General features: G+C 31.6%; 2 protein-coding genes and 3 long non-coding RNA genes across 14 annotated transcripts; 1 reads left to right on the top strand and 4 right to left on the bottom strand.

Annotated features, from left to right (window-relative positions):
* Window positions 1–15,953: 15,953 nt before the first annotated feature.
* On the bottom strand, window positions 15,954–22,822 carry LOC143045519 (uncharacterized). The gene is made up of 2 exons (XR_012968966.1): window positions 22,679–22,822; window positions 15,954–16,374 (listed from the first exon to the last, which is right to left on the bottom strand). It is a non-coding gene; the product is annotated as an uncharacterized LOC143045519 (long non-coding RNA).
* Window positions 17,514–48,524, top strand: LOC143045517 (rab11 family-interacting protein 4A-like). Of its 9 annotated transcripts, XM_076218082.1 has the most exons (19): window positions 17,514–17,903; window positions 20,734–20,851; window positions 24,307–24,371; window positions 28,504–28,643; window positions 30,168–30,236; window positions 31,055–31,132; window positions 34,143–34,181; window positions 34,669–34,701; window positions 35,476–35,560; window positions 36,919–37,022; window positions 37,346–37,372; window positions 39,430–39,520; window positions 40,408–40,457; window positions 40,740–40,821; window positions 41,488–41,604; window positions 42,109–42,249; window positions 43,012–43,044; window positions 44,065–44,205; window positions 44,901–48,524. In XM_076218082.1, exons 1-19 carry the CDS (start codon window positions 17,772–17,774, stop codon window positions 45,015–45,017), a joined length of 1,662 nt encoding a protein of 553 aa, XP_076074197.1. In that variant the 5' UTR covers window positions 17,514–17,771; the 3' UTR covers window positions 45,018–48,524. The 9 variants fall into 9 exon arrangements, with proteins under 9 accessions (XP_076074197.1, XP_076074192.1, XP_076074191.1 ...); XM_076218077.1 differs by lacking the exons at window positions 17,514–17,903; window positions 20,734–20,851; window positions 37,346–37,372 and adding exons at window positions 22,990–23,341; window positions 38,006–38,032; XM_076218076.1 differs by lacking the exons at window positions 17,514–17,903; window positions 20,734–20,851 and adding an exon at window positions 22,990–23,341.
* On the bottom strand, window positions 26,336–27,724 carry LOC143045522 (uncharacterized). The gene is made up of 2 exons (XR_012968968.1): window positions 27,423–27,724; window positions 26,336–26,741 (listed from the first exon to the last, which is right to left on the bottom strand). It is a non-coding gene; the product is annotated as an uncharacterized LOC143045522 (long non-coding RNA).
* Window positions 28,594–33,623, bottom strand: LOC143045521 (uncharacterized). The gene is made up of 3 exons (XR_012968967.1): window positions 33,559–33,623; window positions 29,501–29,535; window positions 28,594–28,787 (listed from the first exon to the last, which is right to left on the bottom strand). It is a non-coding gene; the product is annotated as an uncharacterized LOC143045521 (long non-coding RNA).
* Window positions 48,525–53,894: 5,370 nt separating the features above from the next.
* LOC143045518 (uncharacterized) lies at window positions 53,895–59,869 on the bottom strand. 2 transcript variants are annotated; one of them, XM_076218086.1, is made up of 2 exons: window positions 59,781–59,869; window positions 53,895–55,075 (listed from the first exon to the last, which is right to left on the bottom strand). In XM_076218086.1, the coding sequence occupies exon 2, from the start codon at window positions 55,031–55,033 to the stop codon at window positions 53,906–53,908; it is 1,128 nt and encodes a 375-aa protein (XP_076074201.1). In that variant the 5' UTR covers window positions 55,034–55,075; window positions 59,781–59,869; the 3' UTR covers window positions 53,895–53,905. The 2 variants fall into 2 exon arrangements, with proteins under 2 accessions (XP_076074201.1, XP_076074202.1); XM_076218087.1 differs by lacking the exon at window positions 59,781–59,869 and adding an exon at window positions 57,333–57,470.
* Window positions 59,870–72,089: the final 12,220 nt, after the last annotated feature.

Raw genomic sequence — 72,089 nt, 5'->3', positions numbered from 1 at the left:
TGGATGTACCTTTAACATTATTAAACGTTCATGTACCAAATAGTCTGGTAAATACTACTTTGTCACACTGATAATCTGTTGGTGCGAATCCGGTTATCATGAAAAGAATGGTTAGGGGAATTAAGAATTGTACTAAAATTGAGAAAGGAAATGGTGAATATGTCAAAGCGACAACCACCCGACCATAGAGCAAACAACAGCCGAAGGCAACCAATGGGTCTTCAATGTAGCGAGAATTCCCGCACCCGTAGGTGTCCTTCAGCTGGCCCCTAAAATATGCATAATAGTACAGTGATAATGGACGTCATACTAAACTCCGAATTATACACAAGAAACTAAAAATTAAAATCATACAAGACTAACAAAGGCCAGAGGCTCCTGACTTGGGACAGGCGCAAAATTGCGGCGGGGTTAAACATGTTTATGAGATCTCAACCCTCCCCCTATAGAATTTTATATCGTTATACTTTGCGTCAAGTGACAAAATCTTAAAATGAGCCCAAATCAATAAACCTAACTGAATTAATAATAATTATGCTAATAGTTTAATGTGTTTAAAATTTTCAATCCAAAAAAAAAATCCTTGGATAGATTTACATATCACGAATTAAAAGCGATTCAAAAGAAACAGAAGTTAAAGATTTTATCAGAAAATGTAATAGCACTCGTAATCTCATCATGTTTACATTAATTTTATATCTATATAGTTACTATTCAATGACGGAAAAGGTCATCATCATATAAACAAGAGTGCAAATGCTAAAATGTCTCGCCTAATAATTTCTAATCATAATTGAACACTATTGAGTCCAAGGTCAAATAAACCCTGCAAGACAACAATGTTACTTTTCACTTCTTCCATTAACCAAATGCTGAACCTGATAAATTGAGAAAAAAACATGAAACATCAACATAGACCGCAGAACCATGAAACTGAGGTCAGGGTCAAATAAAATCTGCCAAGCAAACATATACACCTTAAATTTTATCATACACTAAATATAGTAGACCTACCGGTATTGCTTAAAGTACCACATATACCGAAAATAACATGAAAAAATAACATCAGTAAGTAATTATCCATGAAAATGATGTCAGTGTCTATGAAATAGACAAACCACAAATTAAACAATGTTCAATGAACCATGAAAATAGAATGAAATTCAAAACAGTGTAGCTGTGGCCATTGATTGACACATTAAAATCATCCATTGACTGGGACAATTTAGGTGAACGTTTGTATGTAACGACCACTGATCACTATGTACTTTTTAAAGACACTTAAACTATGGGGTCACCAAAGGTTCTCAACACCTAAATAAAGTAATTCGAAAAATTAATCAGAAATAACACGATATTTTGATTTATATCAATTATATAAATCAAAACACAAAGGTTATTCCTGATTAATTTTTCGAATTATTTTATAATTAAAGGCGTTAAGAAACCTTTGGTGACCCCACAGTTTAAATGTCTATCGTAGGTACGTCGTGAACAGTGGTCGTTACAGACAAACGTTCACGTAAATTGTCCCAGTCAATGGATGATTTTAATGTGTCAATCAATGGCCACAGCTACACTGTTTTGAATTTCATTCTAGATGTCAAGGTCAGATGAAACTGGCAAGTCGAACATTATATACATGTACACATTACAATCATCCTTTTCCCCAAAATTCAGGGGCGTAGCTACCCGGAGGCACGACAGCACGTGCATCCACGTCGTTTTCACAAAAAAAAAAAAAAAAAAAAAAACATTATGGCAAAATCGGAAGGTTACTTGTATCTTTTACAAGATTTTTACTTTTGAATTTGTAATACTCAGTCTAAGATATGTAGTTTTGGAGCACATTTTACAGTGTACAGTTCATCAGTTTGGAATGAGATGTACCAATGATGAATCGGCATTAGAATTATCAGATTCCTTCGATATCGTTGAAAATATGCTGAGGCGATGTGGTTGACAGACTACCGGAGCCAATCACCCTGCAACCACGCCAAAACAGTATTGGAAAGTCTCATTATTTTTTGATTTCATAGACCATATGATAAGGCAACTGGAGAGTGGAGTCGCGTCAAGTTATCAGAAAATCGCTTCTTTGTGCTGTATCTGCTTCATCGTGTTGTAGGAAATATCACAAACGAACAAATCTCAATATTGTCTGAAACATACGAAACTGACCTAGCATGTAATTTTGACGAATTCAATTGGGAGGTCGCTAGATGCCGAACACTTACGCTGGTTTATATTATCTGGCGAGTGCTACCATGCCATGATGGCCCTGAGATCTATCAGTCACGGTACTACGTAACTATGTAATTGAAAACAAATGTACGATCAACAATGAATAACGAAAGTTACATAGCATTACTGCATATTCATCGGGATTTCAGTGTGAATGTTGAAAAAGTAATAGAGAAGTTTGTTTCTGCCCAGACCCGAAGAGCAGATTTTGGACAATTTTGAGTAAATTCTGTATCACAAATATGTGTTGTTTATGTATTACTATATTCAGAAGATTTATTAACAGTTTTACATTCATAAATTTTTATCTACATATAGCTGCTCTTTTAACACTCCTAATAAAACCGAAAAAAAAAAATTCTGCATAATAGGGTCCCAAATTTGTTTCGCCTCGCTCCGCTCGGCGTTAGTTGCTTCCACATCGTTTCTTTCTAGCTACGCCCCTGAAATTGATATAGTTGACCTATTGTTTATAGTATCTGACCACCAAATTATAACCTTGATAACTTATCCATGAAATGAGTTCAAGGTCAAGTTTAACTTGTCTGACGGATATACAGACGTTGCAGGTAACCCATTAACCATATATATCGTAAGTAACCCTATAACTTTGAATTCATTATTAAGTGAGAAATCCTCATGCCAAATATTTTCTTTTTCAATCAGTCACCAAACCGTGAACGACAAACGTTAAATGACAGACGAAAACTTCCTAACATAGGGTATAGGGTATATGCATACGAGATAGTCCAAGTGTAAACATTGCTTTAATGTGTCATTGGGAAGTAATTGAAAAGCATTGGTATTGATGATTCAACCACAATTATGGACAAAGGAAGATAACTCTAATTTTAATGATAACTTCAACAATGACATCATTGATAAAAGAGGGACGAAAGATACCAAAGGGACAGTCAAACTCATAAATCTAAAACAAACTGACAACGCCATGGCTAAAAATGAAAAGGACAAACAAACAACAGCACACACGACACAACATAGAAAACTAAAGAATAAAAAACACGAACCCCACCAAAAAACTAGGGGTGATCTCAGGTGCTCCGGAAGATAATTTAGAACAGATATTAAATACCTGCACCTAATACGAGTTGTGTAATTTTCTTGACAAATATTCCATTATTTTGTAACTTGAATATCTAAGCATATATCTTTAAAAATAATTCTCGAAATATTCATGGATAGCATGTTCAGAATGTTATGATCAATGCACTATATCTTGTGTATTTCAAAAGTGAAAGACAAAAACTGACAAGACAAAAAAATTCAGAATTTAATAGTCATCTTCTGTACATTTTGACCAAACCTGTCAAACCACTCTTTTTATGAGTTAATGACGATTTTGATTTTGTATTGCTATTATTTGAATTAAATTTTTATTATATTAAGAACAGTTACCAGTAAGAAAAAAATCTACACATAAGCCATTTAGTCGAAACGGTAAGTTGATTTCTGATAAGAGTATTTGACGATTTTTGCCCATTTTTTCGTATTTTTGTAACTAAAACTTGAAAACTATCATAAATAAAGAAATTTAAAATAGAACACATGATCAATAATGCAAGCTTTACAAACAAGTCGTATGTTTTTCTTTGTTGTGATGTTATGCTATTGTTTCAGAAAAAGGGAGAAGGTTTGGATCCATTAAAACGTTTAATCCCGCTGCAAATGTTTGCACCTGTCCTAAGTCAGGAATCTGATGTACAGTAGTTGTCGTTTGTTTATGTAATATATACGTGTTTCTCGTTTCTCGTTTTGTTAATATAGATTAGACCGTTGGTTTTCCCGTTTGAATGGTTTTACACTAGTAATTTTGGGGCCCTTTATAGCTTGTTGTTCGGTGTGAGCTAAGGCTCCGTGTTGAAGGCCGTACTTTAACCTATAATGGTTTACTTTTTAAATTGTTATTTGTATGGAGAGTTGTCTCATTGGCACTCACACCACATCTTCCTATATCTACCAACATGCGGCTAAATTCATCAATATCCTAATACTAGTTATTGCCCTTCACTAACGGTTTTCACAATATGCATGTGTACTGTAATTTCTGTATTGTATTCTGTAAAATCTGTTTTGTATTTGGTAAATTCTGTATTATATTCTGTAAATTCGTTTTTAGTATTCTGTAAATTTTATATTGTATTCTGTAAATTTCGTATTGTATTCTGTAAATTCTGTATTGTATTCTGTAATTTCTGTATTGTATTCTGTAAATTCTGTTTGTATTTGGTAAATTCTGTATTGTATTCTGTAAATTCTGTATGGTATTCTGTAAATTCTGTTTTGTATTCTGTAATTTCTGTATTGTATTCTGTAAATTCTGTTTGTATTTGGTAAATTCTGTATTGTATTCTGTAAATTTGTTTTTCGTATTCTGTAAATGTTGTATTGTATTCTGTAAATTCTGTTTTGTATTCTGTAAATTCTGTTTTGTATTCTGTAAATTCTGTATTGTATTCTGTAAATTCTGTTTTGTATTCTGTAAATTTTGTTTTGTATTCTGTAAATTCTGTATTATATTCTGTAAATTCTGTATGGTATTCTGTAAATTCTGTTTTGTATACTGTAAATTCTGTATTGTATTCTGTAATTTCTGTATTGTATTCTGTAAATTCTGTTTGTATTTGGTAAATTCTGTATTGTGTTCTGTAAATTCTATATTGTGTTCTGTAAATTCGTTTTTTAGTATTCTGAAAATGTTGTATTGTATTCTGTAAATTCTGTTTTGTATTCTGTAAATTCTGTATTGTATTCTGTAAATTCTGTTTTGTATTATGTAAATTCTGTATTGTATTCTGTAAATTCTGTATGGTATTCTGTAAATTCTGTTTTGAATTCTGTAAATTCTGTATTGTATTCTGTAATTTCTGTATTTTATTCTGTAAATTCTGTTTGTATTTGGTAGATTCTGTTTTGTATTCTGTAAACTCTGTTTTGTATTCTGTAAATTCTGTATTGTATTCTGTAAATTCTGTTTTGTATTCTGTAAATTCTGTTTTGTATTCTGTATAAGAGGAACAAAAGATATCAAAGGGACAGTCAAACTCAGAAATCTAAAATAAACAACGCCTTGGCTAAAAATGAAAAAGACAAACAGACAAACAATAGTACACATGACACAACATAGAAAACTAAAGAATAAACAACATGAACCCCACCAAAAACTAAAGGTGATTTCAGGTGCTCCGGAAGGGTAAGCAGATCCTGCTCCATATGTGGCACCCGTCGTGTTGCTTATGTGATAACAAATCCGGTAAATAGTCTAATTCGGTAGGTCACATTCATGAAAGGGAAGGGGATTGTAGTTACGACATAAGGAACATATCCGATATCATTTGTGAAACGGTTATTCCATAACGGTCAACCAACTCGTGATGGTGTCCGTAAAATTTACGGAGGGATGATTTCAACTTCACCATTTGGAACTCTTGGTTTAATAGCTTCCTTGTGAGCAGCAACCCTCTATCAAGAAAATCATGATAGGAAATGCAAGCACGGGAATATCGTATCAATTGGGAGATATATACCCCGTATGCAGGTGCTGCTGGAATGTTGCTACTTAGAAATGGAAAGTTCACAATTGGAAAGCTGAAATCATCTCTTTTTCGTAACGTTTTGTTTTCAAGCGACCCTCATTGTCAATTTCTAGATGTAAGTCAAGATATGAGGCTGACTTAACTGTATCTGTAGTATCCTTTATCTCTAGTTCGATGGGATAGATGTGTTCCACATAGTCACCAAATTTGGAATTATTTAGTGAAAGAACATCATCTATATAGCGGAAAGTAGAGTTAAAGGATATTGCTAACTTCTTGGGTTTCTTCCTTAGAAGTTCTTACATGAAGTCAGCCTAATAATAATAAAGAAACAAGTCGGCAAGTAGGGGGGCACAGTTTGTTCCCATTGGAATGCCGACAGTCTGTTGAAAAACACGTTCTCTGAACGTAACAAATTTGTTTTAATCAAGAAATCAAGCATCTTGATAATATCAGTTTCAGAGAATTTTTTGTTTGAATCAGAGTGATCCTGTACAAGGTAGGATTTATCCCTCCCTAAGACAAGATACTTGTATCTACGTTGGCCATTCTTTTTTATGAAGCAAAGCAATACCAACTCTTTCAGTTTGTCTTTTAGTTTGGAATGTGGAATACTTGTGTAAAGAGTAGAAAAGTCAAATGTTTTAATACTGTTACAAGATGAAAGAGAGTAAGATTGTATGTACTCTAAAAGATCTTTGGAATTTTTAAGTATCCACATCTGATTCACGCCACCTCTAGAATAGGCAGTTTCATTATAACTTTGAAGCCCGTCTTTGATTGCTGATATAATAGATGTTAATAATTTAGAGAGAGGTTTCGTGGAGCACTTGGAATACCCAGCAATATACCGTTGTTTGTAAGGACACTTATGTAGTTTAGATCAGTTCAGGTATCCAATACATTGCTGGAAGATCCAGTTCTTCATCTTTGATTGAAATTCCAAAGGAACATAGAACAGACCTATGATTATCCAGGATTTCGTCTTTGGTAAGTGTCGTGATGGTATATGTTGTTTCCAAGTGAATTGTCATTACCTAATTCGTTTATCAAATTCTGTATTGTATTCTGTAATTTCTGTATTGTATTCTGTAAATTCTGTAATTTCTGATCACGAAATTGTTTATATTGAATCAAACTTAAAACCTAGAAGAGCAACAAAAAAAAACACCTAGAAAAGTTTTCCTATACAAAAAAGCAAATACTGAACAAATTAAAGAAAAACTAAATAACATGCACCTTAACGATATTACAAACCTCGAAAATCTCACAATGGACGAACTTTGGGATAATTTCAAAACAAAGGTATTAAAAACCATGGAAGAGTCAATCCCAACTAAAATGATAAATAACACCAAACAAAAACTACCATGGATCAATAAAGAAATAAAGTCACTGATTAGAAAAAGGAACAAATTGTTCAAAAAAATGAAAACAGACTCGCATAGTAAAATTAATAAACAGTACAGGGAAACAAAAAAACTGCTTCAGAAAGAGACAAGAAAAGCTTATTGGACATATCTGGAAAACATCATTTGTTACGACGAAAGTTTACAAACCTCGCAAAAACAGAAAAAATTTTGGAATTATATTAGGTCCACCAAAAAAGAGTTCGGGAGTTGCACCATTAAGATCTGAGGGTATGCTGATAGACGACACAAAACAAAAAGCTGAAATTCTCAATAAACAATACCACTCTGTTTTTACACCTGAAAATGATAAAGAACAAATACCAACTCTATCAGACAACTTTCCATCTATGGCCGAAATACATGTTACACCAAATGGCATAGAAAAACTTTTGAAAAATCTTGATCCATCTAAAGCTACAGGGCCAGACGAAATACCAACACGCATTCTTAAACAATTTGCACCTGAATTTGCACCACATCTCGCTTTCATTTTCAATACATCTTTCTTGAAAGGAGATGTACCAACAGACTGGAAACAGGCAAACGTGATCCCTATTTTTAAAAAAGGCGAAAAATACCTAGCCAGTAACTACAAACCTGTCTCCCTAACCTACATTTGCTGCAAACTGCTTGAACACATTGTTGTAAGTAACATACTGAAACATCTGGACACACATAACATTCTTGTGGATAATCAGCATGGCTTCAGATCTAAACGCAGCTGTGAAACACAGCTACTTACTTTAAGTCATGAACTACTTAGTAACCTCCATCATGACGTACAAACCGATCTTATTATTTTAGACTTTTCCAAGGCATTTGACAAGGTACCTCACAAAAAATTATTAAGGAAGATGGATAACTATGGCATAAGGGGAAATACCTGGAATTGGGTATCAGCCTTCCTTAATAACAGAACGCAACAGGTTGCCCTTGACGGAGAGGTATCTAGTCAAATGCCTGTGGTAAGTGGGGTGCCCCAAGACTCAGTCTTGGGTCCTCTACTTTTTCTCATCTTCATTAATGATCTACCTGCAGCAGTAACATCAAAAACACGCTTGTTTGCAGATGATTGTATCTTATAAAGAAACATTACAAACCACCAAGATTGTACCATACTACAAAATGACCTAAACTGCCTAGCCAAATGGGAACAAACTTGGGGTATGCAATTCCATCCAGAAAAATGCAACTCTCTCACTGTGACAAGATCACAGTCACCATTCAAACATGACTACGTATTAAAAGGCCACATTTTAGAATCTGTCAGCACTGCAAAATATCTCGGTATCACCCTTTATCACAACATGTCTTGGGACACACATATCAACAACATTACTGCAAAAGCAAATAAAATCTTAGGCTTTCTTAAAAGAAACTTAAAAATAAACCAATAAGAAACAAAAAGCTTAGCATACAAATCCATGGTACGTTCGAATTTAGAATACTGCTCTTCAGTTTGGTCACCTCACACCCAAAAACAAAAAAAAAAACAACATTGAAAAAGTACAAAGAAGCACGCTACGTCACCAACAGGTACCACAACACCAGTAGTGTCACTTCCATGATTGACCATCTTCATTGGAAGTCACTTGAAACTCGCAGAAACATCAATCGAGTAACTATGCTGTACAAAATCTCACACAATCTCATTGCAGTAGACACAAACCTTTACCTTTTACCACAGCCAGTCAAAAACACCAGATTCACTAATTCATTACAATACCAAACATTTAGCACAAGAACAGATTACTTCAAGTACTGCTTTTTTCCATTCACAGTTGTACTGTGGAATTCACTTCCACAAAACGTCATCAGTGTTAACTCCCTGGATCAGTTTAAAATACTGATCCAGAGTCAGTATATTTAGATATCCAACCTGTTTGTAAATATGTAAATGTGTTAATTTTTGTTTTGTTTTTGCACAAAATTATTTTTGAATTATTGCACTCATTGGTTATTATATTTTATTAAGTGTCTGTTTGCGATGCGTATAGTCATCAATGTGCTGATGGATCGTCGTATGATGTAGATGTAGATGTAGATAGAAGTCTAAACCATTTTCACTATTTTTAATGATTTCACAAATGAATCTTGACAAATAATAACAAAGTTGATATGTTGCCCTTATCTTCAATAACTGGTGGTGACTAGGTGGTTCAGTAGTTGATCTACAGAAATCACTACCTTGTCAAAACACTGGTGTTGTGAGTTCGAACCCTGTACCTGGCAGTTGTGTTCCGACTCCGATCTTAATTGAAATCTTATGAAAGTGGCGTTAAATACCACAAATCAATTAGAACAAATATCCGGATAGATAGCACAGATACTGTTGTCTCGCTCTTCACGCTTACTCGTTCCTTTTAATCTTCCACCTTCTAAAAACGTTCATCGTTTTCTTTGAATTGTCACACCCTTAATTTGAATTCACAAGCATAGTCCATTATCTCATCAATGTAACTAAAACATAAACGTTCATATTTTTATTTTAGTTGTTAATCTATGGAAATTTTATCTTTAATTAAAAGTAAATATATCGTTATCTAAGCAGTAATTTTTAATTTTATTCGAACTATACATGAAATATTTGTCACTGGACATTATGCTAGAACAATCAATCTATCAGTTACAACGGTTTCTATATTTATGTCTATTTTCCTATTAATCTAGAAAACATTTTTGCCTTTTAACAGCAATGATTTGTAATCTCGTCGCTAGAAACAATTCCTTTAATTCTCATGTTGCTATTTTCTGAACCAGCTATTGTTTCAGGAGTGATGACCAATGACTGTTGAGTTTCAATTTGATCAGCCCATAAAAGTAGCTAGGTCAATGTAAATTTCAGCCTTCTCTATGTCTAGGTCTGGTTTTTCGTCTCTCCATTCATATCAACAAAGCTTATCAGAACATTCTGCATCCACAAATTGGGATGTTCTTTCCAAACCTGAAGAGCGAAGTGCCACTATTGTGTCAATAAGCCTTGCAGGATCATAGTCACCCATAATTCCTATTTAACACAAAGGTTCTTCTTTGTTTGCGTGACCTAGCTAGAGGTACGGGTTACTCGCATTCACTTATACCCTAGAGGTACAAGTAACACTTTGTTCACGTACCCTATTGTTACACGTAAATATTTAAAATAAAATTGAGAATGGAAATGGGGAATGTGCCAAAGAGACAACAACCCGACCATAGAAAAAACAACAGCAGAAGGTCACCAACAGGTCTTCAATGTAGCGAGAAATTCCCGCACCCGGAGGCGTCCTCCAACTGGCCCCTAAACAAATATATACTAGTTCAGTGATAATGAACGCCATACTAATTTCCAAATTGTACACAAGAAACTAAAATTAAAATAATACAAGACTAACAAAGGCCAGAGGCTCCTGACTTGGGACAGGCCCAAAAATTCGGCGGGGTTAAACATGTTTGTGAGATCTCAACCCTCCCCCTATATCTCTAGCCAATGTAGAAAAGTAAACGCATAACAATACGCACATTAAAATTCAATTCAAGAGAAGTCCGAGTCTGATGTCAGAAGATGTAACCAAAGAAAATAAACAAAATGACAATAATACATAAATAACAACAGACTACTAGCAGTTAACTGACATGCCAGCTCCAGACTTCAATTAAACTGACTGAAAGATTATGATTTCATCATATGAACATCAGGCACAATCCTTCCTGTTAGGGGTTTAGTATCATATCATCATAACATATATGAGAAGAACATAACCCGTGTCATGCCAACAACTGGAAATTTTGTCTTTAATTAAAAGTAAATATATCGTTATCTAAGCAGTAATTTTTAATTTTATTCGAACTATACATGAAATATTTGTCACTGGACATTATGCTAGAACAATCAATCTATCAGTTACAACGGTTTCTATATTTATGTCTATTTTCCTATTAATCTAGAAAACATTTTTGCCTTTTAACAGCAATGTTTTGTAATCTCGTCGCTAGAAACAATTCCTTTAATTCTCATGTTGCTATTTTCTGAACCAGCTATTGTTTCAGGAGTGATGACCAATGACTGTTGAGTTTCAATTTGATCAGCCCATAAAAGTAGCTAGGTCAATGTAAATTTCAGCCTTCTCTATGTCTAGGTCTGGTTTTACGTCTCTCCATTCATATCAACTTGGGAAAGCTTATCAGAACATTCTGCATCCACAAATTGGGATGTTCTTTCCAAACCTGAAGAGCGAAGTGCCACTATTGTGTCAATAAGCCTTGCAGGATCATAGTCACCCATAATTCCTATTTAACACAAAGGTTCTTCTTTGTTTACGTGACCTAGCTAGAGGTACGGGTTACTCGCGATCACTTACCCTAGAGGTACAAGTAACACTTTGTTCACGTACCCTATTGTTACACGTAAATATTTAAAATAAAATTGAGAATGGAAATGGGGAATGTGCCAAAGAGACAACAACCCGACCATAGAAAAAACAACAGCAGAAGGTCACCAACAGGTCTTCAATGTAGCGAGAAATTCCCGCACCCGGAGGCGTCCTCCAACTGGCCCCTAAACAAATATATACTAGTTCAGTGATAATGAACGCCATACTAATTTCCAAATTGTACACAAGAAACTAAAATTAAAATAATACAAGACTAACACAGGCCAGAGGCTCCTGACTTGGGACAGGCCCAAAAATTCGGCGGGGTTAAACATGTTTGTGAGATCTCAACCCTCCCCCTATATCTCTAGCCAATGTAGAAAAGTAAACGCATAACAATACGCACATTAAAATTCAGTTCAAGAGAAGTCCGAGTCTGATGTCAGAAGATGTAACCAAAGAAAATAAACAAAATGACAATAATACATAAATAACAACAGACTACTAGCAGTTAACTGACATGCCAGCTCCAGACTTCAATTAAACTGACTGAAAGATTATGATTTCATCATATGAACATCAGGCACAATCCTTCCCGTTAGGGGTTTAGTATCATATCATCATAACATATATGAGAAGAACATAACCCGTGTCATGCCAACAACTGGAAATTTTATCTTTAATTAAAAGTAAATATATCGTTATCTAAGCAGTAATTTTTAATTTTATTCGAACTATACATGAAATATTTGTCACTGGACATTATGCTAGAACAATCAATCTATCAGTTACAACGGTTTCTATATTTATGTCTATTTTCCTATTAATCTAGAAAACATTTTTGCCTTTTAACAGCAATGTTTTGTAATCTCGTCGCTAGAAACAATTCCTTTAATTCTCATGTTGCTATTTTCTGAGCCAGCTATTGTTTCAGGAGTGATGACCAATGACTGTTGAGTTTCAATTTGATCAGCCCATAAAAGTAGCTAGGTCAATGTAAATTTCAGCCTTCTCTATGTCTAGGTACAAGTAACACTTTGTTCACGTACCCTATTGTTACACGTAAATATTTAAAATAAAATTGAGAATAGAAATGGGGAATGTGCCAAAGAGACAACAACCCGACCATAGAAAAAACAACAGCAGAAGGTCACCAACAGGTCTTCAATGTAGCGAGAAATTCCCGCACCCGGAGGCGTCCTCCAACTGGCCCCTAAACAAATATATACTAGTTCAGTGATAATGAACGCCATACTAATTTCCAAATTGTACACAAGAAACTAAAATTAAAATAATACAAGACTAGCAAAGGCCAGAGGCTCCTGACTTGGGACAGGCCCAAAAATGCGGCGAGGTTAAACATGTTTGTGAGATCTCAACCCTCCCCCTATACCTCTAGCCAATGTAGAAAAGTAAACGCATAACAATACGCACATTAAAATTCAGTTCAAGAGAAGCCCGAGTCTGATGTCAGAAGATGTAACCAAAGAAAATAAACAAAATGACAATAATACATAAATAACAACAGACTACTAGCAGTTAACTGACATGCCAGCTCCAGACTTCAATTAAACTGACTGAAAGATTATGATTTCATCATATGAACATCAGGCACAATCCTTCCCGTTAGGGGTTTAGTATCATATCATCATAACATATATGAGAAGAACATAACCCGTGTCATGCCAACAACTGGTTTTTGAATAAATGTGTTTAGTTCCGATGCAAAGACCCTATAAGTGAATCAATATTAACGCCAAAATATGCAATCTTTAATGACCTGACAACAGTATCGTAACTATATTCCTTCTTAATAAGTCTATTTGTTCACTTATACAAGAGGTACACGTATCTGCGGAATAACCTTCATACCCTGTGCACAATGAACTCGTCTGCTGGAAAATACCCCTTGATCATGTAATCCGAAGGCATATATATACAAGCCTAAACGAAAAAATATATACAAGTCTAAATTGAAAACAATTAAAGTTCAAACCTATAATTTCGTTGTATAAAAACCGCAATTTTTATAAGTATGCATGCAAAACATTTGCTTGGTAAGAGTGGTCTAAGTACAGCACATGTAGACAACATTTTCCAAAATACCAAAGAAAGTAAAAAGGAAATTTTAACAAAACGCATTTGACTAGCAGGTCGAACAACGGATGTTTTTAAAAACCCTGCTGACTGCCATTGGCGTTTGCCTTACCGATCACCAGATGTAACGTAATGGATTTAATATCATGATATAATTCGTCTAAGATTTGTAAATTCTTAGAAGCATTTTTTTCCTTCCCTCGGGATTTGAACTTGAATGCTACAGAGATATCATGGCACCAAATTGTCTTCCACTATGTCCGACACGCTAGACCACTTGACCACCTTGACTCAATAAAAAAAATCAAGCTATTGGTGGTCAGTTGTTACCTTTCCTCGTCAGTTTTAATCTAGCGTCGTAACACAGTAAATGATATATAAGGCATGCAGATGGGATATTACAGATCAGCTGCATTAACTATAATAGGGGATCTTACAAATTAATGTAGGATGCAGTCACAGAAATAATTATATAATAAGAACGTCTAAAACAGTGACAACTCTATGACAGGTTTTATCCATTGGATCACCAGTGATGGGAAAACAACGCTGAAATCCATTGAAATTTTATATATATAATTCGTCTAAATAATAGCCTAACAATGTTTTCTCAATTTTAGATTTGTAAATTTGCAGAAGCAAACTTTTGTTCTTCTCTGGTCGGGATTCGAACTTGTGCTACCGTGAGATATCGTGGCACCAAATCGCCCTGCGCCTGTGTTCGGCGCGTGTGTTACTTTTCGTGTTCATATTAAATTGGTGGTCAATTGCTTCACATTCTGCATGGTCGTGCGTGTACATCTTATAGAACTATGTTCTTCAATGTCTGATCCGCGTTCCCGTAGCTCCTTAATTTCTTATCTCTTTTATTCGTTGATTCTTTGTTTCCTCTAGCTCACGAATTACGCCTTTACTAAATCATGCTTTTAGAATTATGCTTTTAAGGGTGAAAGTTGTTACCTATTAAAACGTTTTAACCCGCTGCATTTGTTTGCACCTGTCCGATGTCAGGAATCTGATGTTCAGTAGTTGTCGTTCGTTGATGTGGTTCATAATTGTATCTCGTTTTTCATTCAGATAAGACAGTTGGTTTTCCTTTTTGAATGGTTTTACAATAGTCTTTTTTGTGGCCCTTTATAGCTAGCTGTTCCGGGTGAGCCAAGGTGTCAGACCACAAATTGAAAATCCCTATGTGTTCAACCAAATTTTGCAATTTTCACAGCTTTCTAATAATTTTACCTTAAGTTTAACTTCATAGAAACCAGGTATATCCTGAATTGTACATGTATCAGCTTTCTACATGCCAATTTTCACCATACCTTTAAAGCCTTCTAACAAAATAACTGACCTTCGAACAGAGGTACTCCAAAAATAACCCCTGGTTTTCTGGAAATCTTAAACTAGTATACTATGGAACGCATTAATTCTCAATTTTTAATGCAAATTCATAGACAAGTAAATTTTGGCTCAAAATGGTCTAGACATATTTCTCTTTAACCAAAAGTTTCATTTCTGCAAATATGTTGGGTAGTTTAAGTAAACAAGGACATCAAAAGCACTATTTTGTGTCAGAGTAGGGATACGTTTTAAATTGGAGGGAGTAATTGGTGGTCTGACACCTTATAGAACTATGTTCTTCAAGGTCTGACCCGCGTTCCCGTAGCTCCTTAATTTTTTCTGTCTCTTTTATTCGTTGATTCTTTGTTTCCTCTAGCTCACGAATTACGCCTTTACTAAATCATGCTTTTAGAATTATGTTTTTAAGGGTGAAAGTTGTTACCTATTAAAACGTTTTAACCCTCTGCATTAGTTTGCACCTGTCCGATGTCAGGAATCTGATGTTCAGTAGTTGTCGTTCGTTGATGTGGTTCATAACTGTAGCTTGTTTTTTTATTTAGATAAGACAGTTGGTTTTCCCGTTTGAATGGTTTTACAATAGTCTTTTTTGTGGCCCTTTATAGCTAGCTGTTCCGGGTGAGCCAAGACTCCCTGTTGAAGACTGTACTTTGACCTATAATGATTTACTTTTAAAAGTTGTGACTTGGGCACTGGCACTCATACAAAATCTTCTAATATCTATATAATATTATAATGAACGATTTTTCATTCCGAATTTAACACTTTTTGAATCAAAACCGACATTTACTGATGAGTTTTCTCGTCATTTTTGCATCTCGAAGTTGTCTTGCTTTTAATTTAATCTGGATTTTTTTTTATATCCAGTTGTCCATGAAAATTGAGGATTCTGGTGAATTGTCTAAAACATTTGCACTTATGCCAAAAATAACGTTTCGCTATAGATTGTGTTAAATATGTTTATTTGCAAATTATACACGAATGGGCCATCAGTAAACACAACAGTCAAGATTTACTAGTAAAAACATTAAACAAATAATTTGGTTGTTTACAGTTTTTTCACAAAACTAACTTAATCGGATGTTGTCTATAATGATGTTACAAATTTATGTTTTGGAAAAAGTTCCATTACCAGGAACCTGGTACCTTCAGCCTCGGTAAAACATTTGTGTTCTCCGTGTATTCATCGTCTGTTGCTGGGGTCAGCTTCGCAATAAATGTATCAGATATATGCGTTGACAGAGGTCCTCGTGACAAATACAGCTAGGGTAAATGGCATTCCAACAATATATCTAACCAAGAGAGAATATTTCGATCCATAAACTTTTCTTTTAAAGACCGGCATGACAGTACTACATACCCCTGTAATATAAGAACAATAACAATATCTTTAAGCAGAAGTAATTAAAGGATTAACAGGTGCCCAATTAAATTAACACTAGATTAAATGAGAAATTAGTGTCTACTACAGGTTATCACAATTATATGTCAAGTATTGTCCTAACTATAACAGAAAATAAGTAATTAAATAAATAGTTATTGAAATCCAGTCCTTTGACAAAGATTATGACAATTAATTCGTTTAAAAAACACGTGTCTTAATTTTCAAATAAAATTCCAGAACAATTAAATATTTAAATGAAACATATGCAAATATAAAAAAAATGGTGAAAAAAAATGAAATAAGAAAATAAGAATTTTACACATGAAATGCATGTCTTCATAGTCCGGTCATAATTGATTTTTAAAACTTATTGTTGTTCATTTCATATATGCCTGCAGATAATAAATGCTTTAATCTATATTGCTTTTCATGCTTAATTGGCTATAACATTGCTTATGTGTTTTAAATTGACCGGTGTTTTTAGTAATAATTTCTTACTGTCTTTTTTTAATATTCCTGCATAGTATAACATAATTGACTTTTTAGCCATTTCTTGCTTTCACAAAATTTGTAGTTCTTGTGATCAGTATTTTAGCTTCAATGTAAACAGAGGCAAGTTCAACGATCTTCTACTTTAGAAAAAAAAAAATCCCGAATGCCACGGTTTTAATTGCATCCAGCTTAACATGTTTAATACTTTCTCACCAAGGATCTGCATAGTAAGACTATAGTATAGAAATCCTTGCTATAACACATGCGGTTGTCTGATTTTTTTTCTTCAAAAATACCATATATTGGGGTATATTTATGATTTTTATTTAAAGACAAGTGCTGATCGATGCATGCATGGGAATACAGATTTTATTCATATTAATTTTAATATTGAGATAAATCTCAGTTTGTTATCTGAAATCATCTATTTCATTCCTTTAGACATTATATAATGATTTAATAATTCTTACGATAGAGGTTCAATGTTTTTCCGTTATTTACGTTTTTTTCCGAATTAGTTTGACGAATTTTTGAAGAAAAAAATAACGAGCACCTGTTTAGGTTATGTCCCCTGTTACAACAAACTGGGAATACACAAATTCATCCGCACACAAATCTACATAATTGAAGCCACCGAATTCATGCTAGAACGTGTTATGATTTAGTCAAACTAATATTTTATGATTTATTAGTTACTTATTGTTTGTTTCGTATATTCTAACAGATGAAGTGCGTTATAATCTGACAATTATGCATAGATTTAATTCTAATCGTATGCATTTCCGGTGTTGACGTGGGGTGTTGTTAAACATTGCAATCTACCTGTAAACATTTGGGGTCAATATAGGTAAATTTATTACTCAGTGGGTGTATATAGCACGAAATGGAAGAGGACGTTCGAGACAAATTGAGAGATATATTCGATGTCTGTGATGAGGATAAAGAAGGATTTATAACCATTGATCATTTTAAGAATTTGGCAAAGGAACATTTTGGTACTGAGTCTGATGGCCAGGTAAGCTGTGACAGATGTCGATTAGATCATTCTTGGCAATCATTAAGTAATCAAAACCAATTGACACCTACTGCTGGAACTAAATGGTATTTGTTAGTGACTCGATAAACTAATATGGTTTCAGTTTGTAGTAAATAAAATTAATATGGTCTATAGATTTCTATTATGCAGACTGATTGCTTCCTGTTTCTCAAACTATTAAAACTACCTGCTTGTCAGATGCATAATACATATCATATGCAACATTTAAACAACATTTCCCTGTTATTTTTAAAATTATGGTTACATGAACGTGTTTTGCATGGGTGTATATGAGTCATGTGAGTGTCCTAATGACTTGTATATATAGATATTCATGTGCTGCAAATATTTATCCCACAGAAAATAAATTGCCTTGTCAGTACAAATTCCAATAATGTATGGACAGAATGAATATACAATGTACTATTATATATTTTTAGGGATCTATAGGTAATAATGATAATAATAAATTTTAAAGCTATATTTAAAGTAGGCATAGTATACCTTAACACAACCAATGAATATTAACTCAATTAATATTTTATGACTTGGATTGTAATTGAGATTTCTTTGACAAAGTTTATATTTTCAATATTGTAAATTAAACCCCTATTTAAAAAAGGAGCATACACCAATAGTTGCAATCACCTTGACCATGTTGACCATATGTTTATTCAAACAAAATTTTTGTCAAAAAGAATGGCTTTACATTAAGTAAGCAGCTTCATTGTTGTTTTGTGTTCTTGTTTTTTGCTGTTGCACCGCTGTCCGAGGTAAGGGAGGTTTCGTCCCATCTTACAGTTCAAATGTTCAAACCCGCTGGATTTTTATGTACCTGTCGTACATGTAAGTCAGGAGCCTGTTGTACAATGGTTATCGTTTGTTTTAGTTAATAGTGTTTCTCGCTTCTTGTTTTTATATACAGATTCTGTAGATTAGAATGTTGATTTACACGAGTCATTTAGCTTGCTTTTTGGTGTGAGCCTAGACTCTGTGTTGAAGGATGTCTTTGAGTCTATGACCTATGAGTGTTAACTTTTTATACATTGTGGCTTGAATTGAGAGTTGTCTCATTGGCACTCATACCACATCTTCTAATTTATAAATAATGATGTCTGTTACGATAAATTTATAATGTGCATTAAATATTATGCTAAATGTCTCCTTTTCTAAATTTGTGCTTCCATTGTTTGTTCATCATATACATTGTATATATACAATAAAATTGAGAATGGAAATGGGGAATGTGTCAAAGAGACAACAACCCGACCAAATAAAAAACAACAGCAGAGGGTCACCAACAGGTCTTCAATGTAACGAGAAATTCCCGCACCCGGAGGCGTCCCTCAGCTGGCCCCCAAACAAATATATACTAGTCCAGTGATAATGAATGTATGTATGTTACTGCAGATGCTTTTGGTTAAATTCTGTGTTTTGTCACGGTGTTGAGAGTTAACAGTGTCATGAATATATACCATACATGTAGGTATATCACTTTAACTTTCCTATCCAGTATCAACTAAATAAATATAGACCTTTCAAATTATCTTAAAATTAATCAATTAAATTTCCTGTATTGTAGTACATGTACTTAAATACTTAATAATATATGTCTAGATCTATATTTAATGCACATGTGCAAATACAACAAAAATATTTAAACAAAAGTACATATTCATTGTTGTTATGAGATGTTATGGAATAAATTAAAAAAAAATGAGAAGCATTATAGATAATGATACAACTCTCTTCCAGAATGTGATGTCAATTCATGGTTTGAAATATTCTTATGGGTTTTGCTTATTGTTTTATGTATATGTCATTTGGTATCTGGAGGAGAGTTGAATCATTATCTATAATGCTTCTCATTTTTTTTAAATTTATACCATAACATCTCATAACAACAATGAATATGTACTTTTGTTTAAATATTTTTGTTGTATTTGTACATGTGCATTAAATATAGATCTAGACATATATTATTAAGTACATGTACTACAATACAGGAAATTCTGAATATTCTTTGTACAATTATTTCAAAACAAAATATCATCTGTTAAATCTCTTACCTGTATATAATTTACATTTTATATAATAAATCTATGTGTCAAAATTGAGAGCTTTGTTTTGAATTCAGATATAACCTACCTTTGATAGTTTACTAATAAATAGCTATATCTGCAAGGAAATGGCTCAACTCTTTTTCTTTGCTCTGTTCATTAGTGTTTGTATAATATTTTTTCCCAAATTCGTCCTGAACATGCATGAAATATTAGCTACTGGATGTTAATATCCCAAATATTTCGAATAAAATATCACTACAGGCATGACAGGGATGCTATTTATTAAACATTGCAAAAGTGTGTCCATGAATCCCAAGATCTTTGCTACAAAGTCGAGGATTAAGAGTATAGAATTACCAAAACACCTCTGTTGACTTCAAAAATACTACAAGATCCTACAATATAAGTATCTTATTGTTTGCATTTGGTTAAAGAAGGAGATAATTTTCTTAACACAGTGCTTATAAAGAGCCAGAGGAAACTGAATATTTTAGAGTCAATTTAAGCATGAAATATTGAAACTGTCTTAATTGTCCAGAGTCCAGAATTTAAGGTATAAGATGAGATACAATGTAGCTATGGAAAATATCTCATCTTGGAACTCCTTACAGATATGAACTCCTATCAAGATAAAAACTAGTTGTATTTCTTGTGTTTTTATTTTATCCTCTTATCCTCTTTTATAAATAGCGTCAGTTCTTAATTTTTAGACAGATAATTTCAATTATTTTGCCTTTTTATTTTAGGAAATAATTGGTATTATTCAACTTTTGGACCCAGATGGTAAAGGAAAAATAAGTTTTGACGAGTTTTGCAGTGGAGTTGAACAGATCACAGATATACGATCACCCACCAGTACTCCAAGTAAATATATATATAACACAAATCAGGGAATAAGCTTAACAGAGACCCAGTGGAAAAGGTAGCCAATGCTACTGAACATTTGGCTTGGTTGGGGTCCCTAAATTTTGACATGTTAATATTCCCATCATCTGCGAAGATGTATTCCCATATGGTCAATACAGTATTTTCAAATTTTGTCAGTTGGACCTCCGGAAGTGAAATTTTAAAGTATATTCCTTAGCTGATGTCAAATTTGATTAGAGAAGTAAAGATTATCCTTTACCACATTCTGACCATGATATTATTTCCAAATAAAATAGATCGTCGAGCTGGCTAATAGTTCAATGTACAACATGGAAAATGCCTGAACTCATATCTACAATGTACATGTAGATGGTAGTAAAAAGGAAGAAACTAGATGGTTTGTCTTTAAACCACAAATTCATTGTCAATAAGAATCCTGTAAATATTTTATAACACTTGGTCTTCAATACAGATTAAATCTAATCCTGGCCATTGGAAAATGTTCAACAATTGATTAATATAATCAAAAAGTTGGGAATCATACCACATCTCCTTATTTTTTATTACTTTATATTATAGCCTTGATATATTCATGATAAAGTGATATATTTTTTTAGCTTTGTGGATACCAATTTTCATGGTTTGAGGAAAAATATACTTCTTCAAATTCTTGATTTTTACAGGTTTGTCAAAATCTGCATCTATTAAACAGTTTAAGCCTATAGAAAATGCCTACTCCATTGAACATTTAAAGGAGAAGGTTCTTTTATATAACTCTCAATTTTGGCCCTAAAAATCTTTTTTCAAATTTTTCAAAGTGTAAATAAATGTGTTGTAAATTTAATGAAAACATATGCTAAAATGTCCAATAGTTTTGCAGCTAGAAAGAGAGTCGTTTGTGACATAAGAAGCAGATATACACCTTTTTTTAATATACTTTCAAATATCATACATTTAACAATATGAAAAAAACACCTATACAAGGCAAATATTTTGCTTCCTGGCTCTACTCCTTTATGGTTTGACTTGGCCTATACCCACAAAATCCATAAAAATTGGTTTTGATAACAAATAATAATTAATTTACAGTAGATAAAAGGTTACTTATTGATGGATTGATTGGTTGCTTTACGTCCAGTGGCAAATAGTTTGTGCATATTTAAGACGATAAAAAGTTAACAATAAATACATGTCCAATAGGTAGGTCTTGCAGTAGATGCCATACAGGGTTGAAGGTATGGGAAATTTGGATTGCCACTGAATTATGAGGGTATATTGGATAGGGACAGAAATTTTGCCGTACAACAGGTCACCTACGGACCCCTCAAAGAGTTGTTGCAAGGGTTCTTAACTGGCAGAGGGTGTGAAATTCTCTTTACACATGGCATCAGATTTAATGTCCCAAATCTGACTGGACGTGGCTGCACACTTGTACATCCTGGACAGCCAAACAGACCCCCACTTTGGCAAGCATTTTACTGCCTGTAGGAAAAGGACCTTAAGTGACCATATTTCTTTTCCCCAGTCACCATTGGGGTAAAATATCCAATTAAACAATTATTTATAAAGAAATAACTTCGCCAAAAATCAAGTATTGATAGGGATGAAAGGCATCTTTACTTTAACTCCTTCCCCATTCAAAAAAAAATATTTAAAAAATGACTCCAGGATTTTTTTTAAAAGAAATGCATTTTGTTTTCAGAGATACAAATATGACATATTGAATCAATATTTTAAGGTGTGATATGCTTGACCAGTACTAATATCATAATTTCTTAATAAAATGCCATCCATTTAATTTATATTAATTCAATAATTATTTACCTTTCCAAACTGTTGTGACAGCAATTAAACTTTAATAAGATTACACCACATGTAGCTCTTAACTCTTGTAGACATGAGTGTGGTTATTACTATTTACTGTTTACTAAGCACCTGTTAATACACCTATATCAAACCTTGGGGCTATTTGACTTCAGGTGGGTATATCATAATTAGGGGATCACTGATTATATAACAAAGAGGATACCCTAGCTGTCTGTAAACCAGATTGGGGTTATAAACTTTTGACCAATCAAGTGACTTGGTCAATTTTACAAATTCTCTATCATTGTATAGGTGAGCTGTTGATCACTTCATTTATCCATGTTTTTCATGGCAGAAGATAGTGCTAAATTTTCAAGAAGAATATGGCCGGTTCTAGGTCTATTTGTAGTTTTTTGAAACTTATAATGAATAGGTTTCTGAAATTTCTGAGGAGAAAATTTTCTTCAAGTGCTAAAAAGTGTACACGTGATGCATCCACAACAATTCATGTTGAACGTTGTACACAGACTGTAAGGAGAAATTCTCATCCTCGTCACAAACGTAGAAAGGTGTCGGATGTTACAAAATCTGGTTTATCTTGTCATTGTCATAGAAGGGATGTAGCTGTCCAGGTTTCTAGAGAACCTGTAAGGACACTCGTTACATTTACTGAAAAGAAAGGTAATTCTGCATTTTTATTCATTTTAAACAATCCACTCATCGTTAGGCATACCCATTTAACGAAAATTACTCTAGGTTTACACCTCAAAGTTGACTAGTGTACATCTACAGACTGTTGGGAGGAATTTAAGACTTTTCTTTGCTCATCAAAATTCAGGAAGTTTTAACTTTCTGAAATCCAGGTGTTGCATTAAGCTTGAAGACATTTTCAGTTGCAAAGTTTTCTTTTTCATGTTGTAACCACAGTCATTTTTCTAAAACAATTATGAAGAATGTTAAATGCTTCTATAAGTAAATATTTTAGATGGTTCTTACTGTTTTAGATTTGGGTATACCTTTGTCTATCACAACATTGAAAGGGGTATTTGGTCTTATTTAACTTATTCACAAAATGTAAATTGTTTTCAATTTTAGATTTTAAACATAATGTGCTGGAAGTTGTTGGCTTTATTTATCTGTCATGTAATCTTTCCAACACAAATAATTTCTCGATGCTATGATCACTGTTAGGTGTATAGAAATTGTCTCAAATTTCCATCAAACTATGGACAAGAAAATTTGAATTCATTTTGATATGAAGCCTTATACATTTTTCTAAACAGAAAAAAATAATTACAAAAGGCGTTAGATATGCCCAAAATGTGAACTGAGTATTTTTAATTTTTATAACTTTTCATATACAATGCAATTGTATTAAACCACTAAAAGTATGCAAATTTATACCTTTCTCTCTTTATGGTTTGTTACCAGCCAATGAACAACAGATTAGTCCAGCCAACTCATACATAACAGACATGCTTAATTGGTAAAAGTATTGTAATTAAATAAATTTGTACATATTCTATGTATACAAGTATATAGGTATGCAAAGGGTAAAATAGTTCACCTTTTTGCCATTAGTTTCTAAATTCAAGAAAGAGTTAAACATGCACATGTAAAAAATTTATTTTGTTTTACTTTTTCAGTTCAGAAAAAGGATCCATTTTCGACTTTAAATTTCGATTTGTTAGGAGACGTATCACCCACGGAGGTAAGTCTATGTATAAGTTTACAAGTTATATGATCTACAGTTAGGTTGTCAATCTCTGGAGCAACTACCTCCATCAGCAGGCAGTATCCCTCATTCACCAGTTCTGTCAGCCATAAGAACACCAGCTCTGATATCACATCTAACCACAAACATAGGGTAGTATAATTCAAAATATATCTCACGGTCAGAATAGTAGTCAACTTTCAAGTTATTCATTGTTTTCAAAGATTTGAATGAAGATAAAGGCAGATGTTGATAAAATAATCAGAATAAAAATTCTGAAATATTTTCTGGTTTACATGTTAGAATCCCTTTTCAGAAGTCTTTCAATATCTTTTTACAAAAATAAGTTTAATATAACGTCCATATCCCTGAACTAGTATACATTTTTGTTGAGGGGTAAGCTTAAGAACGGAAGTTACTCTCTGCATTGAAGACCCATTGGTGGCCTTCGGCTGTTGTCTGGTCTTTGGGTTTGTTGTCTCTTTGACACATTCCCCATTTCCATATTTAATTTTATGTATCTACATGTATATGTTATACTTGTGGACCAAACTGAAAATGTTAAAAAGTCCATTACATCTCTTATACCAATTTTTCAGAGATTTTAAAAAAATTGCAATAAGATAATTAGGTATTTAGTTTAACCCATATCTTTATTATCTAAGCTAATTTGAATATTTTATCTTTACTATATCTGACATTATTTCTGAAGGCCCTTTTACATAATCGGAGTTGTTAAAGCATCTTCCAATCCTAATAGCCAGTTTTCAGCAAATCATGATATGTATTATCTAATTTTTCTTAAATCTTATCAGTAAGATTTGTTATACTAGTTTGACTAGGTCCCCTTGTATCAATTTATTCCCTCCATCCCTCCCTACATGTACTTTGAATTTGACATCTGCTTTTATTTACATTTCCCCAACCAAGTTTGTTTGATTCCACCAAAGTTTACAAAAATTCTGACTTGTATTCTAAATTTTACTTAATTTAGTCTGGTTAATTGATACAAAATTTATATGGCGATACCTATGATTAGAATTCGCTTGAGGATATAATTTATTTAACTTCATATAATTATACTAAAGGTTTTCTGTTTGTAAGATATAAAGATAAATTTCAAAGCAAAGTGCCAAATATTTAGGTAGTTTGTACCACATTGTTGTTCAATGACTTGAGAAAAATGGCTAATATTTTTGTCATTGTTTAGGTCAGTTAAAATGAAAATCTCTCTAATTTAAATGTTGAAAGTTTGATCACAAAGATTAAGTTTGATCAGTGATCTTAAATGGTCAGCATTTAAACATTTCAAAAGATAAGAAGTTGACTGTATGCAGTTCAAACCATGATATTTGAATAGTCTGTGGTAAGCTTATCTTAATCTCAAAACAGTTTTATCTGACCTGTAATCTTAATCACAAATAACAATACACAATAGTCAAATATATGATTGGTTTCATACATACGTACATGTCTATATATGTGTATGAACAAATATGTGTTTGTCAAATCCTTGTGAAGAAATGTATTAGAGGTGTAAAAATGTAAATAAAATGCAATTCCTTTGAGGATATAAGTCAAACATTGGACTTGGAACAAAAACAAGGTAGATATAAGTATAATTAACTTTATTGTAAGGGATAGTATAATTCTGAACTTAATTGTAAATAAAAGGTATAAAGAACAAAACTATTTTTTTAAGGGCCAGAAAATATTTAACATTAATGTTTCAATAGTTGAAGAATCAGACAATTTCTGACTTTCTGCCAGGAGAACTTAGTTTAAGTCTAAATTAACTTATCTTATTGGGAAATACAAATGTACCTTACATATCTTTTTATTCATTTATGTAACAAAACCTACCACCCTATTGCAATAATAAAAAAAAAAGTGTGTTTAGCAATCAGAACTTCTTTCTGTTAATACATGTAGGGGTAACTATGCCAGGAATAAGAATTGTCAATGAACATGCTTTATAAATTTGAGCAAAGTCTATCTTAAATGATTATATATCTTAATTGAGAGTTGTTTGATTTCCTCAGGCCAGCATAGAAGTAATGTTCCTTAGATTTACACATACTTTCATCTCATTTTCTTAAGTTGGATATCCACAGTGATCAGTGGACACTAGACGGTCAATGCTGAGTTTTTGAATTCAATCCCTGCTCAAATCAGGTGTACCATAATCAAATCTACTCATGGCAACTTCTACCTGACTTCACTAGGCTAGCAGGTTTCAGTCAAAGTTCATGTTTCTCTGGCAGCCTACTCCTCCAATGAAAATTGGCTATCATGATCTTACCAAAAGTGATAAAAGAAGCTCCTTTAACTCAATTTGGAGTTGAAATGATATTCTTTCTGTGTTCCCTGTAATATTTGTCTGTTATTACATCGATGAATGTGATTGGAGGTTTTATTTTTTTCTCTCTAAGACTGAGAATTTAAGGTCAATTCAGGAGTAATTAAACCCCATCTTTATAGTTATATTTATATTTCTGAGTTGAGTATGACGTCCATTATCACTGAACTAGTATACATTTTTGATTAAGTGTCTGCTTTGGTGGTGTTGTTGTCTCTTTGACACATTCCCCATTTCCATTTTCCATTTTATATATTTATGTTAAAGAAGTTTTGTATTTTACCATAAATATCGAAATGTCAGTTCGACCTTCTTTCATTCAATATTAGATTGCATTATACTATTTTGAACTGTCAGCTTTTGCACAATCATGCAAAATTCTAATAATCTTTTTTTTTCTTGACCTAAATTAGAGCAGACATATATTCAATTACAGAAGAATTTTAAACTTGAATGATTAAAAACTGAATGTTTTACAAGGTTAATTTTCTCATTATATTTATATTAGCACCTAATCATGGTGTATATAGGTATTGTTTTCTTATGACTGACATATAAAGTATTAATTGACATGTATCTGATACTTAGTATGTCCTAGATTATTAATAAAAGAATCATATTACTACATGAACTATGATTACAATGTGGTAGGTAAATGTGTATAGGCCGACCATATGAACAAGGCTGACATGTTCAAGCAGAAAATGGTTGATGAATTGTTGGTTGGCTTATGTCCAGTGGCAAATATTCATGGAGTTTGTCCTCTGCAAATTGAACAATAAATAAGACGTCAGTAAAATGCTTTGAAATCTTAAATAAAAAAAAAGACAAATTTAAATATTTTTATTCAGGATGTAAACAAACTAATTATCATTTCATGATGTTACACTTAATAAATGCAATTTTGAGGTCAAGATAAAAACTTGCACACAAGTTTTATAACAAATTGCTTTTTTCAGAATATTGTCTTAAATTTTAGAATATTAATCTTTCTTTTTCAAGTGGATAAATGAATTATATATATAGTAATAAAATCGGGACAAATATTTACATTTAACGCACAGGAACAAAAAGTCACATATTTTCAATAGAAACTTCCCACAGTATTATATGTGAAATCAATATAATAAATTAGAATGAAATATTCATGTTAAAAGTTGATAAAAGAAATGTATCCTATGCTAAGAACTGTAAAAATGTATGTATCAAATAAACTGTCTTTAAAGGTTCTGAAACTTTAATCATTCAAGATGTATAACATTTACTTTATTAAAAATATACATAAATGGCCTTGTTCAATGTTGACATTTTGATGTTGTTTCAAAGGTATTTAACCTATGACTTAAATATACCTGCATTACAAAAGATTTTAATCAAACTATTCTAAAATCAACCATAAATGGACATAAGTAAAATTTGAAGGTATTGGAACACTTATTTTCCCTTTGGCAGTACAAATGTGATTTGGTACATATATATAATTTAGGACAATAATTACATGTACGTGTAACAAGATAGACTATGTTTTCTCAGGAAAGGTATAATGTTATATGCTGACATCCTAACCTATCATTTGAATCATCAGAAATTCCTCCATACCTCATATTTATTGCAATACATTTTGTAAGTGAAATATATCAGAAAAATATTATGTTTGTACCTACTGTCTACATTTTTGAGGTTATAGAAACACTGTCATAGAAACCAATCAAAAATTTACAAATCTAACCTTATAGAACAGTATAAAAACAATGATCATTAACATTTTAGTGCCAAGAGACGTCAGAAGCCAGTGCTTATACATTCAATGAATATGATACAAACACTGATGAAGACAATGGTGTTCTTATAGATTTATCTACTCCTGACCCTATACGGAGGAATAATAACGTACACAGATCATTTAATGGGTAAGTCTGATTTATCTACTGCTGACTCTATACAGAGGAATAATAACGTACACAGGTCATTTAATGGGTAAGTCCATCTCAGAATTGGTATCGGAGAATAAATGTAATACATAGCTCACTTTATAGGCAGGTCTACCCAAGAACCTGCAATAAGAAATGATTGATAAAAAAGGAATGATATCATCCATAGCTCAAGAGCAGCCATAATATTTGACATTTATTTGGGGATTTTCATTCTTGAACAATTGGTTTATTTATACAATTATAAAAGATATGTTCCCTATTGGAATTTTGAAAACAAGGATTTTCATTCTTACAAAGTCTATCTGAATCTGCTCAAACCACTGCTAGGGACTGTCTTAAACTTGAAGTGAGGTGTGAGATTTTATGCCCCAGCTGAGGGAACAATAAGTGTTAACCTTGTCTGTCTTTAAGCCTATCCATATGTCCCAAAATTCTTGTCCATTCTCCAACCTTATTGGTCATCAAACAAGTGTTTTGAAACTTATACACAATGCTTATTGTTTATAAAACGCAGATCAAATTCAAATTTGGGCAGTATCACTTTTACAGTTCTTGAGTCTTTTTCTTTTTAACAATATATGTAAGTTGGGTCATTATAATCTGTGCCCCAAGGATACATTTATCAATTTGTTTTTTGCTCCTTATTAAAGGCCTCACTGTAACTTTTAGATGAAGAACATCAATAAAAGTGCTCTTTTTGTGCCTTTTGTTTGCTTTTTGTGGTGATTTTGTGTCATGGATGGATACCCCATAACCTTCTTTTTCTGATATGAAGGTATAGCTGTATGTTTATAGCCCATTTTAAAGTTATCAAATAAACATCATTCTCATACTCTGTATATTAAACATCCTTTTCTTGAACCTTAACCTGCAACAAGAAAAAAAAGCATATAAGTCAGCTGAATGTATAGTTAGTACTTTTACTAATGAAAGAGGGGATTATTCAGCACATGAACTGTCAATTTTTAATTTTCATAAAGTAAACGTGTGAGATTTGTCCAAAATTGCAAAGATCAAAGTGAAAAAAACAATAGATCAATGAAAAATGTTGTTAAAAAGCATGTTCATGCATTAGTCTCACGCTTATTGCATGAGATTTGGCACCCCTAGATTATAAATGGGAAAAGATGATAAAAAAGGGGGGACTTGATAGTACCATCTAGTTTAAACAGAGTCCACCAGAGTCAAACATCATAATTATAAGACGTGATATTGAAGCCGTATACATTTGATATAATTTCTGCTTGCAGAAGTACAAAATTCCGCATCTTATGCATGTTCATATGACAGTATCTCTATTTGTGATTTCTTTAAATAATAATGTAAAGCAGTTTATAAAAAAAACTATTGTATATTCATGACATAAAAGGTTATAAGATATTTTATATTAAACAAATTTTTTTTTTTTATACTGGATAGAATTGATTTGACTTTTTATTGAAAATGTGATGGTAAATTGAGAAGAAATTACATACAATTATATTATTTTTTATTAAACAGTATTCATGACTACACAGATTATGGGGAAGAAGATATAGAATCAGACACCTCTGATCCATGTCATAACAAGTAAGTTGTCTCCCTTTGATGATGGTATTTCAACAGCACTACCAAGTCTATATGAATAGCTTTGTTTGTAAATAGAGGCATAATAGACCACTTTCAAGTTCTTTGCATTTCTGTCAAAATTTTAATTTTAAGAACATCATTCATACGTTTAGGGGCATCAATCATCACTACCTTCCCATGTTGAGCAAGTGGTTGAAAAATACAAATGTATGATGCTATATTATTATTATTATTATTCAGCAAATTAAATTCTTATAATTGATTATCTACCCTGCTGTCAAAAGGGAAATAAGATACCTAAGGAACAAGCATTATTTCTAGTTTATCTTGTATAATGACAATCACAGCAAAGCTTGGTGAACTTTCATAGTGCAGGTATACAGGTCATTCCCTCTATCTGGTAAATGATGCCATATAATTGCACATAATACACAAACTTTTCCATTGAGGTACAATGTACATAACTTGAAAGTGGCCTATTTACAGGTAACTTTTGAAGAGGGGTAATGTGTGTTGTTTTAAAAGAAAAATAGAACAATAGCTAGAGTGTTTAAGATTGTATACTAACAACTTGTGTGTAAAGTGTTTATCAAATATTTGAGTATGTAAATAATAGTTTTTCAAGGTTCTTCTACATTATTAATAGATGGCTTTGTTGAGCAAGCTCTTGGCATTCAGAACTAACAGTGCTTATATTGTGTTAAAGCACAGTTTTTCCTGTAATCTTTGGTTATGGATATCTTATAGAATTTTGATGTCACAAGTTGTAGCTAATATTTTGTCAAGATTGGTAAATTCACATTATTTACTTTTTACAGGAGTTGTGTAACTTGTGATAAAATTAGAAGTAAAAGGGGTGTGCATTATAGAGAAAAACATAACCGTCGGAGTTCAGGGTACAAAATATTTATACATTCAAAGTGGTGATGGCAGTTAAGAGCTTTGCAGAAAGTAACATCAAAATTTATTGTTTAATTATTGAATAAATTTTTCTTGTAAATTCGGAAGTGTCTCTCATTGAGTTAATTCATTGTTTCATTGTGTTTTCAAGATGAACTTGATAAGTTTTAAAATTTGAAATAGATTGAAGATTTTATTGAAATCATTAGTTAGCTGGTATTTGACATGAAAAGTGAAATTTGCAAAGCTCTCTGTGTAGTTGGTATAATTAATTGTTATTGGTTAAATATTTTGTTCTGAAGTCTACAACTTGTGCCACCAACAAATATTGACATGAGGGCAGAGTGTTATATTAACTTTTCTTAGTGTTATTAGAAGTAATGTGTGGCACAAATTAATGTATATAATTTTATTTAGCACATGAACTTTAGAAACTTTTGACCTTATTTTTAAATGTTGTTGAATAGTTATCTTATTGCAGAAGTTCATTCCTTCAGAACATAATATTTCAATTTAGTAAAGAAAATGCATGATATTTCTTTGTTTTGTTAGTTATATCTTTTACTAAAATCTTTCATTATTTTATTTAGTTTTTACTAACTGTACTGCATGCATGTTTTATTTACTTTCTTCTCTTGTATTTATTTATACAATTCTTGCATTAATATGGCTTTTGCTTGTGATGGTAGTATGTTAATTAAAATATTAAAAATTTATTTATTGACCTCTTCCCTTAGATTAGGGTTTTAAACTTATTTATAAACACCATGATAGTTTCTATTGTTGGGATTCTACCAAATCTCATTGATGTTAAACCACATCTCCTTTTGTTCATATACTGGAATGAGGTATGAGGCGATAAATCATTCTCAGATTAAGAAAACAATTATTTGATTTGCTTTTGAAAACTAGTTTTTACTCATCCATTAATGGAATATTTAAATTAAATGCAGCAACTTGTATAGATGAATTTGAAACTGTGATTCAAAAGTTGGGTAAAGCTTTAATTTAACTAAAGGATAGCAGGTGTGCTTTCCCAGTAATTACTTAAACAAAACAGGTAATTGAAATGAGTTCTGTAAAACCTAAAAATCAGAATATATGATGGAGCCAGATTATGGTGCCAATTAATTTAAAGCAACTTGTAAATAGCTAGCAAGGTCATTGACTATAAAAATCATAACTTTCTAAAAGGAGAAAATCCAATCTAATTATATTTAAATCCTTTAATTGCTCCTGTTCTGATTTTTCGTGCATCAAGGTTATTTGATATGCAGCATATAAGAACCGGAGCAATTAAAGGATGTAATTTTAATCAGATTGGAGAAGATCCTGATTGACATTTTGAATGTATTTAAAATTAAGAAGTAGAATCACGCATTTTGTAGATACATAAGAAAATTGAAGTGATTATTGTAAGGTTTTGAATTAGAAATCCTCTTACGGTGGAAAATCGCTTCAAATAAGTATTATTTTTGATTAATTCATGTACATATCTGTATATTGATCAAAATGACATATGTATATGCCACATACTGGTCGAAAAAAGAAACATTTTATGAATCGGGACTATGAAATTGTGGATAATGGTTACAGGAAATAGTATAATGGTGCCATCTATGGTGTTTTGCATGTTGTTACAGTTTTCTCTGTGCACACCTTTTGTTTGTTTGCTGTTTATTTTTATGCCCAGGTAAGACCAGGTATATGTCAGGTAAATATTGGATGAATCAGTTATTTGTGCAGCATCTGTTGTATTGATTCGGCTATAACCTAAATAAGTCAGCTTTTATATATCTTTCATGAATTTTTGTTTATTTGCAAGATTTGTTTGTGTTTTATTACTTCTCAAAATTCCTGACTAGCTTAGTGTGGGTGTCTATCATGACAAAAATGTCATTTTTCATTTTACGTTTCGCTTTTACTTGATAAAATTTGAAAATATTTGATACATGTATTGTACTAAATGATACAAAAAAGAGAGAATAGAAAAATTTGGTCTGTAAATTCTCGAATTATGCTAAAATTGTCTGTGATACTTAAACATTTCTATTATAATAAATCTTTTACAATATAATTCTTAAAATGAAAAGAAGATGGGGTGTGATTTTCAATGAGACAACTCTTCAGAAGAGACCAAATGACAAAGAAATTAACAACTATAGGTTTGGGTATGTCCTTTGACAATGAGCAAAGTCCAGACCGCATAGTCAGCTATAAAAGGCCCCAAAATGACAAATGATATTTTCACCTTTATTCTTAAAATCTTTAATTTGAGAAGTCCATTAATTCGTTTAGTGTCACTGTAAGGGATCAAAACTTAGGTTGATTTGAGTTTTATGAATTTTATGAAAAGATTAACCTCTGAGTATTTGAGCTTATGAGTTAAGTGTTGTTTTTTTCTAATTTTATATAATCCTACCTTAGAACTGTGTCAACAGACCAAACAGTTATTTTATCAGGAAGTATATACTTTATGAATAAAACAATGTGATGATAAGTTTATAACAATCAGTTTCCTGAAAAATATCCTGTTCAAACTATGATAAATATAGGAATGTTTTAAGTCAATTTGTCATGAAAATTAAGATAAATTTGTAACAGTCTTTAAGAAATAAAAATGTACATAGAAAGATATGTTAAATAGGTATCGTTCCAGTACTTTCCTGGTATAATTTGCCTTTAAGAGATTCTACTCCCCTTATTATAAAATGTTTTGCATTATAAAAATCAGTATGTTCTTTGTATGTGATGTTTTTTAATGATGGACAAATTGAGTGAAAGCATCTACAGTTAAAAGGATTTTAAATTTTGAAGAATTAGGCTCGATATGCTTAAACCTTTGAGGGAAAAAAGAAAGTACTGTATTAAATCATTTTACACTTTCAGTGTTCTCATGCATGAACAATCATAGTAAAGGGTATATTTTTTCTTCTGAAAGAGAGCTAGGGGCATTGTAAAATTTACCGTGTAAATTAAAATATATTTTGTAACATTTAATTGTAGTGGATTTTATTTTGGAAATTATGGAGAAGTGCAACAAAAGTAAGATCCTTGTTGTAAAACTGTTGTAAAAAGTTGTCCATTGTAAAATACATGAATCTGGAAAAGTAATTGATTGATTGATTGATTGATTGATTGATTGATTGATTGATACAATACTTATTGGCTATATCTTGACAAGAACAAAATATCTTTATCATGTACTTATCAAGTGACCTGATGTGAAATAAGTCAACAGCCCTATTCAGCCCATATATCTATTTTACTGTGTTTTTATAGTCATGTTGGTTTAACTATGAAAGTAGTTCTGATTTTTTGTAACATGCATATAAGTCCATGTTTTATTCGCTCAGTTATTTAAGAATACATAAATCAAATTCTTAAAAAACATTATTGCCACAGGCCAATATGTTGTAAATGTTTAAAGATTATGTAACTGAATTAACCTTTTCTTTTTGTGATGGATTTCAATGGTGCACATCCTGCTCTATATCAAAGTGTATAGTTTTGTCTTTTTCATCTTTTTCAGTGCAAGAAAGTTAACATCCACAGCATATGCTGCGTAAGTTTTATTTTTATGATTTTCATTGAAAATTCAAGAGAAAATTTGAAAGTATGTTCAGTGACTAACAGCAGTTAACGTTGTTTTGTAAAGTAAAAAAAAAAGTGACTCATGATCACTACAAAACTGCTTATAAATATCATAACTTTCAAATTTACACTAGCATTATTCTATTATATTTACCTGCTTTTTGTTAGTTGCCAGACTTTCTTAAATTAAGACATGTTATAAAAATGGTATATTGGAAAGACCAAATCAGTCAAAAAAAATGTACAAACAAAAGTCAGAAGGGAAAATATGATCAATGGTAGTTTAACGGAAGTACCAACCAATACAGATTCCAATTTAGTATTTTCATTACAGGTGTAACATATTTAGATTCTTCAGTTGTGTTTACATTGATACACGTTTTCGATAAATGCAAATAAATTATTTAAATTAATTGCATAGAACTGTATGTTACCTGATAAGATTTTTGTTTACATATCTATAAATAGTATACAATGCTAAGAATTTGAATTCAAGTCAGTTCCCTTAGAAAACAGGGTAAGTTATTTGGTACAAAATTAGCTCTGACAAATCATGCTTAATTTGAAATAACTGATTCTAATATGGCATAAAAATTGACTTTAAAAACTTGTGTCTTCTCTGGACTGCCTAATAAAAGAAAGACTTTCACAAACAAAATTTTTTTTTTTACATGGTTTGAGGAATTCATATTTGGTTAGTTTTAATAAAATTATCATATTTTTAAGTATAATACTCTTATTTTAGACAATTACATTCGAAGTCGCGAAGTCCAGCACCAGATGAAGTATTTGATGACATTGATGGAAACTTTCAACATTTAAATGATAGGGTAGGTCTCTAATAATAAACAGAAACTAATAAAGGAAATACATGTATATATCCAAAAGTTGTACAGTGAGATGTTGTATGATTGCCAATGAGACAACTCTTCACAAGAGAGCAAATGACACAGAAATTAACAACTATAGGTCAGAGTATGGCATTCAACAATGATCATAGTCGGCCTTGAAAGGCAGCGAAATGACAAATGTAAAACAAAATAAAACGATTAAGACAACACCCATCAATTACTGCATGGCAAAAGTTTATTTAGGTCGACATGTTTCGCCAACAAGGGTGGGGTCTTCAGGACAATATTATACATGAAATCAAACAGTGAAGTACAAATTTTGCCGTTGTGTGGTTCGCTGAAAGTAACAACAATAGAGGTTGTTATGAGATCGTTATAGATATAAATAGAATGTGAAAGTAAAATAAGAATCTAGTATAGTTAAAAGTGAAAGTAAGTCAATAAAGTTATTAACGATGTGGTTAGCTGCTTTTCTTACACGTCTGTGTAGTTGTTCTCATGGAGGTTTCTAGTGGTAATATTGTAGAAATGATGAAAGTAGATCATAAAATGTCAGTTCATTTCCAAATTGGACAACACCCCACTGGCCATCCTGTACCAATTCAACTGGCTTTGCTCCGAGGGAGGTACTGCTTCCAATTTCATTGGTAATAGGGTGAAGTGTATGATCGCCGCATTTTAAGGAATTGTAAATCTGGGTAGATTTGTTCATAAAAATTTACTTTGCTAATAAAGTGTCTATGGATCAAGCTTTTCTTTATAAATATGTTTTGTAGTTTTGTTTCTGGTTCCTTCCTTTTTTCTCTAAGTAAAATTCCTGGTATTCCGAATTATTTTGACTTCATATACTTATGTATGGTATGTTAAATCTTCAGTGATGGACTGCTTCTTATTTGTATGTTTCTGTGGTTGCTTCTGTTTCTAAATCTCTCCTTCTTTTTCCCCGTATCTGGTAATTTTCAGGAAAGGATTGAGAATTTTTTAAATGGTCCGGTATTTGGTCCATGCTGGGTGGTTGTTAGGTAAAACGCTAGTGTGGCAAAGGTGGATCCTGTCGAATGCAGGGTTCACAGTGAAAAATGTAAAACAGTTCAAACAAGAAAAGCAATGTCCTAATTTATATACAAAAAAAAGAATGAAAAATTCATCCTACTATTAAATTCTTATGATAACTGGTAATATTTAAAACAACAATAAAAATAAGTTTCTTTTTTTTCTGTCTACCATGTCTACTGGGGATACATTTAAAAAATGGTATCCTGATTGAAAGGTAAATAAAGGCTGTAAGACAGTTTTCTTTTGTCTACATGTATTTGTCATCATTTATTTTATTACAGGTTCAGTTTCTTGAGAAACAGTTGACAAATTTGTCAGAAGAAAAGAGTAATACTGATGGGGCTCATTATAAACTTAAAGATGAAAATTCTGTGCTCATGGAGAGGTAAATATTCACTTCTTCAGATATGTACTCTAGATTAGCATTACCTAAACCAAAACCATTCATAAATGATATTAATTGATGATAATTTTGTTTAATCAATCTGATCAGTTTTGATTGGACATGTAGAATAATACTTATGTTTGTTTTTACAAGTTTTACTGCAAAATAGAATAATCTTGTGTAGCATTTCCAATATTCCCAAAATTCCAATGTCTTATAGCTGTATGATATACAAATATTCCATTCAAATGTTTTTAAAATAGAATGTTGAGAAACATGAAATGACTTGAGAATTTATTAATTAATTAAATGATAACTAACAGGGCAGCATTTAGAAAGCTGAATACAAGGTAACCTGAATGTAACATTTCTAGTCTTACATGTATGTCTCTATATACATGCTCAGCTTTGTGTATCCCACTCTATCAGGGAAAGGTTGAATGCTTTTGTGATAGGTAGTTTAGAATGGGGAGCTGGTATTCTTGATCAAGCACCTATCGAGTTAATCAAGTGTTTATTAAGGTTATAGTTTTTGACAATATATATCCATTTACTCCAGATGGTCCAACCTTAAGCAACCAATAATCAATCAATTTATAATGGAAGATGGATCAGACCTCCTTTTTTCTTGGGACAAAAAATCAATCCTGGAATTACTGATTACTTTGGATAATAAGTATAAATAGATAAACCACAATCGACAAACTACTGGCACTAGTGGACTAAACAGAGAGAGTTACATGGGTGAAAACACTCTTATCCCACCTTCATTTCTAGGGCTCTTCTCTACCTCTGTGTGAAAAATTGTCAGAGATATTAATATATAATCTGAAAATTTATCTCTAGCATTTTCAAACTTTGCAGAATGCCCTTGAAACAGTGACCTATCAAGTTGCTTTCATCTTATTTTCAAACTGTTTAAAATCTCCAACAATCTTATACAATTTTGACTTGATTTTCTGTAATAACCTATTATGTTCTAGGCATGTGAACAAACACTTGTCTAATATGTAAGTTTATACTATTATACGTTTAGCATTATGTGATGGGTAGTATACCTTTGTCTGATGTATATTTTGTCACATTTTGTTTTCTCTAGTATTGTTGACAGGTAAGGCATGCACATAATATTATAGTGGTTGTTGGTAGTAAAACATAGTGGCTTATTATTTAATTACATGTATTTTTTTTTGCATTTATATTGTGGTCTGTCAGATTTTATTTATTTATTTTGTTACAGACAATTTCATTGAGTGTGTAGCTAAAGGTAATATCTTTGGTTAGCTTGCTTGTAAGCTGAACCATGAAGTCATTATTAGGTCAGGTATACTACCCTCCTTTTGAAGTAGCCTAGTCCAACAGACAGATAGGTTGAATATCTGTCGGACTGGTCTACTCCTGTAGTTAATCTAACCTAACATTGACTTTACAGTTCGACTAACAAGCAAGCTAACCAAAGATATTACCTTTGTCTACATACTCAATGAAATCGGCTGTAATCTGTTTACTTGGTCCTGTTGTGTTGGATATTTGTAATTCCTGTCTATACCCAGTCAATTGTTTAGATTACACAAAAAATATATTTTAAAAAAGTCCTTTCAAAACTTTTTTTATTCCTTATATGTACAATATTATTACTTTTTATTTTTGCTTATTTTTACCTTTGAATAAGAGAAACATGTATACATGTAGTTAGGAACAGCATGCTTCTTTGTTAAGTTTGTATTTCTATGCTTTGAGGTATGTTGTGCTGTTTTCTTTCTTTAGTAAATTGCATGAAGGCTTTAATAAATTTTATTTATGGCATTTTTTTTATCTTAAGAATGAAGCTAGGCTTTTCTTCTCTTTTTTATACATATTTTTGACTATATTTCTAGCTAAATCTTTTAAATGCTTATTAACTGGCTGTTATTATTCTTTTACATTTCTTTGCTTATATCAGTATTTTAATGTTTTGAAATATTAATGTTGTAAAAAAAAACAATTAATTATCTCCATTAAAAATTCATAAAAGATAAAGATTTCCTGATATCTGATCTCATTATAGAAAAACATATGTACATACTCAATTATATATCAATAATGAGAAGAAGTATTCATACATCTGTTAATTAGGTCTTACTCAGAAAATTCTACTCAATATAACTGGTACTTCTCACTAGAAATTCAATCATAATAGACCTTGATTAAGTGATTGTTTTAATGTTAATACATTAGTATGGTCCATATTGATATTAACCCTCATAACAACAATTCCAATATGATACAGCTAGCTTATCAATTTAGGAGAATTTCAAGGTTTTTCTCTTTTTCAAATATTGAAAATTCAATTATAAAAACAGGTGCTTGTAATACAGATCTTCCACTTTATAACTCTGTTTTTCTTATTTCAATGTATTTATTGCAGAATCCACATGTTAGAGGAACAGGTTAAAGATGTGGAGGTGAAGTCTGATGAAAGAGTTTCAGATGAACAAAAAAAATACAAAGACATACTGGTAAGGAACATGCAATTCTTGATAAATAAAATTCAGATTCACATTACTTAAGAAATAGAAAACATCAACTTTGATTAAAAATCATTAGCTTTGTTGCATACTTGCATACTACATCATACTTTACCTCTTAATTTTTTTCTCTCAAATAAAACAATTAGAAAATTGGATTAAAAGGAAATTCACAATTTTTCTTTTTCCCTTGAAATTTTAATCAATGCCAGTCAGCGAACATAACCTGATATTTTCTCTCAAATGAAAAAGGTGAAAAACAACAGAAATCAGTTTTTTTAAGTTAGAAAATGTACTTTTGTTTTATATTGAATATCAAAACGTTTTTTTTTTTATTATTTCTTTTTTGTTAAGATCAAATGTATTTACCAACCGTTGATCTGTTTTTGCATCAAATTATGTATAATTAAAAGATACCAACTGAAAATACTTTGTAATATAATTATGATATAAACAATGAATTAGATATTTAAAAGATAAGACAATAAAAATTATTATCTTGATTTACTAATCTTCCATTACCATTTTGAAGCACAAAACTGTGAAACGATTATTGGGAGGTTAATGACACTAGAGTATTAGTTGATAATGTAATATATTAACACAAATATTTCCTTTGAGGAAATAAATCTGGTTTCACTTCATAAATCTAAACAATTGGTATGATGACATGGAAATCCATCTATTGTTGTTTGTACAATAATCAGCTTTATTTCACCTGGAAAACATTGACAGTCAGGTATTCCTCATCAGCATTAGACTTCACACACTATCAATCATATAGTAAAATTTACCTGTCCAATCAATAAAATCAATTATCTCACCTGAGTACTGCACCTTACTGGTAGATCATTAATGGAATTCTGTTTATATTGTAGTCTCGTCAAGAAAGGGAAAAGTCAGAACAAATGGAATACTTCACACAGAGGTTGGTTCTTATTTTTACCGAAAAAAGTAATGGTGCACTATCTGCCTTACAGGAAATATCATGTATTGTCTCCCTTTGAAATGTATTAAGAAGGAAATAGTTGAAGAATATTTATAATTATGTTCTATGAAATCTACAAATAGATTTATTAAGATAATTTAAATGTTTCCTCTCAATCAAAACATTTAGGATTCAACATATTTGCAATCAGGTATTCTCCATTTATTTAACCTAATTCACACACTATCAATCATGTACAAATATAAATTATTTAAATTACAGGCTGCAGAATTTAGAAAAAGAAAATGAGCTGCTGAAAATGGAAAATCCCAGACTAAGAGGTGAAATAGATAGATTAAAAATAGTAAGTGATTGTTACTACAGACAAATAGGATACTAATTCTAATTGGAAATTAGGAGTAAGGACAATATATGTAAAATGCTTTCAAGTACAACTATAAGACTTGCAAGGTGTGTTACGGTTGATTGCATTTATGGAGAAATACATTTCAAATGAAAGCAAGATCATTAAATAATTTGATTTTATCCCCATCAGTTAGATGACTTGACTTTATTTGGTTGACTTGTTGGTCACATATGACATCACAAGCCCTTTTGGAAATGTGGATGACTGTTTAACATCCAGGGGCTCTTTTGGAATAATAAAAGAGTACAGTGGATTCATTTATTTTGGTCGGAACCAGTTTTTGTGGATTAAGGAAAACTTACATGTTCGTGTCGATTTATGTTCGTCGTCCTTCCAAAGTCTGCATACAAGCACTTTTGTATATATGATATGTCACTATTCGGGTTAAAGAAATGTGTTTAGCTTTATGCCCCTGATTATCAAATATTTTGAAACTTTTGAAAATGAAAAAATAACAACATCTAAGGTACAGTTGAGGTGATCTTTTTTAACCCTGATCTGCAGTTGATCCTTCTATTAGTATTTGTCAAATGGAAAACAAAATTAAAATCACCTAAACAAAAACCAAGGCTAAATATTCATGGTTTATTTTTATATTCACAGGAAAAATTAGAATTAGAAGATAAAATAACAGAACTACAAGTAGAATATAGCTCTGTTATGAATGAGAATTCTGATCTAAAATTAAAGTTTGACAGAGAACGAGAAACTACTGGACAGGTAATGTATGATTAGTTGTAAAGAGAATTTGTTATAATTAAAAAACTGAAGTTAAATATATAGATAAGAATGTTTTTATTTGATTATGTTCAAGTTTTTTAAAAGGATAGTTAGAAGTCACAACAACCTTAAACTAAATACACATGTCCTTTAAGGAGTGATCTGTTTAAGTATATGTCAAATTTGGAGTTTGTCCCAAGATTTAATGGCTCACTGAACATGGAAATGGAAAAGTGTGGTGAAAATTTGTTCAGAAGATGTTATCAGTGAAATGGACTGAAACAGAATTTGTTGCATTACTGTAGTAAGCTTCATTTTGTAAACTCAACAGACAATGATATGTAAAGAAGAAAATATGATGAAAGAAATAAGCTTTACAAAGTCAAAATTTGCAAATAAGACCACTATTTGAATACTTATTTATGGTTTATGGAATTAAATTATTTGTGTGATTTTGTTCAAATCACAAAGAATACTTCCATGTATAGATTTTTCTTCTTACAGCTTTTGGATGAATTAGGGAAAGAATTGGGAGAATTGCGTCAGTATAAAATAGAAGCAGAAGTGAGACCAAGACGAGACAGTCAAATACAAGTTCAAGGTCGATATCAAACTCTTCAGACAGAGATACACAGATTAAAAGAGGTTGGTTATAAACAGTTGTATAGGACATACTGCTTGGCTTTTGACAGTTACTGATACCTAGTGTGAAGCTGCAATGAAAGTTATTTCAAATTATTTATCATACTGTTTAGCTCTACATAAATATTATATCAACATTTTTGCTGTTTAGCTCTACATAGATATAAAATCAAATGTTTAGCTCTTTAACCTTTTTAGGAGATAAATGTATTTGAAAAAAAAAATACCAGAAAGAAAAAAAAAGAAACTTGTCAATGATCCATTGATGGTTTTTGATTTCATTTAAACATTACTAGCCATGTCTATCATGATGTTCACCATGTGTTTTAATCTTTAAGATCAAATACTTTCAGCACTTGTTTGTTTCAACACTCACTCATTGTAGATCTTTCTGCCATGAAAAAAGTTATTTAAAACTATAGAAATTGATGAATTTCTGAAAAAGTCTAAAAAATAAAAATTTCAGGGAAATTTGATTTGTTTCATTATGTTCGGCTTATTACACTAATAAGATATTGACTTAGAAAGCAAGCTGGAGATGGGTTTCATTTTATCAACAATTTTAATAGAGCTTTTTGTGTGGAATGAGATGAAATGTTATGTCATTTTATTTGAACAAGACAAACATCTGTAAAATTAAAAATTTAAAGAAAGTCTTCTGTCTTTTTTCTTTTAATAGAAAACTATTTTTAAATCAATTTAATTAACAACCATGAACTTAAAATTAGTTGTAAATTGACAAAAATGAACCCTTCATTTCATCAGGCATTAACGGTGGAATGGAATTCATTATCACAGGTTTGTAACACATATGGTTTGCTGTGGTATGCTTCTTCACATTTCAATCTTTTAAAAACATTAGCATGACACCTAATTTTAGTTTGTCTTTTTTCCTCTTATGATGGACATGGTCCTGTTTTAGTTCAGGAAAGAACCTATATCAATTCCCTATTTTTATTTTTTATGAATTAAAAAAATTTGGCTGTTTTTTTTACTTGAATATCCAAATGACATATTGTAATCCAATAAAACCTTGTCAGATTGCATGAAACATTCTGTAATACTTGTTACATAGATTTTTTGAAAGAAATTACAAAAATTAAATTTGAAAGAAATTTGAAATGGATGGAAATATAAATTCAAATTTAAGACAACTGATTATGAAAATCTTTAAATATTAACCTACTATAACACAGGTTAATGTTATGCTATTTACTGATAAACAAAATTTGAAATATTTATTTACAATTTGAAAGGAATGTGAATGATTGTACAATCTATTGCTGTGCATGAAAGCTTTGTATGAATTTTATGTATTAAAAAGAATTGCCTTGTAAAAATTTGCTTTGTAATTTATTATGGAATACAATAGAAAAAAAATTTTTTTTTTATATATTTTGCTTCATTGTTGTTCAATGTATTTGTAGTACATATTAATAGTCTAGATGCTTCATAGCTCATTTGCACATAGGAAAAATACATTTTTTTCGCTTATTTTGGGAAACAAGTTTTGACTACTTTTGCTAACCTTTTCTCAGTCAAATAAGAAAAAGTAAGTAATTTGAGGAAGGGGACTGGACATACTAGCATTAAACTAACAATAGAAAAAAGAATTTGCATTGTTTCAATGCATAAATAAATGTTATATAAAGAGAGGAAATTAAATGTAATTACAATTATCAGTTATTTTGGTCTGTACACAACTTGTACAGCATATGAATTTCTATAGGATATTAAAAACATCTTTTTAGCTTTGGAGGCTAACTGAATTTCATAATATGTATTTAAAAATAATCATTAACCTCTATTACCTTACAGGAGAACAGGGGTCTACTTGAGTTAAACGAAGACTTAAATGCTCAGTTGCTTTCACGATGTATATCTGAAGGCAGAAACTTAACTGAAGGCAGCCAGGAACAGTCTTTAGCATCAGAATTAGAACATCTAACTAAAACTGAGGTAAAATACAAATCATTTATTTATAAAATCTTTATGTAATGTCTATTAGGAACCCCAAAAAAAAGACATTGATTCCTACAAATGTGAAAATATTGCTTCCAATTCTAGGTTGATAAAGAATTCTGGATAAGTGTGTAGTTATATGTAGGAGTTATCTTCCCTTTAACTAAAATTGACTGGTTATTTTATGAATAAGTAATGTTGACTTCCAATATTCAGCGTGATAGGACATGCTGCAGGAATAGTTCACATTTTCCAGCTTGTAAATAAGTGAACAGATGGTGAAATCTAACTGAAATGAATGATCTGACAACTATATGTACTTGTCTTGATTTTGCTGATGTACTATGGATTATTTATATATGTAGTTTTTTGCCAATACACACATTACACAAAAAATACATAATCAGGTCACTCAAGTTTAAATTACTTATTACATGAAAAGCCCTGAATTTTTTCACAGCAGGGTGTTTTGCTGGAAGTAAACATTATATATGGAATCTGAGACACTTTTCAAATACAACACGAAACCCAACTTATTTGGGAAAAGGGTTACATTTTTATCGACACAATATATTGAAATGTATACATTTTCAAATTTGAATTATATAAAAAGGGTGGGATAACAGAACCTCAGCGGCACTAGAAATGATTTGTTAGTTTTAAAAAACTTATATCTTTTCTTTCCTTTACAGTTGATGGGAAAAGTTCAAGAACAGGAACGTGAATTATTAAGACTGAAACAGTATATTGATAAAATATTGTTGGCTATCCTAGAAAAAAATCCTTCAATTTTGGAAATTGTGCGGTGATAATGGACAAATGCCAGTGCTTATGTTATTGAAAGTGAAAAAAAGGTGTTCTGTGATAAAACCGCTCAGGTCTCCGTTACCATAGTTACCATGAGAAGCATGGTGAACTTTTAAAGTGCAAGACATTGTATTTTTGTCAACATGGCCTTGAGCTATATATGCAAGTTCTTTGAATAGAAGGTTTCCTCCAGATTCATTCATAAGAAAGCTGCTTGCATTATTGTTGAGATTTTATTGTTATAAAAATAACCCCAAAAAAATGTTAAAAAAAACATTTTAGTTTTCTATTTTTGTAAGCATCTGATATTTTTGTGTAAATTGATTTTGTTGATGATTTAGATTAAATGTTCAGCTTTGTATATGAATATTTATTATGCACTAGTTTTAATACAATATTTTGAAAAAAAGAACTGAATAGGTAGAATTTTTTAGCACCAAAGTTTTTACATTAATTTATCTGATTTAAATGCATCTAATGTGTCGTTACATCTGATCTTTTAAAATTATGATTTTATGAGGCAATGACATTAATAATACATTTTTAATTGAGCCTAATAATTAGTCAGAACATGACAAATAGTATCTAGTCTATATTAGACTTTATTAGAAAACTTATTTTTGTTACACAACTGATAAGAAAATTATCAGATCTTCCTGAAAAAGAAGAAGTTATGAAATTCTTGTATTATTCAAAATTTTAGTTTGGTGAACACATTAGCTCCAAAGTCATTTCCATTCCTAGATGAGATAGTTCTGGCGTGTTATAAAACTTGTAAAAATATTTACAACAATCTCCTATTATTTTTATGTATTTGTTCAAATTGTGAATTGAAAATGGCTAAGATCAAATGAAAATATACTCATGTCTCAGAAATTAGGTACATGTATATATATTTGATAAAATCTTTTATGAATAATTATTGTGCAGTTTATATTCATATGTAGTTAATGTCAAGCTGTAAAATCAATAATTGCAAAAATTATATAATGACCAAATTCATGGATTATTTATGAAAAATTTTCAACATCAATTATATACAATTATAGCCTTTGTATGAGATCTCTACAAAGTAATATCAACCTAAGAGAGGCATATTGACTGAGATCAAAGTCTGAGTTCGGTATTGTACATGTGATCAAGTTTTAACAAATCTCAAATCCTAAAATAATTGATTAATAATATTATCATTTATGATCGATTTATGTACAAAATGTAATTGAATAATAAAAAATGGGTGTTTTATTATAGTTAGGCAAGAAAATGTTATATTGTGTTTCCATTTATAAATTTAAAAATTGGTGGGTCAGTTGCTAAGATTTTTTTTAATCTATACTTTTTTTAGTTCAAAGAGTAAATAATCAAAATTGGAAAAAAAAAAATTTCGAAGTTTGTCTCTCCCAATTTAGTTTTGCTTGTTGCTGACCATTTTTAGTTCAGGAATTTAAGCAGAATAAAATCTAACACACTGTTTAACCATAGAATTCTTATTAGAAGCGTGAGTGTTTTATAAAGAAAGTTTAAACAGACACATTTAACTGTCAATGCTAATTTAAACTTATTTTAAAAGAACGAAAAAAATCATATATTGCAAAATCTCTTTATACAAAAATAACGATTGTTATAAAAAAATCATATATCGTAATGAAAACATTTGATGACCCTAAATCTGTTTATTTCAAATCAAATTCGTAAATATCTAATAAAGTGAAAATCCTAGTTGTTATCAAGATTTTGACTTTAAGCTTATACATGCATGCATAGTGCTTTGACTTTCTAACCCATCGACCATTATAATGCACACAAAAGGTCCCATAAATATTTACCTATACATGTAGTTTGTTTGTTATTATGTCCTATCTAGCTGCCCGAATGGCAGACACTGTTTCAGAAGAGTCAGACCCTATCCACCCTCTTTCAACATTACCATTTTTGTTTCAAAGCAATGGTAAAATTTTTGGTCTCTGTATGCTTTGAACTTTTTCTAGTAGGCACTCACCATCCAAAACTGACAGTTGCCACTGAATAAAAAATAATATAATTTTCGATATCCCAAAGAAATGAATTTTATTTAAATCCATCTTAACACTATGCAATTTAAGTGACAAACAAATGAAAGCACTATACATATCTACTCATAAATTTGTTCATTAATTCATCATTCACTAATTACATTATTTATTATTCAGTTTGAGAAAAGATGCAATAAAATTTTGTATTCTGTCCATTTTAATGCCAGAGTACTTATTTATTTATTTAATTGTCTATTTCTAGTCATCTAATATGTCTCCAGTCATCGATACAAGTTTAAAATCTGTTGTTTTATTTATTGTGAAAACAAATCCTTGTATAGAACATTCACATCACCTGTTAAAACTAAATTGTCAGTGTAGTTTTTATAACTTTTATGTTTTGTGTGTATTAATGTTACAGTGTTATGATAAAATCATAATACTTTTTTGTCCTATGTAGTTTTTAAGTTATTTTATTAATGATATTCATTTGTATAATTCTTAATTTTAAATAACTTCAACACAGGTTCTTCAAAATTTGTACAAATATTTTTTTTTATGAATTATGAAATATCAAGGACTAAGGTTTCATTTTTCGATAAACGGGCTGTAAAGTTTCACCTGTTTAAATGGGAATGTATTCCATAAATAAAAAAAACCTGTACAAAATATTATATTTTTTTCCACCTAAATTTATTTTATAAAATTTTTGCAACATTCCTGTTTTACTGCCTTTTTATACATTGAATTATATTTTATACATGTACATAAAAGTGGAGTTTGAAGTCCTAGTAAAAGCTACCTGTGATGAAATTTTAAATGTTTTCAAAAGTCTTTTTCTCCTATCAATGGCCATAAATGCATACTGCCTTTATTGATATGTCTCAAGTAATTTCAATTTTCATTTTTTCAAATATCATTGATTTTGATGAATATATATTATTTAAAAATATCCTAGGACTAGTTACTGAATGTATCTATGGGTCTGGGGACATTCTAAATATTTTGTCGTGATCAGAATTCCATTACATTGACCAATCAAAGTTCATAGATTTTCTTTGACTTTTGTATTTAAAAAAATGTGGTTGTATACGCTTTGCTATTTCACAATTTGGCTGTTGAAGTTTTTTGTATTGTTTATCAATGTTCTCATAAAACATTCCATTTGAAATTTTTATCATGGTAATTTAATGAAATTGTCATAAATTGATTCAAGTCTACCATAACTGCTCTCTAAGTCTCTATAATAACATGCTTTTAATTAATATGAGGCAGGTGTTTGATTACCTTGCAAATTAATGCAGCTTTTTTGATTTTTTGGAAGATATTTTTCATCTTATAAAAATGATTATAAAATGGTGTGAGGATTACTTGTTAGACAAGTAAGCATACTCATATATTTCTGATATGACATTGAAATAAAATGTTAAAAAAAACTCAACGTTAAATCTTGCAAAACATGTTTCAAGATCACAAATAAAATCTATTTGAAACTTGTTCAGTGTTTGTGTCACTTCTTAAGCACAGGATAAAATATGCTAGAAAATTATTCAGTAAAATTGAGTTTGGAAATGGTGAACATGTCAAAGTGATAACAACCTGACCAAATGGCAGAAACAGCCAAAAGACCAACAATGAGTCTTCAACACAGTGAGAAAATCCTACACCCAGAGGCAGGTTCAGCTGGCTACCAAACAAAATATGTACTAGTAAAGTGAAAATGGAGGTCACATTAAACTTCAAAAGTGTTTGTTTCTCTTCATCAGCACAGAATTAAATGTGCTAGAAACTTGTATAGTGTTCCTTTCACCTTTTTAGTAGAGAATAAAGTGTGCTAATTTTTAGCTCATTTGGATCGTAACTTATTGACCAGCATTGTGTGAGGAAAGATTTGTGTTTTTTTTTTTTGTGGAGAGATTGATAACATCTCTATAGAAATAAGAAGATGTGGTATAATTGCCAATAGGAACTCCACCAGTGACAAAGTTAATAGGTACTAAAAGGTCACCTTCAACAACAAGCAAAAACCATACTGCATAGTCAGCTATAAAAGGTCCAAAAATAACAAATGTAAAAACAATTCAAAGGAATGATGTTAATGCATGATTCCAATTGTTGTGATTCTATAATCCTTTGAAACACTTATCCTTGTAGGGAGTGAATTTTTCTTTTTCTCTTAATTTGCTTCAAGTTCAAAACTTTTATGTTGTTTTATACTGAAAATATCAAATATGTTATGCAATATTTCATAGTTGGCAATTTGAGAATCTGTTTACAGTTAATTTCATTGTTCCCACACCAAATGAAAAAGTTGTTAGACTATTGGTTTAATATCCATAATGGGATGCATTAAGCAATCAGAACTTATTGTTATTCACTTAAGAGAAAATAACCAAGAGTGCATTACTGTTAATTCAGAGTTTTTATACGACCGCAAAACTTTTAATTTTTTGGTCGTATATTGCTATCACGTTGGCGTCGTCGTTGTCTTGCGTCGTCGTCCGAATACTTTTAGTTTTCGCACTCTAACTTTAGTAAAAAAGAATAGAAATCAATGAAATTTTAACACAAGGTTTATGACCACAAAAGGAAGGTTGGGATTGATTTTGGGAGTTTTGGTCCCAAAATTTTAGGAATTAGGGGCCAAAAAGGGCCCAAATAAGCATTTTCTTGGTTTTCGCACTATAACTTTAGTTTAAGTGAAAAGAAATCTATGGAATTTTGACACAAGGTTTATGACCACAAAAGGAAGGTTGGGATTGATTTTGGGAGTTTTGGTTCCAACAGTTTAGGAATTAAGGGCCAAAAAAGGGCCCAAATAAGCATTATTCTTGGTTTTCGCACAATAACTTTAGTATAAGTAAATAGAAATCAATGAAATTTAAACACAAGGTTTATGACCACAAAAGGAAGGTTGGGATTGAGTTTGGGAGTTGAGGTCACAACAGTTTAGGAATTAGGGGCCAAAAAGGGGCCCAAATAAGCATTATTTTTGGTTTTCCCACCATAACTTTAGCAAAGTAAATAGAAATCTATGAAATTTAAACACAAGGTTTATGACCATAAAAGGAAGGTTGGGTTTGATTTTGGGAGTTTTGGTCCCAACAGTTTAGGAATAAGGGGCCCAAAGGGTCCAAAATTGAACTTTGTTTGATTTCATCAAAAAATAAATAATTGGGGTTCTTTGATATGCCGAATCTAACTATGTATGTAGATTCTTAATTTTTGGTCCCGTTTTCAAATTGGTCTACATTAAGGTCCAAAGGGTCCAAAATTAAACTTAGTTTGATTTTAACAAAAATTGAATCCTTGGGGTTCTTTGATATGCTGAATCTAAAAATGTACTTAGATTTTTAATTATTGGCCCAGTTTTCAAGTTGGTCCAAAATTAAACTTTGTTTGATTTCATCAAAAATTGAATAAATGGGGTTCTTTGATATGCCAAATCTAACTGTGTATGTAGATTCTTAATTTTTGGTCCCGTTTTCAAATTGGTCTACATTAAGGTCCAAAGGGTCCAAAATTAAACTAAGTTTGATTTTAACAAAAATTAAATTCTTGGGCTTCTTTGATATGCTTTATCTAAACATGTACTTTGATTTTTGATTATGGGCCCAGTTTTCAAGTTGGTCCAAATCAGGATTCAATATTATCATATCAAGTATTGTGCAATAGCAAGAAATTTTCAATTGCACAGTATTGCACAATAGCAAGAAATATCTAATTGCACAATATTGTGCAATAGCAATTAATTTTCAATTGGAGTTATCTTTCTTTGTATAGAATAGTAGTTGCATCAACTTTAATCATTTTTTTATACAATATACAATGTATTTTCATTTTTACTACCAACTGATATTTGATTCACTAATAAAATTGGTCCACATTGAGGTCTACAAAGTTTAAAATTAAACATTACTTGATTTCATCAAAAAATTAATTTTTAGAATTCTATAATATCCTGAATATAATCATGTATCTACATTTTGGATATTGAACCATAATAGTTTAATATCCAATTTAAAAATTTTAAATTCTAATTTTCATTTCTTAAACCAAATTCATAATGTGACATAAACCTATGTTGTGTCAACTATTTAATCACAATCCACATTTATAGCTGTATCAAACTTAAAAGTTGTGTCCATACTTGTCCCATCTGTTCAGGGTTCTACATCTGCGGTCATATAATGCTGTGCCCTGCGAAGCAACTGGTTTATAATTGCGAAAAATGCAACAGGGTTATAATCGCAATAATTAAAACCGGCATTTTTATTTATTTTTTATAAATCAAACATCATTTTTTTGAATAACGCAAAAATTTAAATTGCATTTTAGTCTAAATTAACAAAATCGCAATATTAAATGCACGCAATAATTTCTGAATTTATTTACAGTGTAATAGAATCTAAAACTGTGAGTTGATACCTCGTTATAGATACAAGTTCCTTTGATTCTTGTGTTATGAAAAAAAGGTGAAATTTATTTAGATATCAATCAATTTGGGGTAAAAAATGAATTCATGCAAAGAAAAACCTTATCACATATGTGGCTGGGTTGATAGTTACTGTTTTGAGTCTTAATTCTTCTTTTTAGATTAACACAACATAGTGCCCGGAGCACACCACATGACTATTTTATACATCTTCATCATATCCATGAATATTTCAAGAAATGTATAAATGAAATCAATACTTGGATATTTTAGTTACAAATTGATGTGCTTGTGTATTCATATAACCATACTTTGTTTGCTGGAATCTGAGGTTCTAAAATACCAATGCATTCATTGTCAGTCATATTTAAAACTGGAGTTATCTTCCTTTGTCCATAACTGTGGTTAACCAATTCATAAATTTGGATTTTAGTTCCCCCGCCATATGTATACAATCTTGACCCTTTAGTGCTCACAAGCACTTTATTTATTTTGCTTTGTTGCAAATTGATTCTTTTGATAACCATGATCAAATCAATCATTTAAATTCATTTCTGTAATCTGTAAGTTCAATTTACACTCAAGGATGATTTGTACACTACCAAAGAGTTTGGGAGCTAGGTTGTTGATTCAATCTCTGGCAGAGTCAAAAGAAAACCTTTAAAATTGGTAATTGGTATCTCTTCTAAGCACTCTGCATTTACTTTAGGACTAAAAGCACATACTAGTTAGAATAATGTGTAAAGGTACCATGTCTTCCTGGGGACTGGTACCTTATGAACAAGCATGTTAATAATACAATGAGCATTTAGGTTTAGAATAAACTAAGATTCATATTCATATCATATAAAACAAGTTATCTCCCTTACATGTGTGTAATATTTGCAATTGGACATTAAAATACTACTTCATCATCATTATAAAAGTACTGTGCAAATCAGATCAAATCTTGGGAGATAAGGTTTAGATTGTCCTTGGTCATATTTTGCAATCTATGGGATAATGGCATACCAATCATTTAGGCTATGCACTGTAAATCTAAATTAAAATATTGTTTCCTATAGAAATAATATATTTTAAAAAAATCTGCAATATTTTATATAGTTACTTTTGGTAACCTGATACATACAAGATGACTTTTGTCACAGAAAGCTTGACATCGGGAAAGTCAACGGCGTTAGCTCACCTCTAAAAAGCTGAATTATTATGAAGGTAGAAGACCATAATCCTTTATTCTTAGTATATAGATGCTTTATGTTATGAAGTGTTAGTCAGTCATATGTACAATGTCCTTGACCTCATTTTCATGATTCAGTGACAACTTGAAAAAAAAGTTAAGATTTTTAGTATTCATAATTTCTCTCTCATTATGACAAATAAAATAAGTATATTTTATGTGTGCATACCTTGCAAGGTCCACATGCCTGTCAGATAGTTTTCAGATGACCATGACCTCATTTCAAAGATCAGTGAACAAGGTTAAGTTTTTGTGGTTAAGTCCATATCTCAGAAACTATAAGCAATAAGTTTACTATATTTTATGGAATGATTGTAGGTGTATATGTCCAACTGACAGGTATCATCTGACCATGACCTCATTTTCAGGGTTCAGTGGTTATAGTCAAGTTTTTATGTTTTGGTTTGTTGTTCTAATACTGTATGTAATAGATCATCTTTTTTTGGTGTATGAAATTTTTTTAATGATTTACATTTCAGTCTGGCGTGATTTATTTGACCTTGACCTCATTTTTATGGTTTATTTCTCAATGTTAAATTTAATTATTTTTGTTTTTTGGTCTGTTTTTTCTAATACTATTAGCAATAGGTGGACTATATTTGGTGTATGGAATGATTGTAATGTGTATATGTCTGTATGGCAATTATCATCAAACCATGACCTCATTTTCATGGTTCAAAAATCAATCAATATCTAAAGCATGTAATGATTGTAAGGTGTACATGTCTGTCTGGCAAGGATCATCTGACCTTGTCCTTATTTTTTTGGTTCATTGATCAATGCTTAAGTTTGTTTCTCTCATGTGCAATAGGTCAACTATATTTAAAGCATGTTTGGTGTATGTAATGTATATTTTATTTAGTATCAAATTTCATATTACAGTATGGCGGGTTGTTTTCGCAGGGTGTAAATATTCGCTTATTTTTCGCGGATAGAACAAAATCGCCAAAATAAATTATGCCAATTTTAAAAGTGTACATGCAAAGGTATTGATAGAAGTTTTGAATCCGCCAAAATAATAACCGCCAAAATATTTTGTATACCTTTTTAAATGAAAATCGCGAAAATTTTACACCCGTGAAAATAACATTCTTAATGGTATCTGATCAACTGCATAAATCTTCCTTTCTTAAATTCTCTTTGTCGAAATATCTCTATTATGGTATGTTCTAAATGAATAAAAGTTTTATGAAGAAACATTTGAAATTATTTTATTATCTCCTTTAACTGTAATTTTAACGATTCAGGGATAGGTAAACTGTTTATTTTAGTGTTGGACTGCTGGCCCATATGTCTTAATACACAATAACAACACAGTTCCTGAAGTGTTCTTGGAAATGATGCATAATATTTCAGTGTTGATACCAGAGATAAATCATTTGCCAGAGCTAGTGGAAATCGTTCTTCATGTATCCACATTTCTTTACTACAGTTGTACCCAGATTTTATCAACAGAGATACAATATTGTGATTGTCATAGGCACATGCAGCACTTAAAAGAGGAGAATCATCATAGTCATCACATGTGTCCAACTCCGCCCCTAACTCTATTAAACATTTAGCATTTTCATAAAGGTTATGTGTACATGCTATATGTAAAGCTGTATTGCCATAACCATCTCTATCATTCAATGGAACTTTGCATTGAACTAGATATCTCAAAATGTCAACTTTATATTTTGTTGACGTGTACGATGATATATGTAAAGTATTGTCATTTATAGGTGTTTTCAATAATAATGAAGCTCCAGCTTCATGTAAAGTTTTGACGACAGAGAAATGTCCATATGCTGCTGCATGGTGTACTGGAGTCCATCCATCATCATCTATAGCATTCAGTTGTGCATCATTCTCTATGATAATTTTACAAGCCTCATCATGATCTAGTGCTGCAGCACAATGTAATGGAGTAAATCCATCTACCTGAGTGGCATTGACAGAGGCACCGGCTGAGATCAAGTAATCTATAACACTGACATGACCAAATGATGCTGCCCAGTGCAGGGCTGTTTTCTCTTCTAAATCCAAACTATTAGCATTGACACCATTGTTAACTAACTTTTTCACAAATCCTAGGAAGCCTTTTGCTGCAGCAATGTGTATTGGATGTTTTCTCCAAGTTTCATCAGTAAAATCAGGTAAGTTTAAATCACATTTACTTTGTATTAAAATATCAAGTATTTCTTCTCCGCCATTAGTTGCCGCTACAACTACTGGACTACGGCCTTTAAAAACAAAGTCAGGACAGATCTGATGTCCAAAAATAAACAATTTAACAGTTTCTACATCATTTCTTGCTATGGCATCAAGAAGAGACAGTTGATCATTGGGCATTCTGATAGTAAGTTTTGTTCATATGGCTTAATCTTCTAACATCTGTAAGTAAAAAATATTTTATTGTTAAAATTTGTATATTGAAAATGAAAATATTCACAATCTAAAACCTATTCTATTTCATAATATATTATTTAATAAGAATAATAAAACAAAATACCTAAATCTTTCCTATAATAAAAATGTGTGACCATGTTAAATTCTTATGATCAGAATACAGCTAATCAAAAAACCTTTATATCTTATTCTAGATTCCATTTATGTAAAATAATTAAAGTGCACATGTATAACTTTTGTGTTTTTCATGTTGCATACTAAAACAAAAAATTATGTGAAATGAGAAACATTTGAGACAAAACTTACACCTGAAATCGTATGTATTTCAAAATTACTCCAATTTAGCAAAATTAAATGTTTTTGTTTTGATTCTCGCATAAAATAACTGATCATAGCTATATTCATTGAAACATTGCTTCTTTTTATATCAAACCGTTGTGAAATCACATTTAATCAAGTTCATGAAGTTATAAGGTAAAGGATGAGGTGAGCTTTAAAGGGCCTATTAAAAAATGAAGTACTATGGGTTAAAATAAATGATAGGAATGTGACAAGCCTTATTCCAAAGATCCTTCTAATATTCATGGTTACTTTGATGTCAAAAGATATGGCATAAAAAATTTATGTACCAAAGAACCTAAAATTATATGTACCAAATCAAGAAAATGACAGTTGTTTTCCATTCGTTTGATGTGTTTGAGCTTTTGATTTTGCTATTTGTTAAAGGACTTTCTGTTTTGAATTTTCCTTGGAGTTTTGTACTTTTATTTTACTTTTTATATAAATATTGTATGACAACAATTGTTTTGTTCTGATATGTATATTTGTGAGTTGGAAATATTCAGTGCATACAAGAACAATGTACATATTTGTAAGAGAGGTAGGTGTTCTTTATAGCCAAACACTGTCTAAAGTATATAATTTAGGGATGTGAACTACATCTAGTTGAAGAGAATCATTTAGGTAACATTGAAAAAAATAGTCATAGTGTGTCATGTTTAACAAAAGTGAAAGGAAATGATACTTGAAAAAGATTGCTTACCACATACAGCCTTAATTTTTATGAACCATACAACTGTATAATGTATTTAAAAATAGAAAATTGTGACGTAAAGATATTTGCTTTGTGACGTCACTTTTTTCTGGAAAAAAGCAGCAATTGGAAGATCATGTATCGGTGTGACTTACACTATATTTTGTATGTTTTTAGGGCATTTTTTTGTATTTTGTGTTAACTTTAGGTAAATCTATGAAACCACAAATCATCAAAAGACAAATGATTAGAGTGATCATTACAATAAGGACCGAACAAAAGATATATTTACACATTTAGCTTCCAATGACCCATGATCTGTCTCATAATAACTTTCTGGTGTCATGCAACAATCACTTTTTATTTATGACGACATATATTTTAAATTGTGAGGCAATATTTTACAGAAACTTGTTTGACAGACAATTTTGCATACAAGTGTAACTATTTTTATCGACTACTTTTTTAATAATTATCATCTCTTCATAACCTCCCCTTTTTGATTTTGAAGATGATCTGACCTAGGCTCATGACAACAAAGCGATGATGAGGGTGGTTAAGCAGGGTACTGAACACAGAAACACGTGAAATAAAAATCGCAAAAACGATGCACGAGAAATAAAAATCAGGAAAAAAGAAGCACGAGAAATAAAATTGTAAATATTAAAGAAAAAATACCAGAAGTTATTATTCAGCCATTCTTGGAGTCCATGCAGCCACTATTAAAGGATATGAAGACCTTGTGGTCACCTTTTAGCGTCCGCTACTTGCATCTTATTTGATTTTTTTTATTATTATTTATAGTAATTTGATGGACTTCATTAATACCATACATATTGCAAAAGTAGAATGGTAACAATATACATCAATTTCTATTAGATTACACAAGTTTCAGAAGGTATTATAACACATTGACTTTTTAATCAAATGTGGGACATGCACGAGAAATTAAGAGCATCGACACAGAACACGGAAAATAAATAAAGGGAAACATGAAGCAAGGAAATCGAGCCAAACACGAGAAAACGAGAAATAAAATGTCAAAACACTAAAACATGTGAAATAAAATGGCCGAAAACGTTGCACAAAAATAACCCTTTATCACCCTTGATGATGGTCTGACTGTAACAGACACAAGGCGTAATGGACAGAAGGTTTATACACATTATATCCTCCACAACTTCAGTCCATGGAGTATAACACACCCACCTGGTATATATATAAAATCTGAAGTTAGCAGCAGACTGAGCACCACCCGGTATATATAAAATCTGAAGTTAGTAGCAGACTGAGCAGTACACTGTACCAGAGTCTCTGACTGTACATACATTGTATCATGTATGATATTATTATAAGTCGGTTGTACATTAAAACATAATATGTGCCAGCTTGAGGGCTGTTTGCTAAACGAGTAAAATACCATTGCAAAGAAGCAAGGGTTACACTAATGACTGGACCGAATGACAGGACCGAATGACAGGACCAAATGAAAAATGCTAATAACTTTTTCATTTCTCAAAGGATTGATCTCAAATTTGAAATATAATAAGATTTCATCATTTGAGATATAGATTTAAGAAAAAAAATTAAAAAGTTTTTTAAGAAACTTTAGAAAACGTGACATGACCAACTTTGATAATGACAGGACCAACATCGAGAATGAAAGACCATTTAAAAATGCAAATAACTTTTTTAATTTTCAAAGGAATTATTTCAGATTTGAAATATAAAATGGTATGTCATATTTTGAAACCAAAATGTTATAATAAATATAGATTTATTTTCAAAATCTTTCGAAAACGTGACATGACCATCGCTGATTGACAGTACCAACCTCGACAATGACCGGACCAGATGAAATTGCTAATTTCTCTTTTATTTCTCAAAATATTTTTCTGAAATTTAAAATATAATAAGATTTCATCATTTGATAAATAGATTTAAGAAAAAAAATTAAAAAGTTTTTTAAGAAACTTTAGAAAACGTGACATGACCAACTTTGATAATGACAGGACCAACATCGAGAATGACAGGACCATATAAAAATGCTAATAACTTTTTTTATTTTTCAAAGGAATTATTTCAGATTTGAAATATAAAATGGTATGTCATATTTTGAAACCAAAATGTTATAATAAATATAGATTTCTTTATATACGAGTCAAAACCGATGGTGCGTTTCATTTCATGTTAATCTTCAGGTAAAAAAAATGAACAAAAAGCGAAATCCAAACTTTATTATGTTAGATCATAGTCGATGTTGGTCAGGTCACACAACCGCAAGCTTTCAATACGCTTTTTTTCTATATTTTTCTTATATGATGTGCAAAATGGTCTAAATTGTCATTATTTCAAATATGAGAGGAATATTCTGACAAATGTTATGCATTATTAGCATTTTTATTTGGTCCTGTCATAAATCATGTTAATTGTCGAGGATTGTCCTGTTATTGACAACGTTATACAGGTCACATTTCAGCAAAGCTTTTTATACTTTTTAAATTTCAGAGAAATATTCTGCGAAATAAAAGAATAATTAGTAATTTCATTTGTTCCCGTCATTGTCGAGGTTGGTCATGCCAGTCAGCGCGGATGGTCATGTCATGTTTTTGAAAGTTTTTGAAAGTTTTTGAAAATAAATCTATATTTTTTATAACATAAATGTTTCAAAATGTGACATATCATCTTATGTTTCAATTCTGAGAATTCTTTTGAAAAATAAAAAAAGTTATTAGCATTTTATTTGGTCCTGTTATTGTCGATGTTGGTCATGTCATTATCAGAGTTGGTCATGTCACCGTGACATGTTTTCTAACGTTTCTTACAATTTTTTTTTTAATTTTTTTTTCTTAAATCTATTTATCAAATGATGAAATCTTATTATATTTCAAATTTCAGTAAAATATTTTGAGAAATAAAAGAGAAATTAGCAATTTCATCTGGTCCGGGCATTGTCGAGGTTGGTCCTGTCAGTCAGCGATGGTCATGTCACGTTTTCGAAAGTTTTTGAAAATAAATCTATATTTATTATAACATTTTGGTTTCAAAATATGACATACCATTTTATATTTCAAATCTGAAATAATTGCTATGAAAAATAAAAAAGTTTTAGCATTTTTATTTGGTCCTGTCATTCTCGATGTTGGTCCTGTCATTATCAAAGTTGGTCATGTCACGTTTTCTAAAGTTTCTTAAAAAACTTTTTAATTTATTTTCTTAAATCTATATCTGAGGGGGGATAGGACCTTTATCGGGACTCCGGGATCGCGTGTTTTTAAGCTCGGGATTTCGGGATTGACCCTTTCGAGATCCGGGAATTCTTTTTTTCTGATTTCGGGACGTCGGGAGTTACTTTATTTAAATTCGGGACCTCGGGATTTCGTGTTTTTAAGCCCGGGATTTCGGGATCAGGACCCCTCCTTTCCCCCCTCATATCTCAAATGATGAAATCTTATTATATTTCAAATTTGAGATCAATCCTTTGAGAAATGAAAAAGTTATTAGCATTTTTCATTTGGTCCTGTCATTCGGTCCTGTCATTCGGTCCAGTCATTAGTGTAACCCAAGAAGCAAGGATTTGTTTAACTTTTTAAAGATTTGTATAGTTACAAATCCTTGAAAGAAGTGAAATGAGAACAAAATAATGGCTTCTACTACCTGAACGATAACAGTTTTTTTTTTGTTTTATCTCTGTTGGTGTTCATCGCCCGATTTACTTCCCTTTACATGGTCACGCCAACTACCATAAAACAACAAGTGCGTTAAGTAATAAATCAAAGGGCTTGGTAGCTCTCAGGTTCTCAACGTACATCCTGTTCCACCTAACAGAAGTTCCATTGGAAACTTTGTTATAAACAATGTCATTATGTATATTCTTGTTGGAACAAATATTGTATACCATTTATTCCGTTAGGAACATATACTGTAATATGTTATTCCTGTATGACAAGCCAAAGTGGACAAAAAGAGCTATTTTCTAATATTAGAAAATCATTTTTTAACATTAAAAAAATGAAAAACACTATTTATTAATATTAAAAAATGATTTTCTAATATTAAAAAATGATTTCTTAATAATATGAGGCAGGAATTAAGATAAGAGATGTGTCGAATTCGCCGATTATCTGACCGAATACTATGCAACTGAAGATTCTATGTTCCCACTTAAGCTTTTGGCAGAAATTCCGTGTAATTTTAACAAACAATTAAGGGACAGAGTCGTTCCATGCCCATTATAATAAGCAATTTTATAGTTGTCACCCAGCTATTCGCGTTTTCTTGATAATTATCAAATTGCAAACAACAACATATAAAGATACGAAATATGATAGACGAATTTGCACCACAATCTAGACAAGATAAAGAGAAAGAACCGTTCCTTATGCAAATTATTCTATGTGCAGTATTGTACAGGGGTATATCCAGTTTCCAGAGCCCATTAAACGTACGTTCTCCAAGTTTTTGGTCGAAGTAGTTTTTGATGAAGTTGAAGTCTAATCGACTTGAAACTTGGTAAACATGTTCCCTATGATATGATCTTTCTAATTTTACTGTCAAATTAAAGATCTTATCCCATTTTCACGGTCCACTGAACATAGAAAATGATAGTGCGGATGGGGCATCCGTGTACTTGGGACACATTCTGATTTATATATTATTTGTCCGACACCCCAATAGTCCAACTTCAGCAGGGTGTGAATGGAGGTTTACAGAACAAGAGAATAATGGCAAAAGTATAAAGAATAGAAAAATGAGCCAAAAAATGAGGTGCTAAAATATTAATATTATGGAGGGAGTAATGGACAAAATATACAAAGAATAGGGAAAATGGATGCAATTATACCCCTTCCCACCCGCCCTAATTCAGACACTAATTTGTAGAATCGTTGACGAGTTATTTGAACAACTCTTTCTTTTGAGTATGATTACAGAAACAGATAACACTAAATAGGAAATGTCATCAGCAGGGCTGTCTCTCATCATAAAGAATAATTTTCACGTAATTAGGTTTCGGATACAATCAAATTGAACTGTAAAAAGTGTCATATTTGTCATATTTACCATACAGAGAGACTATGATAATAATTACATTAGACATTTGATAGATGTGTGTTTCATTATGATACGTCATTCTGATTGGTTACACTGCAATCTCGCGTTATTCTTTAAGCAACTTCATTACACAATAAAATTTACCTCTGATGATGACACAGGTCCCACAATAAAGTGCATAGTTTAATTAAATACAAACTTGAGAAAAATCGTGTTTTCAGGATCCTAGCTAAAAATTGCTTTCGCGCTTCATATACAAAATGCACTTCGGTCAACGCTTTTACACCCCAATGAAGTTACAAAAAGAAGCATTCATTTCTTAAATAAACTCCAAAATTGGCGAGTTTAAGTTTATAACATCGATATATGAAGTAAAATTGTTCAATCGGTGATGATTTAAAACGTAAAAAAGACAAAAATGGACAAAATGTGCTGTAAGAATTAGCTCGAACATTCTAAGTTCGATATCATTCTGGTGGTACATTTCATTCATTTTCATCAAAGTTTCCACCTTAATAAAGTCATGAGACGTTTGCCACTGGGCATAATACAAACAAATGACTACCAATCATTTACAAATAGCCATCATATATGTTCTATTTAAATAAGCGATAATATAGCATCATCATATATATGTAATTGCAGATTCATGATACAACAAACTTTGTTTCTGTATTAAAGTATTTTCATTTGTGTTCTTTTATCTCTTAAACACAACTTATACGGGTTAGGACTCAAGCAAACAGGTCCAACTTCTCTTGACATTGACACTGTCACACAAATGTACCTGTATTCATTGTTTCTATTTACTAGCACATTCGCTGTTGTCGTAAACTCTTACACTCAAACAGATTCCTTACGGAGAACGCGCCAAACTTTACAAAGTTCTATTTGATTTACCAGTTTTCCCACTATCTTAAGAGTTTAATGTGTTAACTTTAAATAATTCACTATTCAATTAAGTACAAACACAGTTGCTTTAAGACAGACTAAACTTATGTTCTTCTCACAATAATTCTGCACACTGAACCAAGCATACAAATCGAGTTAAAAGCATAATTGAAGCCTGAACTTTGGATGAGATACAAAGCTGCGTATCATCATTTTAGTTATTAGACAAAACTTCAAAAATGTAATTGAGAACGGAAATGGGGAATGCATCAAAACGTATACAGATCTTAAGATAAATATAACAAAGAAGTGGGTAAAGTTTTGAACAATAATCATGAATTGTTTTTGAGATACAGCTTGACATGTGAAAGCCCCCCCCCCCCCCTTTTTTAAATCAATATTTTTAAAATAAAATTTTGAATTGACAAAAATAAAATTTTGAATCATCCCCAAAAAATTAACAGATCTTTTGATTAATATAACTTAAAAGTGTGTAAAGTTTAAAGCAATTATCATAAATTGTTTTTTTGAGATACAGCGCGACATGTGAACCCCCCCCCCCGTTTTAGTGACAAAGTCCCGAAACTCAAAAAGTTTTCATCTTATTTTCACCAAAAAGTATACAGATTGTTTGACCATCATAAGGAAGAACTGTATTAAGTTTCATGAAATTTGGATAAGTCGTTCTCAAGTTATGGTGCGACATGTTTACGCCGGACAGACGGACAGACGGACGCCCTACATTTGTATACCATAATCCCGTCAAAATTTTGACGGTCGTATAAACATTAAGGTATGTGATGTACTGCATCATGACACATCTTGTACAACCTTACGTAGGAAAACAAATAGTACTTTTGTTGCAGTTCTTCATCTCAATGACACATGCAGTAACTAGTATTTCACCCTGAAGCGTAAAACAACAATCACATAACTATACTGTGATATATTTTACTACCTGTACATCTGAAAAGAAATACAAATTGAGAAGAAAATTGTTATTTCAATTCAAATGCATTTTACTATTTCTAGAAAAAATATTAAAAAGTGTAATACTTATAAAGCAACTATAAAACAAATAGCTGGGTATGTAAATGTACAAAGAAAGACACAAAAGGCCATATTTACAATATCTATGACTTGTAAATGGTGACCTATATTTTTTGTTTGGCTGGAACCGTTGAAATTCCATCTCAGGCTTGTTGGGTTGACGCTCACTGATATATATTATTTTATTTACTGTTAATTCTGAAAGTTAGTTTCTACTGTACTGTATTAGTGTCACAATAATAAAAATGCACATTCTTGTATCTAATACAGATGAGGACAAATAAAATCTACCTATATTACTTCATATAATGTCGTGAGCACTTCATATAATGTTGTGAGCTCTTCATATAATGTTGTGAGCACTTCACATAATGTCGCGAGCCCTTCATATAATGTTGTGATCACTGCATATAATGTTTGGACCGCTGCGTATAATGTTGTGAACACTTCATATAATGTTGTGAGCACTGCATGTAATGTTTGGACCACTGCGTATAATGTTGTGAGCACTTCATATAATGGTGTGAGCACTTCACATAATGTCGAGAGCACTTCATATAATGTTGTGATCACTGCATATAATGTTTGGACCACTGCTTATAATGTTGTGAACACTTCATATAATGTTGTGAGCACTGCATATAATGTTTGGACCACTGCGTATAATGTTGTGAGCACTTCATATAATGTTGTGAGCACTGCATATAATGTTGTGAGCACTGCATATAATGCTGATCATTAACATAAGGCAGTCATGGCGTTCCATAGTTCCATATATATTTCATCAAGTAAATGATATATATCTTGGGTTGTAACTTGATATTATAAGAGTCCAGATAGTTGTCAAATAGAAATTTACTATTAATGCACGTCTATAAAAGAGGGACGAAAGATACCAAAGGGACAGTCAAACTCATAAATCTAAAACAAACTGACAACGCCATGGCTAAAAATGAAAAAGACAAACAAACAATTCAGCACACACGACACAACATAAAAAACTAAAAAATAAACAACACGAACCCCACCAAAAAACTAGAGGTGATCTCAGGTGCTCCGGAAGGGTAAGCATATCCTGCTCCACATGCGGCACCCGTCGTGTTGCTTATATGATAACAAATCCGGTAAATAGTCTAATTCGGTAGTTCACATTCATTAAAGGGAAAGGGATTGTAGATACGACGTAAGGAACATATCCGATATCATTTTTCAAACGGTTATTCCATAACGGTCAATCAACTCGTGATGGCGTCCGTAAAATTTACGAAGGGATGATTTCAACTTCACCATTTGGAACTCTTGGTTTAATAGATTCCTTGTGAGCAGCAACCCTCTATCAAGAAAATCATGATAGGAAATGCAAGCACGGGAATATCGTATCAATTGGGAGATATATACCCCGTATGCAGGTGCTGCTGGAATGTTGCTACTTAGAAATGGAAAGTTCACAATTGGAAAGCTGAAATCATCTCTTTTGTCGTAAAGTTTTGTTTTCAACCGACCCTCATTGTCAATTTCTAGATGTAAGTCAAGATATGAGGCCGACTTAACTGTATCTGTAGTATCCTTTATCTCTAGCTCGATTGGATAGATGCGTTCCACATAGTCACCAAATTTTGAATTATTTAGTGAAAGAACATCATCTATATAGCGAAAAGTAGAGTTAAAGGATATTGCTAACTTCTTATCTTTCTTCCTAAGAAGTTCCTGCATGAAGTCAGCCTCATAATAATAAAGAAACAAGTCGGCAAGTAGAGGGGCACAGTTTGTTCCCATTGGAATGCCGAGTGTCTGTTGAAAAACACGTCCTCCGAACGTAACAAATATGTTGTCAATCAAGAAATCAAGCATCTTTATAATATCAGTTTCAGAGAATTTTTTGGTTCGAATCAGAGTGATCCTTTACAAAGTAGGATTTATCCCTCCCTAAGACAAGATACTTGTATCTACATTGGCCATTCTTTTTTACGAAGCAAAGCAATACCAACTCTTTCAATTTGTCTTTTAGTTTGAAATGTGGAATACTAGTGTACAGAGTAGAAAAGTCAAATGTTTTAATACTGTTACAAGATGAAAGAGAGTTAGATTGTATGTACTCTAAATTGAATTGTCAATACCTAATTCGTTTATCAAGCAGTTAATGTAATGAGTTTTACATACACAAACGATGTTGTTTGGGGGCATTATCTGCGGGGACAACAACATATTTGTCATGGAGGTAGGATAGGTGTTTTGCAACATTTGGGTCTTTAAAGATTGACGTAGCATGGGCATTGATAGACCCATTCTCGCGATTAGCCCATTGCCTGGCATAATCCTCAACTGAATCCATCAAAATTTTAAAGTTGTATTTCCAATTGATGGATTTAGGCTCACGATATTTCGGACCTTTCGATAACACATTTCGTAGAGAAGTGTTATTAACAATGTTGAGGTCACCGGTAATAACGTGGCCAGCAGGATTATATGTGAATTGGGAACTAGCACAAGTGCAATCAGGAGGTTTAGACTTGAAGTCGTCAATATCGAGATCCTGCAAAACGTGTTTGTAATTGAAAATTTTAGTTGCAATAGGTTTGGTATAGGTATAAGAAATGATTGGTACAGACAGACTGGTCTTTGAAATAAGGAGGTATTTTCGATTGAACTAATTCATGATGAAGGATATTGCCTAAGTTGACGCCATCGATACCTTTGTTGGCAAAGGAAAGATTAAGGAAAGATCTTATATATGATGACACTAGAATGTTTTTATTGATAATTTTATTGTAGTTCAAAAGAATCTTTAAAACTATCGTTCAGAGTTAGTTGTAATGCTGAAATTATTTTTCTAATGCAAATTTTATAGATTAAATAATCAAAACAACAACTTATGCATCTTTAATCATTGTCAACATATACAGTTAAAAAAACAATGTGAACTCGTGGTAAAAAGCCAAGGTAGATACACACAGAAAAACAGACAAAAAAATAAGCAGTGCCTTTTCCTATCCTAAAAAAAGTGCCATGCCCTCCATTGGCACCCTACCACTTTTAATTTCTATCTGGAGCACTGATTATAATACATGTATCTGTATTCATTTTTTTTTAAATCACAATAAATAATTTCCCAAGTTTTGTCCATTCTTCAAAATTTATAATATTATTTGCCATATACTTATCCTTCAACAATGTACAAAGCCCATACCGCATAGTCAGCTATTTTGAAAAAAGAGTAAAATGTTTGAGAAGTGTTTTCCTGAGGGCAATAGTTTTAGGTTTGATTGAAATTCAAAATATATACACATGTACATATAATGATGTATGATGATGGTCTGGATTGGGGAGAGGGTCTAATCTGATAATGGAACTCCATTTTCCAAACATTTTCCAATTTCAGCAGTTTGTCTAGGAATTCTTGTAGTTCGTGGTATTCGTTGTCTGAGGTCGTCTGAGGAAGTGGTCAAGTAGACAACAGCATCATCCGCAAACAGTCTTGTTGTTTAGCGTGGACCTTCAGCGTAGGTTGTATATGTAAAAACAAAGAAACTGGGGTCCTAGAAATGATCCTTGGATACTCCAGATTCTAGTTTCATTCTGTCTAATCGCATTCCAATAAAAATGAACACACGGTTGTATCATGTTGTTCAAATAATGAAATATCCACCAGTATCATTCCCTTTGGAACTTATATTACGAAGGAACTTCTATTCCGTGACAAGTCTTAGAGCTGACATTTTATGTAAGATTAATACAGATGGTTGGAATCGTGAATGCATAAAATTTATATAACGTTACATAGATATAAAAAGATGTGGTATAAGTACCATGAGACAACTCTCCATCGAAGTCACAATTTGTAAAAGTAAACCATTATAGGTCAAAGTACGGCCTTCAACACGGAGCCTTGGCTCACACCGAACAGCAAGCTATAAAGGGCCCCAAAAATTACAAGTGTAAAACCATTCAAACAAGAAAAATAAAATGCTCCGCAGGGCGCAGCTTGATACGACCGCAGAGGTCGAACCCTGAACAGTTGGGGCAAGTATGGACACACCATTCAAGCTTGATTCAGCTCTGAATTTGTGTTGTGATTAATATTTGACGCTGCAATAGGTTTCTGACACAGAATGAATGTGGTCTAATGTTAAAAATTTTAAATTGGACATTTACCTATTATGGTCCAATATCCAAAATCTAAATACATGGTTAGATACAGCATATCAAAGAACCCCAAGAATTCAATTTTTGATGAAATCAAATAAAGTTTAATTTTGAACCCTTTAGACCTTAATGTGGACCAATTTGATAACGGGCCCAAATATCAAAAATCTAAATACATGGTTAGATTCGGCATATCGAAGAACCCCATACATTCAATTTTTGTTGAAATCAAACAAAGTTTAATTTTTGACCAAATTGAAAACTGGGCCCAAAGTCAAACATCTAAGTACATGATCAAAGAACCTCAAGAATTCAATTTTTGTTAAACCAAACTAACTTTAATTTTGGACCCTTTGGACCTTAATGTAGACCAATTTGAAAACGGGACCAAAAATTAAGAATCTATATACACGGTTAGATTCGGCATATCAAATAACCCCAATAATTTAATTTTTGATGAAAGAAATCAAACAAAGTTTAATTTTGGACACTTTTGGCCCCTAATTCCTAAACTGTTGGGACTAAAACTCCCAAAATCAATCCCAACCTTCCTTTTGTGGTCATAAACAGGGGCGGATCCAGGAATTTGGAAAAGGGGGCGAATTTTTCCAAGATCGCCGAACGGAGCGAGGCGGAAAAATTTTGGGACCTTTTTGGGGCTAAAAATATAGAATAAGTGTAATATGCATTTTTTGGACTGTTCCTGGCGTTGGGCATGTATTTTTTGTAGTTGGTGTAAAGTGTTAGGGTTGGTTATTTTTTATGCTGTATTCTCCCTATTAATTGTCTAACATAAAATGATAGTACGGATCCAAAGCTATCTACTGATAAATTTGATGTTGCACTTGTCAGTAAAAAATAGACATGGTTTGTTGTAAGTAATAAGTTATCATAACCTCACAGATTTCTTGTTGTTAACAAGATATACGCTGGGCTATTCGATCTATTTTAAAATACGACCGACACGAGATAGAAAAGACAAAAAAGCAATTTTTATCCAAATGTTTGGTTAATATGTTTCACCCAACAACTTAACGGAAGTGAGGGGTTCCTATTCAACAAAAGGCTAAGCATGAGTCTGAAACGACAACGAATTTATGAATGACGGCTGACAAATGGAGACATAAAGGCCACACCCAGCAGGCAGGTTGCAGTCGGGTCAAAAAAAAAAAAAAAATGCCCGTTTTTATTCATCATGTTCATTTAATTAATGATAAATAATTCTGTTGGAAATTTTAGTTTCTTATTGCAAAAAAGTGGACAAGATTATTGTTTTCAATCCAGATACGGTCAGAATTTTTGTTCATGGCAAAAATCAGAGTGAATTTTTTTCTCTCAAATATCTAAGACTGTCTCCTCAAATTGAATGGTTCGTACATTAGACTTTAAATCTATCTAGAACTTTAACTGACTGGGGATCATTATTCAGCTATGTTATTTTAAAATAGGCTGGGGACGCAACGTTAGATATTGCTACTACCATGCACGAAAAATAGCGTTAAGTAAATATATGACGGGGAAATTTTTATAGAAATGCTGAAATAAATATTTCAAATTATACATGAAAATAAAGATTGGTTCTTGAATTTTCACATTATGATAGGGAAAGAATAAAAATATAATAGTCATAGTCTTAGGAAGACAAAGATTATCCGAAAAAAAACGTTTACTTAGCGTTGTCCCATGTAACAAACTCGAAACATAAAACTCGAACAATTCACGAAATGTCCACGCAACTCTTCGAAATTTTGCATGAACAGTCTACGACGTGATATATTTCAGGACTGGTTAACATGGCTGTCTCCTTTTAAGATTTGCATACATATTTTCAAAAGAATATGATTTACGGAAATGTCCCATCGGAAAGTTAATTTGGAAACTTAAAATATTTCAGTTCAAAAATAAATTTTGACAGATAATTCATTAAATTGTAAGCACGATCGTTTTGTACTAGGTGTAAGCTCCCAAAATTCGAATTGAAAAATAAATTGAGCTACATATTCAATTTAAAACAATAGATTTGCAATGTCTTGCAGAAATGTCCGAGTTAAACTTTCATGTCTTCACAAAACTTTTACGGCCAAAAAAACAGAGATTTGATTTCGTGAAGATTATTTTTCGGCTTTGATAACCATACCAAAAAAAAGTCCTTTTAAAGTTGAAGTTGGTACACCAAATAGCATTACGATTACAGGGTTATCTATAAAAAATACGGATTAATGAAAATGTCTTGCAAGTTTGTCCGTTATCATAATTTGACGTCGCCACACGCGTAATATGCTAGGGACGGCATGAACTGCATTCGCGTGTTCCTTCCTCCCCTAAATATAGATAAATGTCCTGCTTTCAACAAAACGAAATGATTCACACATTACAAAAATACACATCTATAAGACGATCAAAAAGTAAGAAAACGTCCATATCATTACTACAAGCTATTGTATGTCACTGCTTGAATAAAATCATACTCGGGTTGGATATATAATGCAGCAATATTCCCCCCAAAACACATAATTACTATTCTAATGCAATTATTTTGTAACAATGGTTCTGATTGGATGACAGTAAGCGTAAAATTCTCTATCTCCTTGTCTGTAACTAAGGAAGCCGCCATTTTGAATTGCTGAATATATTGACATGTAATTTCTACAATAATAAGCCAAAAAACTCACATGTTGCACCTAAAATCTTCTTTTTATCAAATTTTATTACATTCTGAAGCGGCACAGAAGGCAGAAAACGCCCGGTGTTTATGTTTGACTCCGGAAGCATACCTATGACGTCACCTAGTGTAGGGACCAAAGAAGATAACATCTTTTCGCGGAATTTTCTTTAATGAAGATTTTACACTGAAATCATGATTGAAATTTAATAATAAAATTGTTTTGCATTAGAATACAGATAACTGTATTGTATTTGAAGCTTTGCGGACGTCCATCGGTAGTTTTACTGTCGCAAATACCCGTTTACCTGTCTCCGCTCCGCGTCGCCAGGTAAACTAAATTTGCGACAGTAAAACTACCGATGGACGTCCTTAAAGCTTCAAATACAATACAGTTATCTCTTAAGTAGTAAAATTAAATATCCTATGTTAATTATAAAATCATATTGGATTGGATTCTCACGGCATTTATACTTGTTTGTTGTACTTTGCATTTACCCAGAAGAATTAGATAGTGCGCGTTTCCAATTTAACGTCATTTTTCTGTTACACTAAATGGTAGCAATATCTTACGTTGCGTTTGGGGCGTTTGGGGTTAAACATGTTGGCGTAGGTAAATAATATTGCCGTGGATTTTTCTTTCATGAGAGTGAAAGAGTATTTCTTTTCTTTTCTTTCTGTATAGAGAAATAGACGTTAATACTTTTTTGCTCATTTCTGTGTCGATTTGAAGGTGTCATGATTGTCTTCCTCAGCCTAAGAAATATGTAACTGTAATTTGAATTTCAAAATGACTACAGCGACGTTTTTTTCGACGCACTGGTCAACTCCACCATAGCGAATGACATGACTTTGATAATCAGTAAATTCCATCGAAAAAATATCTTTATAAGTTAAGAACTGTTGCATAAAAATTAAATACTAGAGTACACGGGAAATGGCAAAGTTCACGATCGAAGTCTAGTCTCATTAATCATTTTACAAAGAAAAAAAAGAAAAAAAGACCGAGCCCTCTACGCCCCCTCTGGATCCGCCACTGATAAACCTTGTGTTTAAATGTCATAGATTTCTATGTTCTTATACTAAAGTTATTGTGCCAAAACCAAGAAAAATGCTTATTTCAGCCCTTTTTTGGGACCCTAATTCCTAAACTGTTGGGACCAAAACTCCCAAAATCAATCCCAACCTTCCTTTTGTGGTCATAAACCTTGTGTTTAAATTTCATAGATTTCTATTTACTTATACTAAAGTTAGAGTGCGAAAACCAAATGTCTTTGGACGACGACGACGACTAAACCAACGTCATACCAATATACGACTGCAAAAATTCGGTCGTATAAAAAGTCAGTCAAAGGTTTAAGTGTTTATATAGAAACAAGGAGTGTCTAAATTTTCAATCTAGGAAAACAATGTGCTCTTCTCTGATTCAATGTCATTTTGACTATGCATGTGCATGCTGGTATGAAGGTATATCAAAAATGTGGTGAATTTTCTAAAAAAATTTAAATGGGTTAAAAAATTTGTATTAAATTTCAACTGAAGATTTCTTTCTATTGCACAATACTGTGCAAAGAAGATTTCTTGCTATTGTGCAATACTGTGCAATTGAATATTTCTTGCAATTGCGCAATACTGTGCAATTCAATATTATTTGCTATTGCGCAACACTGTGAAATTGAAGATTTCTTGCTATTGTGCAATATTGTGCTATTGGACATTTCTTGCTATTGCGCAATACTGTGCAATTGAAGATTTCATGCTATAGCGCAATACTGTGCAATTGAAGATTTCTTGCTATTGCGCAATACTGTGCAATTGAAAATTTCTTGCTATTGCACAATACTTTATATAATAATTTACACATCCTGTTTGGTGTATATCTCCTGCCATATCATTATTATTTGCTTTTATATATAAATCAGAAATAACCAACTTAAAATGGAAAATTTTAAAGAAAAAAAAGGAAAGAAAGGGAGAAAAAAGGAAAAAAAAAATCCCCCTCCTCCAAAATTTTTTTTTTAACCCTCTTATGATTCATCACCCCCAAACTCAATCCAAGCCTTCCCTTTATGGTACAATTTCAGAGAGATCTATGCACTTGAACACAAGTTATTGTCTGGAAACTAGAAAAATGCTTATTTTTCCCCCTTTTTGGCCCTATTTCCTAA

Source organism: Mytilus galloprovincialis, chromosome 9 (assembly GCF_965363235.1).
Source record: "Mytilus galloprovincialis chromosome 9, xbMytGall1.hap1.1, whole genome shotgun sequence".
NCBI classification, from domain to species: Eukaryota; Metazoa; Mollusca; class Bivalvia; order Mytilida; family Mytilidae; genus Mytilus; species Mytilus galloprovincialis.
The sequence above is the reverse complement of the archived record's forward strand: the minus strand, read 5'-3'. Positions and strand labels throughout refer to the sequence as shown.

What these genes read in the sequence shown, in the direction of transcription:
- LOC143045517 (XM_076218077.1), top strand. Translation starts at nt 23,044, where the DNA reads ATGGCCGGTTCTAGGTCTATTTGTAGTTTTTTGAAACTTATAATGAAT. An exon ending in AATGGAATTCATTATCACAG is followed by an intron (nt 43,045 to 44,064) that starts GTTTGTAACACA and finishes ATTACCTTACAG; the next exon opens with GAGAACAGGGGTCTACTTGA. An exon ending in AACATCTAACTAAAACTGAG is followed by an intron (nt 44,206 to 44,900) that starts GTAAAATACAAA and finishes TTTCCTTTACAG; the next exon opens with TTGATGGGAAAAGTTCAAGA.
- LOC143045518 (XM_076218086.1), bottom strand. Translation starts at nt 55,033, where the DNA reads ATGCCCAATGATCAACTGTCTCTTCTTGATGCCATAGCAAGAAATGAT.